The sequence below is a fragment of the Sus scrofa genome, chromosome X, assembly GCF_000003025.6.
Source record: "Sus scrofa isolate TJ Tabasco breed Duroc chromosome X, Sscrofa11.1, whole genome shotgun sequence".
Lineage (NCBI taxonomy): Eukaryota > Metazoa > Chordata > Mammalia > Artiodactyla > Suidae > Sus > Sus scrofa.
Genome location: NC_010461.5, coordinates 95,124,406 through 95,196,494, shown reverse-complemented (window position 1 = coordinate 95,196,494; position 72,089 = coordinate 95,124,406). Strand labels below are relative to the sequence as shown.

General features: G+C 39.8%; 1 long non-coding RNA gene across 1 annotated transcript; it reads right to left on the bottom strand.

Annotated features, from left to right (window-relative positions):
* On the bottom strand, positions 28,334–60,628 carry LOC110257709. The gene is made up of 3 exons (XR_002340615.1): positions 60,497–60,628; positions 53,074–53,177; positions 28,334–28,664 (listed from the first exon to the last, which is right to left on the bottom strand). It is a non-coding gene; the product is annotated as an uncharacterized LOC110257709 (long non-coding RNA).

The window sequence follows — 72,089 nt, the reverse complement described above, 5'->3', positions numbered from 1 at the left end:
TATTCATAAATAAGATTGGTATGTTGTTTTGTTCTGCTATCTTTGTCAGATGTCACTAAAAGGGTTATGCTAACTTTGTAAGCATAAATTAAGAAGCTTTGAATCATGTACTTAACCCTGAAATTGCTAATTTAGGACAAGAATTATTTGTTTCATGGAAGTTTGGAAGGGGTGCAGGAAAGACATAAACCTGTCTTAGTCTTTCATATATATCATAACATGACAGCTTTTCACTATCTTCAATGTATTATGCTTTTATTCATGTTTCCCAGTGTTACTGAGCAAGTATTGATCATTTCTATTTTCTTATAAAATTTCCAAATTTTAAAATCTTTTTAAAATACTTACTTATATTTATATCACAATAGTAATTCCTAATCTTATCAGTTTATTTCTTTTGTGTGTGTGTGTTTTTGCCTTTTCTAAGGCCGCTTCCTGCCGCATATGGAGGTTCCCAAGCTAGGGGTCGAATCGGAGCTGTAGCCACCAGCCTACGCCAGAGCCACAGCAACGTGGGATCCGAGCTGCTTCTGCAACCTACACCACAGCTCACCGCAACGCCGGATCTTTAACCGACTGAGCGAGGCGAGGGAGCGAACCCACAACCTCATGGTTCCTAGTCGGATTTGTTAACCACTGCGCCACGATGGGAACTCCAGTTTCTTTATTTCTTAACTTGATCTGCTTTAACTTTGTATGTGTTTCTGTTTCCATGAAAATGACTTCAAATTTTGAAAAATTAATCCTAAATACTTGTTTTCAAATTTAGTTTATGTAACATCCTTTCTCTTACATTCCATACATTTGTTTTGTTGTTCTTCCAACATGAATTGAGTGCTTTATTTATTTTCTTTCTTATGCTGCTTGAATCATTTACAACTATGAATTTATGAGTTTGAATTAATATATATCATATAGAGCTTAAAGAGAATAAGGAGCTCTAACATAGAAATATGTATAAGACATAATTAAGAGAAAAAAGCAATTTAAATATAGAGAGATATATAGATGTTATTTATGTGTACACATATTAACATATAATTCTGCAGATTTTCTATGGAGATAATCATAAAATTGATAAATGTAGTCACTTCTAGGGAGGGAAGAAGGTCTCAGATTTTAGGATGATGCCAACAGGATTTTTTTTTTTTTAAAGGGCGATTTCCCTCAGTCCTTTCTTTCTTTCTTTCTTTCTTTCTTTCTTTCTTTCTTTCTTTCTTTCTTTTGTCTTTTGTTTTTTTAGGGCTGCACCCATGGCCCATATGGAACTTCCCAGGCTAGGAGTTGAATCTGCTGGCCTACACCACAGCCACAGCAACATGAGTTTTGAGCCAAGTCTGTGACCTACACCACAGTTCAAGGCAATGCAGATCTTAACCCACAGAGCCCCACGGAGCCCCAGGGATCGAACCTGTGTCCTCATGGATGCTAATCAGATTCGTTTCTGCTGAGCCATGACGGGAACTCCGTTTTTAACCTTATTTTTAACATTTGAACTTTGTATTACATGGGTGATTAAAATTAATTTTAATGTTAAAAAGTTATACATTGATAAATAAATTTTTTTCAATTTTAACAAAAATTCAATGCCTTTCATGATAAAAACACTAACAAAATTAGAAATAGAAGGGACCTTTCTAAACCTTATAAAGGGCATGTTTGAAAACTACAGCTTGTGTCATAAAGGTAAAAAACTGAAGTTAAATAAATTCAAATCAATACAAATATTTTTGTTTATAAAATTAACATGTTTCTTAAAGCATAATATCTTTGCAAGGGTGAGGGATGTACAGACACTTTAATACCTTGCTGGGGGAATGGGAATAAATACAATCTTTTCTTCTAATTATATCAGTTAAAATAATCACATGATTTGACCCATCAATTCCATTTATGGAATTACTCTAAAGAGAGAACTATAGACTTGTACAAAGATCCATGTACTTAAATATTTATTGTAGTATATTATTTATAATTGTTAAATTTAGAAACCACCAAATATCCAAAATTGTGGATTAATTAAATATGGTATGCTCATATGACGTAGCCATATACAGCCATTAGAAAATAATGTTTCTGGAAAAAAAAGAAAGTGTTTCCGAAGACTTTTAATAACACATAAATATATTTATGATGTATTCAGTGAAAAATTACGTTACTAAATAGTATGTATATTATCTAAATTTTATTTAAGAGAGAGAGGAAGAGGGAGTTCCCATCGTGGCACAGCAGAAACAAATCTGACCAGGAACCATGAGGTTGAGGGTTCAATCCCTGGTCTTGCTCAGTGGGTTAAGGATCCAGCATTGCCATGAGCTGTGGTATAGGTCGCAGTCATGGCTTGGATCTGGCATTGCTGTGGCTGTGGCATAGGCCACCAGCTGTAGCTCAGATTAGAACCCTAGCCTGGGAACCTCCATATGCCCTAAAAAGATAAAAGACAAAAAAAAAGAGAGAGAGAGGAAGAGAAAAAGGACATACATGTTAATACTTATTTTCAGAATTACATATTGATTTTATTTTATTCTGTATATTCATCTGTTTTCCCAATTGTATGAAACGAACATGTATTAGCTTTCCAATGAAAATAAACTTGTTAGTTCTAAAAATCAAGTTCACCTAGAAGAAGAAAAGAAACAAAAAGTCTTGAAAATGTTCATACTTTTTAACCCAACTGATCTAACAATTCAACATCTAAGAATGTGTTCCAATCAGAACTTAGGACTTGTTTATCTAATCAGAGAAGACCACAATTATTTATGTACAACGGTATATTCTGTAAGAGGGAAATTTAGAAAATTAAGTTCTAACAATACAATATTAATTAATTAGGGTTCATCTTCTTGATATATATCAAAGAATCTTTAAGAGCCATGTTTTAGAAAATATTTAATGCCACTGAAAAATATTTCCCCCATATTATTAAGTGAAAATTAGATTATGAACAATATGTAAAGAACAAAACCATTATTATTTTTTAAAATTCACATTCAGTAAAGTTAGGTAGCCAACTATATATATACATAGAATGTTTTGAAGCTGAAACCACATTGGATTGGGAATATAGGAAAATATCAATCTTACTTCCATACCTGGTTGGCACTAATAAGCACTCTAGATTTGTCAAACTAGATTCTCTTTCATTCTTCTCCCCACATCCCCATGTGCTATTACTTAGAGAATACTATTGTTAGAAGTTTCTTATCTATTTTTTCAGAGGATTTAAGGGCAAGAGATGAGGGCAGCAACCCCTGAAGAGGTTTAACATGGAAGGGACTCATTTACCATGGAATAAGAATTTCAGAGGGTAAATTAGAAAATATTGGAGTTTTGAGGTCAGCAACGGAAAGTAGAGTATAGGGTAAAATGCATAGCATATTAGAAAAGAGCTAGATATTTGCATTTGGAACAACATTGAATAATAAGGATGAAACTCATGGTGAAGCTGATTCATTCAAGTTTTAAGTCTGAATAGGATGAAAGCTGTCAAACACCTAATGAGACTGGTATGTTGTCAACTTTGAATAACATTCAAATAGACTGTTACAAAGTTCTGGATTTTCCTCACTGTTAAGTGGCAGGCAGGATCGGATTGACTTTAATGGCAACCTTAGCATGTAAGAGGCCTTGGTTAAAACCTAGTGGAACTGTAGAACCTTGGAACATTTGAAAAAGAGCCTGAGGATGAGATCCTGAAACATAGAAGATAAATAAGAGACAACAGTGTCAAAAAGAACAAGGAAGAAGAATTTCAAGGAAATTTCTCTGTCAAAAACTACAGAAGTTAAATAGAATTTAGGCTAAAGTTAGGCCACTGAAATAAGGACAGCAAAACAATTTGAGTAGTATAAAATAAAAGTTCAGAATTCCATAAATCTACTAACATGGTAAATTCACAAGATATTAAAGTCAGAAAGATATGTTTTGTGCTGTTTTTATGGTTTTCCTATCTTTTCGAACCAAAGGCCTATCCAAAAGAGTAAATGTAATTGTCAACCTTTTTCAGACGCTTGAAAGTATTTGTATTTTTAAATGTGCTTAGTCTCATTTTTTCACTGAAGGTCAAACAAATAAAAGTCAGGCACTGACAAAGTTGAATTGTCCCATCTTATAAGCAAACCTTTGCCTGGAATTTTACTTTGGCAAGCCAAAAGGTCTTCTTTTGCAGAGTCCTAGGTCTCCTTTCTAAAAAAGAAAGGGTCATCCTGTGTATGTTACTCCCACGGTCATTTATTTTCTCTCAAGCCAACTGGATGCTTCTCTGTCAGAGGGCTCCATATTTCCATCCAAAGGAATCATAAACACATTTTAGGGGTAAAGCAGATGTTTGTATAAATGCAGATGTTACTTTAAATCAATGTGCTTATAACAATTATAACTTTCATCTGCATGCTTAAATTCTGAATTACAATTATTGAAAGTCCCATTAGAGATTACATTATTCCTTTTATCATGCCCTTTCTACTTCTGCTGTTAATTTTACCATATCTCATCAAATGATAAGATTTGGACTGATAAACTTTTTATATGAAAAAAATGATGACTCTTTAATCTTTTTTTTTTTTTTTTTTTTGTCTTTTTGCCATTTCTTGGGCTGCTCCTGCGGCATATGGAGGTTCCCAGGCTAGGGGCCGAATCGGAGCTGCAGCTGCCAGCCTACGCCAGAGCCACAGCAACGCGGGATCTGAGCCGCGTCTGCGTCCTACACCACAGCTCATGGCAACACCGGATCCCTAACCCACTGAGCAAGGGCAGGGACTGAACCCGCAACCTCATGGTTCCTAGTCGGATTCATTAACCACTGTGCCACGACGGGAACTCCAGACTCTCTAATCTTTAACAAAGTTTAGTGTCAACCCTGCAAAGATAGTTGTATGCGGTATTACATTATTAAAGATACAAATTATCCCTTGATCATAACATTTCTTATATCTATCCTTTCTGAAGAGTTCAATCTCTAACCTGCAATGACTTCAATTTTTGGGGGGTGACATAAAATGTCCATCTTCATATAGTCATCCAGTTCTTATCTTCCTCTGTAGGCTCATCCCAGCCTCTATTGCACTGGCATTTTATGTCTCTACCAAATCAAGGTACTTAAAACTCCACAAATGTGATATTGCAAGCAGCTCTTTTGCCTCTTTCCAGCTGCCTATTTCTGTTCCCCTTAAACCTTAATTATAAAAATGAGACCACTCAGTAACATTTAACATATCTCCTAACTTATGCTCTACTAAATGCACACTGAGCCTTGCCCAACCTGTTGATTCTTTCTCTAGATTAAAAGAAGTTGGAGTAAAGAATTAAGTAGTTTAAAAATGACTAGTTCTCCACCCTCAGCAGCCCCCTTAGCAATTCTGCAGGCAGACCATGCAGAGGAGATAACATCTGAAGAAAGAGCACGAGGAGTCAGCCAGCCAGCACACAATAGAAAATGACGCAGAACCTAACCTTCTGCCTCAATGATTAACTGAGATTACTTCCCTTATTTTCCCCTTTAAAAACTGTTATGGCTGAACAGTATCGTTGGAGTTGATTTTAGGACACAAGTCCACCTTCTCCTCAGATTGCTGGCTTTCTGATTAAAGCAACTTTCCTTTCTACCAACATTTGCTTCTCAAGCATTGGCTTTTGAGTGGCAAGCAGCTGAACCTGAGTTCAGGAACGATATTATCTCTCAGGTCTTGAACTTTGAACAACCTATTTTCTCAACTACAAATGCCCTTTCCTCAGATCTTCAACTAATTTATCAACACTGTTTATTAAAAATCAGTCAGAGAGTTCTCTTGTGTTGCAGTGGGTGAAGGATCCGGCATTATCACTGCAGCAGCTTGGGTTGCAGCTGTGACACAGGTTTGATCCCTGGCCTAGAACTTCCACATGCTGTGAGCACAGCCAAAAAAAAAGTCAGAGAATCATTTTTCCTGAAACACTCTCTGTCCTTCTGTCTCTGTCTCTCTCCCTCTCTCCTCCCTTTTCCCTCCAACCTTGAGTTAGGTTACTCTACATTTTATCCTCATGTGGTCCTATTGTATATATCTTCCTGCCTTAGAATTTTTTAACCAACCCTGTTGAGGTATTATTTACAGAACATAAAATACACATTTTAAATACAAAGCTTGATGAGTTTTGACAAGTGTGTATGTCTGTGTAATCACCACCTCAATCGAGATATAAAGCATTACCATCACCCAAGCAAATTCTCTCATGTTCACATCTCTTTTGCAGTCAATCCCACCCACATACACAGACACTAATTTTATTTCTATAAACATAATTAGTTTTTCTAATTCTCAAGCTTCATGTAAATTAAATAACACAATATGTGCTTTTTTTTGAGGTTGGCTTCTTTTGCTTATCATGATGTTTTTAAGACATCCATATAGTTGCATGATTGATAGTTCATTCCCTATTATTGCTTCAGGGTATTCCATTTACAGCTATGCCATTCTTTGTTTATCCATTTACCTGTTGATGGAAATTTGGGTTGTTTCCAATTTAAGGCTATCTTAAAAAAAAAAAAAAACTGCTATCGACATTTGCACACAAATCCCTGTGTGGATTTATGTTTTCACTTCTCTTGGGTAAACAACTAGGAATAGAATTGCTGGGTCATATGGTACCTATATGTTTAATTTTATAAGAAATTGCCAAACTATTTTACAAAGTATTTGTTCTGTTGTACATTTCCACCAGCAAAATAGGATTGCCCCAATTGTTCTTTTTTTTTTTTTTTTTTTTTTTTGTCTTTTTGCCATTTCTAGGGCCGCTTCCGTGGCATATGAAGGTTCCCAGGCTAGGGTCCAATCAGAGCTGTAGCCGCTGGCCTACACCAGAGCCACAGCAATGCGGGATCCAAGCTGCGTCTGCAACCTACACCACAGCTCATGGCAACGCCAGATTCTTAACCCACTGAGCAAGGCCAGGGATCAAACCCGCAACCTCATGGTTCCTAGTTGGATTCGTTAACCACTGACACATGACGGGAACTCCCCCCCCCCCAGTTGTTCTATATCCTGGATAACACTCGGTGTGGTCAGATTTATAATTTTTGCCATTCTAATGAGTGTAAAGTGTTATCTCATGAGAGTTTTAATATTCATTTCCTTGATGACTAACAGTGTTCAACATCTTTTCATTTGCATGAAATTTCTTTCTTTACATGTTCAGAAAGTCAGCACGTTATCTCTGAAATAATTTGATTTTTGAATCAGAAATCCATGTGTGGGGAGTTCCCGTCGTGGCGCAGTGGTTAAAGAATCCGACTAGGAACCATGAGGTTGCGGGTTCAGTCCCTGCCCTTGCTCAGTGGGTTAAGATCCGGCGTTGCTGTGAGCTGTGGTGTAGGTTGCAGACGCGGCTCGGATCCCGAGTTGCTGTGGCTCTGGCGTAGGCCGGTGGCTACAGCTCCGATTGGACCCCTAGCCTGGGAACCTCCATATGCCGCGGGAGCGGCCCAAGAAATAGCAACAACGACAACAAAAAGACAAAAAAAAAAAAAAAAAAAAAAAAAAAAAAAAAAAGAAATCCATGTGTGAATCCCATATCTGCCATTTGTAGTCACTGGATATTGGGACACTATTCAATCAGTCTGAGCCACAGTCAACTTATCTGTAAAATGGGGCTAACACCATCTCACAGGCAGATCTCACAAGTAGGTAATATATATGAGGTGCCTAGAACAATGCTTCTTACTTAATAAACCTTAATAAATGGTAACTATGATTATTATTGTCAAAACTATTTAGAACCCTTACCAGTTTTCCTTGCCAGGCAATAAACAAAGTTGGAGGAAGCTATAAGCCTTACCTGTAATCATGTTATTGTAGCTCAGGGATTTCGTCTACACTCTCTTATCTCCTGATTTCCTATAGTTTTCAAACTTCAAATTTTTAATGATTTTCTCAGTTTCTATCCCACTGCTCTGCTAAAATATAAATTCCATAAAGGAAGTAATACATTTGTATTAGATACCTCTGTAAGTTCAACTATTAGAACAATGCAATAAATACTTGTTGAAAGAAGAAAACCTCTCTGTCTCATTTCTAAGCATTGACACACACATTGGTTATCTGTCTGGTTCTCAATTTTAATTTCTCTTAGAGGCACAGGATACTTTCTTTTGTAATTGCCCATGGGTAAGTCCTTCCTCACTGCCACTCAGTTTAGACGCTCTAAACAATGCACCCTATCCTAAATCAACCTTTTAGGCTCATGCTTATCTGGAAGAAGGCAATATATGTAGCCACCATTCTCTGATCACCCAGTTCACAGTGGCTTTTGCTCTTTCTTATCACTGGGCTCCCGACCTAAAGAATTCCACCCACAAACTAGAGTAAACTCATGAGCATAATTAGCTTAAGTACAATATGGCATTGTGATTAAAAAAAGAAAATGTGGGCTGTAACATGGGATGAACTTATGATAGAGACCAGACTCTACCACCTATTTGCTATGTGACTTTTGGCAAGTTACTTAATTCCTCTAAGCAAATCTCTCCTCTTAGCATAGGTAAAATAATCAGATAATATATACAAATAGCTTAGCATAGTTCTCTGCTCATAAGTAAGCTTTTAGTAAATGACAGGGATGAGTTCTTCCAGGAAGAACTGAGCTGAGATTTTAAACCTGAATAGGAGTCGACTAAGAGTGAAGAAATTACACTACAGGCAGAGTGAATAGAATGTGCAATAATAAGTATAGGGTGACTCGTTACCAATGTACCCTTCCGTAAGTTCAAAGTAATGTTTGGCAACAAGTAATTGTATTATATATCCTAATAGAGTTTCTTCAGATTGAGATGATAATAGCCATAGGGGTATCTGGCAACTGTGTGAAACAAGCCCTAATCCAGCACACCTGGATCCAGGCTGTGTCTGTGACCTACACCACAGCTCACGGCAACACTGGATCCTTAACCCACTCAGCAATGCCAGGGATCGAACCCACAACCTCATGGTTACTAGTTAGATTCGTTTCTGCTGTGCCACAACAGGAACTCCGATAAGTAATTTTCTCAAAGTCACTCAGGTTATTAAGCGGCAGAACTGACAAATTACCCCAGGCATTTTGGCTCCAGATCTTAATTTCTTAACCTCTAGTACAAGCTCTTCTAGTTCATAACACATTTACAAGAATGTATTATTTTATTAAGAAGATATAGTATTTAACCACATAAGGTGAAAGAGGTACTATCTCAAATTTGGGGGAACACACAGATGCAAGAAAAAGTTTTAAAACAAAATCATCCCTATGAGAGAAATGCTACTTAATGATGTTCAAGGGCTCAGCCTTTGGGATCCCTACAAACCTGATACTAATTCAAAGTCCAGATCTGGTACTAATTCAGCTTTGCAACCTTGAGCAAACTAGCAAAACTTTCTATGTTTCAGTCTCAACTGTAAAATGTGGGTAACAGTAGAACTCACATTAAATGGCAGTTGAGAGGATTAGATAATGCAAATAAAGCCTGAAATGCAGTGTCTGGAGCATAGCAAGAACTCAATCATGTTAGCTATATTATATTATTATTATCATTATTATTACTATTTTAATTTCTCAATTATAGAATAAAAATAGAAATGGCAAATTATTTTGACATTTCACCACATCTATAATATTTGGCATGATATTGACATATCCTAAAATTCAGGCCAAATGAAAATTAATTCAACCTCAAGGAAGACAAAGAGCAAACTAATCAAGATGATCTAATGCGAATGGGAACATTTTAATTCATAAGTAAACAGAAAATAACAATATGTGCTATTTCTGAAAACAAAAGAGGCAGATTAAAATTAAGCATATTTTGGGGAAAAAATATAATTGTAATGTATACACGTAAGGATAATTTGATCCCCTTGCTGTACAGTGGGAAAATAAAAAAAATAAAATAAAAATTAAAATAATTAAAAAAAAATTTTTAATTAAGCATATTTATCCAAAGCCTATCGATTTGTTAAGGAGCCATCATTCCTTAAAGGTCTGCCTTATCACAGGGGACTTTAAAGGCCTGATTAATGAGAAGGCTAGGATGCAAGATACCATCCACAACAACACACAAACACACATACATCCCACTCAAACTTAGAAGATCCTCCTTATCTAGGAGTCATCATGAACAATAATGCCCACTATGTCTAGGCGAGTGTTGCTGTATTCTAACTTTCACCAATCATAACCTGGACTCTGGCATTAATGTACAGGTTGCTGGTTACATGGCAAATTTAATTTGAGATTTTGATCATGTAATAACTAACAAGGAATGCTGGGGAGAAGCACAGTTAAACAGAGAAGTCATGGAGTTTTCCACTTATATTGTTTCAGGTGCCACAGAAAATCAGCAAATCCATGACACACCAGGCAGTAAGGCATTATGTGTCAGGCAGGCAGCCAGAGACAGACAACAGGATCCAGAGCCAGAGACAGGGATGGGTGGAGGGCAGGTCACAAGCAGATCAAGCAGCCTCTTAGGAACAAGTATGAGCACGATCTGGACAAGCAGTGAGTCATGGTGTAATAGGCAAATTGGAAGCCCTACAGGGTCAAGCAAGTAATCTGCTTTAGGATCCTGAGGAAAGCAGGGGAGGCTGGGGGTGGGTGGTGTGATGTGGAGAGACTAGAGGGTGAGGGGATAGGTGTAGATGCTGAAAACCAAAAGCAGAACGGGAACAAATTACAAATGGAGAATGCAGTCGCATTGCGTCAGAATCAACTGGACTTTGGCAGCTTTGGCAGCTTGCTGTTCCAGCTTCAGCTGTTCTCTTTCCCCTCCTGCCACGGGAATCTGGCCCGGGGGCTTGCAGCAGAGGCAATGGAAACAGCTGGCTAAGTGAAGAGCGTGGGGGTAAAGAGCTGAAAACAGTTCCTGCAAAGAAAGAGTATGTTTTGCTTATAAAGAAAATTAGAAATGTGCTAAAGGAGGTATTTGAATATGAATGAGGTATTTGGGTATTTAAATACCCAAAAGAAAATCATTCCAAAGCAAGAATGCCTAAACTTAAAAAGATTTAACAGAACACAAGCACACACACCAGTAAATGAGTTAATAAACCATATAGCTAAACATGCATGGCATTTTCGCTTCATGCCTCAGTCTAGAAGCCTCCCAATCATCTCCCACTTTTTAAAGGGCAGAGAGCTGTTTAACAACACTTCAGTGTTCCAGGCAGCAAACAGGCTCTCAACTATTAATGGCAAAGCTGCCAGAAGCCAGACATACCTGGGAAGAGATGAAAGGTTTTGCTTGTTCACCTTCAACGTTACACTAGTTCCCACTAGGACCTCTGAGCACATTACTGGAAATTTTTAAAACACACAGTTACTGGTGTGAAGAGGTTTCTGAAAACATACAAAGCACACATTCAACTAGAAAGTCCACCTGAAAATCCTCTGAAGGCAAAACTGGATTGGAACATTGCAGCATGCCTGTTCTCTTTACAAAGACCAAAGCAAGTTCAAAGACTCAAACGTTCTTGAAAATGATAGAAACATTATGGCAAATTAGGTTTCATCTTGCATGCCAAATTTCAAGTAATTGGTAGCTGCTTCCTGAAGCCCCGTATACCTGATCAAATTAGTGATGTCCATAGCCCAGGGAGGGAGGAGATATTTACCATTGTTAAAAAAATCTGTCTTGCTTCGAGTCTCAGGCCATTTGAGCATCCTACTTTCCATCCTAGAGGAAAGTGTGCACTGGTGACTTGTGGGCTGGGTTCACATTGAAGATGTGCTTTGGCCCTCACAGTATTTTTTAATTAGTTATATCAATATTTGAAAATGGGAGATTTCCTATTTTTTAAAGGATTTGAATTCTCTTTTAAAATGGAAATTTCTAGCAATTTTAGACCTATCTTCCCAAATGGCAAGTGTCACCTGAAGCTGAGTAGGGGCTCCCTCCTTTAAGTGGGAGTCCTCTCTTAAATTTTCTTTCTTTGATTCATTTACATTGCCTGTCCAGCTTCTGAAGGATACGTATGTGTGACTCCCTGCTCTGTCCCTCTATATTACTGTTACTTAATCAAGCTCCTCCACATTAATGGAGGACTGAGTTTCACTGTTTCCTTTTCCACTTCAATTTTGTCATTAAACAGAATGACTTGACCTCCTTGACCTCACAGTTGCTGGACTTTCTCCGTTTCAACCACCTCCATTTTGGCAACCTATTCTTCAGCAACAGAAATGCCACACATTCAAAATGATCAATTTCAACACCTAAGTATTTTGTTTTTGTGGTGGTTTTTGTTTTACTATAACCTCCTATTAGTACAGATGTTTCTGTTTTTATTTCCAAGAAATCTACCATTATTTCCCAACCAGATGGATTTGGAAAACATGAAAGAGGTAACTTTTCATATTCTCCACATCTATCAGCCCGTTTCTGGCTCTACTTTGTTCCCATGGCCCATCAGGTCACTGCATCTCTTGAAAGTATTTTCATTTTTTTGTTGTTGTTGTTCCTTTGTCCTTCTCTCCCACCTGCTCACCAAACTTCATTCCTGGATCAGTCCAACCACTCAGCTTCTCCAGAGTGATGAACACTGCTGGATAAAATCACGCTATAAATTCCTGATCTCCAGTCTCAATGACCCTTAAGTCCTTAAATATCACCCTTTACTATTCCCCTCAATGACTACTTCAAAGAGTTGCCACTCTCCTCAAACTATAGAGTCTATTTTCTCTTGCCTTGCTTTAAGAAGCAACTCTTGCTTTCTACCTGCTGAGAAAATCAAGGCTATCAGATGAGAAAAGTTCCACAGCTTGCTCCTCCACCATCTACAAACTTACTAGATGGCTGTGTCGTTTAACACTTTTGAAAGCACTGCTTTTGCTCATCAACTAAATGTTGTCATTACCCAAAACTCCAATCTCAGCTCTATGCTCTTCTCATATTATACACTCCCCCTTGTGAGCCCATTCACTTAGATAAAACTTCAGCTATTACCTGTAAGCTGCAGCATCCAACCCAGGCCTCTCTTTCAAGCACAAAACCCACCTATCCAAGTATGTCCTGGATATCTCTATTTAGATATTTGAAAGGCATTGTTAATTCCACATGTCTCAAATTGAATTCCTCTCTCTCCAATTCAGACTTGCCTCTGCATTAATGACATCTATATCTACCCACCAGTCTCTCAAGCAAAAGATGTGTGAATCATTTGGAAGATCCATCCTTTTCTTCCTCACCCAAGCCCTATAATTCCAGATTTTAAATGTAAGCAATGCAAGGGAGAAACAGTGAAGACATCACCTTGGCAATAAGAGAAACAAGATCCCCTGTACAACCTGATTGTAGTTTGGCCCTGGGGAATCCTTTCTTTCATAGAGCTCCCACTTGAAATTTCTGAAATGTATATCTGATCGTATCACTTTCCTTCAATGACTCCGCATAAATTTCAGAATAAAGCACTAATTTAGAGCCCAGGCCCTTCCTGAACCAGTCCTTACTGACACTGCTAGCTTAACTTCCTGCCACTCTTCCACGTGCCCTCTATGCATTAGCCATACAAAACTGCTTGCACTTTCCTGAATATATTGCACTGTTTCGTATCTGTACTTTGTCTCACACTGTTCCCTCTGCCTAGAATCAGTCCATATTCCTAATCTTTTTTTTTTTTTTTTTACATTGTCTTCTTGGCTAACTCTTAACCTTTTAAAACTTAACCCAAACATAAGTTCCTCCTAGAAGATTTCCCTAACTCTTGAAGGGAAGCCGAATTTGCCACCCCAAAATGAGACAGGAAGGAAGGGGGTAGGGTACAGCCATTAAATGAATGACCCAATCATTAAGAAGAAGATATGATAAAAACTGCTTAGAATCTACTAGGCCCAAGATGTTAGATGATTTGACTTTTGGTAGACCTTGAGCCTCATTATACGCTCACTGTAAAACATCAGCAAGCTAAATGGTGTGTCCACAGGTGGCATGACAGTTCCAAAGCTGATCATAAAAGGCCAAAAAGTGGGCAGTACCCCAATTACTGGGAATCCCCTCTCCTTCTCCAAAATAGTTGGAATAATTGTCCCACTCATTAGCCTATGAAATTAACCAGCCCATAAAAACCAACCACCCCCACACCTCAAGGAGCTCTCACATTTTGAGATGGACTACATTCTGTCTATGGAAGGTGTAACTCCCAGGGCTAAACTCATTTTCCAAGATTACCCTATACTCTGGGGCCACGACTCTCACCTTCTGAGATGTCCAACACACTGTCTATGGATTGCATATTTCTCACTATAAGCCTGCTTTCACTTTACTATGGCTCACTCTTGAATTCTTTCCTGCACAAAACCAAGAACCCTCACTTGCCAGCCCATCCCAGGGACTCACTCCCTGGGACCTGGAACACCATCCTCCTGGGCCCCATTTTTTCATACAACACAAATATGTCTCTTTATCATAAGGATTGTTTTAGGCTGATTATTTTTAAGAAACAACAGACACCGGAAAAGCTCTGAAAACTGAATAGAAGTTATCCTTTTGTAAGAGGCATTTACATTTATAAGGGAAATCTCCATTTATAAAGAGTATCTCCTCCTCTGACCCAGGAAGAGTAGGATGACTAAATCTTTGGAAATTCTTATCAATAGAAAAGGCAATGACCTAAATCTGCATGACAACCTATTCTTGTTTACTGTGTTTTTCCTTATAGCCTGCTATAACTAGCTCCTCCACCCTCCAACATCTTCTTTGGTCTTTAGGGAGAGATGGTATTTAAGGTGATGGCTTGAGCCATTTGGGGGAGTTTCTCAGTTTCCCTGGGTATCTCCCGTGTATATAAGAGACGTATTTGTTATTAAACTTCTACTTGTTTTTCTCTTGATAATCTTTTTATTACAGAGGGGTCTCAGTCAAGAATCCAGAAGGGTAAAAGGAAAATAACTTTTCCTCCCTTATACTCTCCTTTTTTGCACCCTCATTACTCTATGTATATCTCTATTATAGCATCTTATCATGCTGAGTTATGAACAATGATTTACTTGCCTAATTCTTCTATAGAAAGTAAAGTCCCAAAGGCAGGGATTTATTTATTTATTTATTTATTTAGTCTTTTTGCCTTTTCTAGGGCCGCTTCCTATAGTATATGGAGGTTCCCAGGCTAGGGGTCCAATCGGAGCTGAAGCCGCCGGCCTACCCCAGAGCCAGAGCAACGCAGGATCCGAGCCATGTCTGTGACCTACACCACAGCTCACGGCAATGCCGGATCGTCAACCCACTGAGCAAGGGCAGGGATCGAACCCGCAACCTCATCGTTCCTTGTCGGATTCGTTAACCACTGCGCCACGACGGGAACTCCCCAAAGGCAGGAATTTATTGATTGATACTACTTCTCGATCTCTAGTGTCTACTACATTATTTAGTACATAGTAGATGCTTAATTAATATTTCATAAATAAAAAATGAAGGAACAAATGAATGAAAAGTTAATTAGGGAATAGCACATACTAAAAGTCCATGATGGTATAACTTCTTTTTTACACTAATGTCAAATTTATATCTTAATTACAGACTTTTGTTTCAGTTATGTACCTATGGGAGGTAATTGAGGACTTATAAGAATTTATACTTCTGGTCACCTTTGTGTTACTTTATTGTGAGTTAAGTTAGACTGTACTTTGGATAACTGAAGTGCTGCCTGACTAAATTCTGATGGGTCCTGTTGGGGTAAATAGGCTACATTATGTCACCAAGGATTTCTCTTTCATTTGCCAACCCTCTATTATCTTACAAAGAAAATCTATGCAAACTGTGCCCCAGCCACCATGCCTGCTGGATTCTTTTGCCACCACTCTGTCTGCCTTGCCTCATCTTGTTCATTCTTGCTGCTCTTTACAGCTGCTACTTTAACAGAATGAGCCAAACAGGCTTCCAAATCAAGGTGAGAAAAGTTTCCCAGAGGAGCAAAATAATTGTTAAATTACAAGTTTCACAAATCAAAATCGCTTCTAACCTGACACAAAGCTTCCTTTTATGCCTGGAACAAATGTAAATAGTTGCGTTTCTGCTCCCTACACACTCCCCCCAAACCCTACTTCCAAAATCAACACCTTCTTGCCAAATAGCCTAATTCAGACCTCTCCTTTCCTTTTCAATGAATGGGTCAGGAAGTACACACTGTTCCCTTCCTGCCTGTTCCTAGGCTGGCATGCACTGTCCAATTATGCTATAAGCCCTGCCCAGAATGAGCCTGTGGTATCTGTCTAGGGAAGGAAGTTTACCACTGTTACATAGCCAATAAGGTCTATAATAAAAAGGCCCTGGAGTTCCTGCTGTGGTGCAGTGGGTTAATGGATCTGGCTTTGCCGCAGCTGTGGCGTAGGTCTCCCTGGCTTGGGAACTTCCATATGCCATGAGTGCAGCCATGTTGGGGACATGGTTCGGATCATCAGTGTCGAAAAATGAGACACATGAACACAGGGAGATCTTGACAAGGCTCTTTACTTCTGCAGAAGGGTGCAGGTACGCCAAAAAGTGCGTGCGCCAAAGGATCCTCCCCTATTTATCCCTAATGCAGGTGATTTACCTGTCCCCTTCCCATTGGTCAGGTCAGGGTGCACATTCTTCCTGGTTGACTAATTTGAAACAAATTGTTACTAAGAGAAGAAGGAAAGGGGAGGGGTGGGGGGTCGCCGGAAGGCAAAATCGGAGCAAAATGGAGTAACCAAGATTTCCTTTGATAGAAAAGACATTATGTTACTTTCCACAATTCCCCCCTTTCATTTTTTATCAAATATTCTTTTCTTCAAACTCTTTGAGCATGGTTTGGCTCTCATGCTGTACTGTGTCCATCAGGAGTATATTGGCTTTGTGGGAGGGGGTCCCAGTTGCTTTGTTATGGAAGTTTCTATTAATTTTTGAGTAAGTCCCCTGGCACCAGGAATTATATAACATGCAACTAAGACATGGACACAAACTACAGCAATTTGAGGGGTAAAGATTTAGTCCATTTTTTTTCTTTTTCACCAATTTTCTAAAAGGTCTGTGAAGGGGTCATTAATACCAGAATTCTCTAAAAGCTCATCTGCTAAGGTTATTAATCCGCATAGGGCCTTGGTGATGGTGCTGTCTGGGGCGGTGTTATTGGGAACTAATGTGCAGCACTAGAATCAATCACTACACAGACTCCACCCTTTTCTGCTAGGGTCATGTCTAAAGCAAGTCTATTTTCCCATGCCATTTGACTAGTTGGCCCTAGCTGTTCAGCTATTTCTTTAATGGCATCTCTCGTATAATTAATGAATCTTTGTTGATTGTAAAAGATATAGTTTATCCAATCAACATTTTTATTTATGGTTGCCCACCAAAAGAGAGCAGATTCAAACACGGCAGCTACCTGATTTCTTGTCTTAAATTTGTTTGGAACACCTATTGTGTCAATATAGACCTGGGGGTCAAAGGACCACCACCCCCAGTGGGAGTGATGTCTCGTTTCCTCGGAATTGGCTGAGTTGAGATTGGGGTCTAAGTGCCAGGTTGAAAGGGAGGGCCAATTGCACCAAAGTACGGATGTCACTTTGATATTCCGGAAGGATGCCCATTAGTGGACTCCCACAATACCATCAGACATCTGCCTGGGGCACTTGGAACTGGGATTTATTGTGGGGGTGATGTAGGAGTGGCTTTCACTGCACCTGGTCAGGTTGCCTAAAAAAGTCGCCTTTGCCTCTTGTCATTTTAGACATGAGAAGTTGACATTTTCATTTGGCTGCTGAACAGTTCTCGGGGGCTGACCCGCAAAACTTTTGACCTCAGGGAATAGCAGTGACAAAGTCTGACTGGACTCGTTATTTCAAGCCGTTTTGTCCTGGAAGAGGGCCACCACACATTCAAGACCCTGTGGGTCTGATGACCATCCCAAAGGAAAGGGAACCACTTGGGCCTCTGGCCTCCCTGTGCACAAGCATAATAGCTGTTTTTGTCTAGTGTGTCCACAGAATATTTTATCCATTTTAACTGGGCATTTGTGTCCCCATATCCTGTTCTTATACTCACAGTCAGCCTTCCTCTAAAGTTGAGTTTTTGTTTCCTTCAGTTAATAGGGCAGTGGCAGCTACCGACTGTATGTACTCAGCCATCCTCTGGCGACAGGGTCCAGGAGGCAGGAAAAGAAGGCCACCAGCTGGTGGCTTTCCCCACGTTTCTGTGTGAGAACCCCTAGAGCCATCTCCCAGCCCATGCTTACATCTCAGCCCATGCAAAAATAAAATAAAAATTAAAAAATAAAAGGGCCCTAGACTACACCTCTTGCAACAGAGGTGAACCTCGTCAGCCCACAGTAGGCACAACCTACCTGTCATACACTGACAAATATCCAGTCTAGTGACTCAACCCTTCGAAATGTTCTAGCTTATAATTTCTGCATTACCTTGGGTATGGCCTGCCTTCCTACACTTATTTATGTGCTCCTAACTGTAACACAAGTATTTTCAGAAGGTGTTGCTCTCTGTTTAAAAAAAAAAGTCATTCTGCTGCCAAAACAGTCATGTCTACTATTTCCATAAATCACACGAATATTTTTGCCAGTACTTTTTAAAGCCAGTATATTTATCCACCTGACTCCCCTTTATAATCTTTGATTAGACTACACTGTGATGTTCTTTTGCTCTGAATTATTTAATGCTCCTAAGATTTTAAGAGTTGCATCTGAGCAAAAATTTCCTGTTGACATATCTTCATATTAATACCTTTAAATGATCCTTTTAAACAAATCAAATTTATCACTCTAGTAACCATGAAATTTTTATTTGTGCATTTTCAAATCTCTTTTCCAAAACTTTTTATTTAATCTCTATTCAGATACTATAAATCCTCATGAGTCTTCAACATTCTCAAATATCACCAGTCTCTTCACAAAGCCAATCAATTACATTGAAGCCATAGGGAAACAATTTTTTACAAGCATCTGTAAATATTCTCTCAAATGTTCCTGAATATATTTAGATCGAGATAGATAATTCAGGCTGAAATATGCAGCCTATTAAAGCTCAATGCTTTTCATGTTAAATTTAGGCCACAACCAAATCACCAAGCTTGCTAATTAGATTTTCTGTGGTTTGATCAAACTAGAGTTCAAATCTTAATGCTAACTAAATTGTCAGAATTCTTTCCCTTTTTAGCAATTTGATTAATGTGAGAAATTTAAATCTGAACAGAAAAATGATTTCTGAAAATCCTCCATTTTATGTTTTCCCATCTAATAAAAATCACATGTCTCTTATTCAGGCAGAAGTAACTGAAGTGGCCTCTCAAGTCATCTGATCTCCAAGTTCACCCAAGCAGAGATATGTGCTTTTCAAAGCTCTGGTTCCTGGAACTGTGTCTGTACGTTGGTTGGACTGTGTCAAACAAGGGAAGGCATAAGAGAGGAACTGTCCTGAGCTATTTCATGTCAGCCACTGGGTCTGGCTTGCTGCCTTTCCAACTGGCAAATTAAGATGAATAGTAGGGGGTCCATACAGCCATGGCTTCCATTCTACCTGCTGCTACTTGACAGATTATTTGTTACCTTCATCTGGCATGTTTGGCATTAGGGTTGGGACCTGATAAGCTATTTCCTGAGTGTGGATCACCAACTTCATTTGAGTGTGACAAATATTTCATAAATCCTGTATTTCTTTCAAGAATCACAGAAAATAAAATACTCCCCACCCCTACTTTATTTCAATAATAAGATGCTTTGTTGGGTAAAGAAACTTAAACTATCTTAAAACTATCAATGAGTAATTAGTAACTCTTTAGAAATGTTGGCTCCCAAGACTGTTATATCACACAGCATACATATCTGGAGCAGCAAACATATAAATGCACCCAAAGGTAATAGTATACAAGTTACCCCGAGTTAATTTTGTGCTGCTAAACCTCTAGTGCTTGAATAACTGCATAAATCATGAGGCAAAAAAGGCACTTCTCTCTAGTCAATTATTAAAACAAAAACTTCCAGAGAGGCCTGAGAGCATATGCTACCCTTCATAATATCCCAGGAAGGAGGCTAGAACTACTCAGAGAAGAGTATAGCCAGCGCAAAGAAAAGTGGGCCTGGGCCCTGAACATAGCTACCAAATATACTTCCAGAAAAATTAAAGGGCATGGTCATCTTAGAGGCTTTAAGTTTGGAGCAAATCATATTCTGTCTTTTCCCACAGTCTCCTTTCTCAAGCACATCCAAATAAGATTTACCAGTTAAACATCAAGGTCAATCCAAGGGAAAGGTGAGGTCACCAGCTGTACCTTATATAAATATGGGGAGGAGCACAAATGACTAGTAGCCTCACAAATTTGGGGAGAGGCTTACAAATCTGTATCTGTCACAAGCCCTCACAGATGATCTAGAAGCACTGCCTCAGAGAATAATAAAACCACAGATTCCTAGAGGTAGATGGTCCCCAGAGACTATCAAATCACTTCCAACGGTCAGAGCAGACCAAAAAAAAAGATGTGGGCCACTTTTGGGAGGTAGAAAACAGTCTATCACCGAAGGTATTCCAGCAGAAACTCAATAACTACTTAGCAGGAATATTGTAATGGGATTTCAAATACCACATAGGGAAGTTAGGATATGCGATCTTGAGGAAAATTTCAAGCCTGAAATTATATTATCTCTAGCTCTGGGAAAAGCCAGAAATCCCATTCCCAGAAGTAGAAATAGTACTAAGATATGTTCCAACTTATCAGATCGTGGGGGTGATGTTTAAAAAAGAAGCTGAAATGCAAACCAAAATAATACCAAAATTTCTGAAAAACTATGTAATAAGAATCCATGAGGAGAGTCTAGAGGGAAGAGGTTTCTTGGTCTAATTTGAAGGAGCAAGAGAAGAAAAATTACTATGGAGGAATACATCTGACCTATATCTGACAAGCTTAAATGCTTGATACTCATTAGCTGCTTTCATCATGACACAGAGGTTAGAAAACAGAATGTTAATGAGATAGAGAATAAGAAGGAATGGGGGCAGGGAGAAATAACACTATTGAAGATATTCCATCCACATACAATATCTGTTGGGAAGGGGCTGAAGGCGCTGTAGCACAACACCCACATTTAATAATTTAAGCAATTATGCGTGTATAAGAACACTTCTAATTCAGGCAAGATTCCTGGGGGCCAGGATAGTTATAATAGTTATGAAGCTCTTCCTAGTAGCAGAGTAGCAGAAAGGAGTAAAGAGGTTGGAAACTAGCATTTATGGAACACTTCCCATATTCTGAGACTTCTACTTTGACATACCATTTAATCCACAAGACAGCCCTATGAGACAGATAGCATTCTTATGCCCTTTTCTTTACACATGAGAAACCTGTCTCAGAGACATAACAATTACTAAACGACAAGATTTGAAATCATGATTCTCTGATTCTAAAATCCATGTTTCTGCCACCACCTCAGTGTCTCCTACATTTAATGTGCACATTAAAATTATCTGAGGAGCTTTTCAAAATTGCCACTGCCCAGACCTCATTCCCAGAGACTCTGATTCAACTGTCTAGTTGAGGAGAGGGGAAGGACAGGCATCAATATATTTTTCATAACATACATAGAGAAAAATGCACAAAACAAATGCATAGTTTTGTGAATCAATGATCCATTTCCTTCTCTCTTTTTTTTTTTTTGCTGTGTAGTATTTTAATTGTATGGATATACCATAATACTTTTGACCATTCATTTGTTGATATACAGTTTGGGGCAAATATGAATCAAGCTGTTAAGCACATTTATACCTGCCTTTTGATGAGCATAGGCCCTTATTTCTAGGTTTTAAACCCAGGCATTATCCAGCAAAGCAGCAGTGCCCTCAAGAGGATAAAAAGTGGTTGCTGGGAAGGCAAAAAAGTCAGACATAGTGGCTTGTGGCCCTGTAAAAGCCTCCAATACATGAATCAATACACATTATATCTAGAGAATTAAAATTTCATGATGGATGGGCATGATAAGGACAAAATGTCTAAAAAGGTTCTTGGGGATGATAATGAAAAAAAAAGTTAGGAAACACTGCTGTATATCTAGGAGTAAAATTACAGTGTATGTGTATGTTCAACTTTATATATACTGTCAAAGAGTTTTCCAGAATGGTTATATTTTTAAAGCATAAGAGGATATTCTAATGTATGCCCAGAGTTGGCTTTGACTACACCTATCTGTCATTGCCTGTTCTGAATAAGGAAAGAAGAGAAAAACATTCCCCAAAGTGATATTTTTCAAAAATATTTTTAAGGTGCTATGTTAACATGATTGTTTTTAAGTCTTGGGATACAGAGAAAGTAGTTGAGTGCTATCCAAAAAATAAAAAAATAAATGAATTCCCATTGTGGCTCGGGGGTTAAGGACCCGGCATAGTGTCCATGAAGATGTGGGTTTGATCCTTGGCCTCACTCAATGGGTTAAGGATCTGGTGTTGCTGAAAGCTGTGGTGTAGGTCGAAGACATGGGTCAGATATGGTGTTACTGTGGCACAGCCCAGCAGCTGCAGCTCCGATTCGACCCCTAGCCTGGTAACTTCCATATGCTGCGGGTGTGACAATACAAACAATAAATAAATACCCTGCTTACTCTAATACCACATCCACTCCCATACAAGTTCATTCTTTGGTACCTTCCCTCTGATGTTAGAAACAAAGCAGGCCTCCACACCTCTGCCTTCCCAGACTGAATAATTTTGATCATCTGAAGGTGTATCTTTCCTCCAACATCAGCTCCATTCCATATATCTCAGGGTCTAGCTAAAGTGTAAATTTTCTGTGCTCCAAAGTGTCTCACTGGTAAAGTCAAGGCTCCCTTGTACTTCCTGAGTCTCAGACCAGTTCTGCATGTAAAATTCTGTCCCCTTAATTGAATTCTTTTTTTTTTCCTGTCTTTTTAGGGCTGCACCAGCAGCATATGGAGGTTACCAGGCTAGGGGCCAAATCAGAGCTGCAGCTGCCAGCCTACACCACAGCCACAGCAACACCAGATCTGAGCCGCAACTGCAACCTACACCACAGCTTACAGCAATGCCAGATTGTTAACCCACTGAGCGAGGCCAGTGATCAAACCTGTGTCCTCATGGATACCAGTCAGATTCATTTCCGCTGAGCCACGACGGGAACTCCAACTGAATTTTAATTTACAATCTTAATTTGAAGGTCATGAGTGTTTCTTTTGGACCTTCCTATGCTCTTTATTTTCTAGACATAGCTACATCTATACAACTAAATAATACCCTCTAATAAAGAAAAAAATTACTTTACAATTATAAAATCCTAATTGAAAAAAAGAATCAGTCTTTGCTTTCCCACTGCATTTAGAAGATGATTAAACTCTGACAGATGTTGAACTGGAACAGCATTTTGAGGGCAGTAATTGGTAAAAAGCAACTTTCCTTCACCACTGGCTGCCTCACCAAATCCAAGCCCCTACAGCAATAACAATTTGTCTGGGGGGTAGGGGGGTGCTGTGTGAGAAGAAAGGGGCCTGTAGCTCAGGTAGCCAGATAGCACTACCATTGCTACAAGTTTAGTAGGACTCTAGCTACAGCATAGTCATTAGCATCTCTGGTGACTAATAAACATATGAAGGAAAGTAAACTTTGTTAGCTTTCATTATGGCTTCAGGCACAGATTAATTCTCTCAAGTATATCTAGACTTCCAGAGCCTCTGGACCAAGTAGAAGGACTGGGATTCCCTGGAAAGAAAATAGTGGCTCAGAGTAGGAAGGATGGAAAAAACAGGTCTGTTTCTTTTAAAAGTTGCAATTACTTTTCAATCAAGTAAAAGCGAATCATGATCTCCCTCTAGTGACCAAAAGGAGAGTAGCCACAAGACTATCGAGTTACTATTTTTTTCTTTCAACAAGTGTAAAAATGTTCATACTTAACCTTAGCAACTAAACACACATACACACAGCATATGTATACATCTCTCTTTGTTTTTATGATCAGACCTTATGACTGTGCTTGGAGCAAAATCACAACAGATAAATTATGGATGCCATAACTAAGATAACAATTACATATGCACTAATTGCTTTACTGCTAAGCATAGACAGTCTTATAAAATATTAAAACCTTGGGGACTGGACAACTCAGTGTTTGGTTAACTGATGTTTGAAAGAAGAGGAAATCTGACTTTATTGACATTGGACTAAATGAATTTATATCGATGGGTGAATTTTTACAAAATTCCTGTTATCAGATTATAATACAGATTTTCTTTTTGTTTCTCCTGCATCCACTGAATGCTATCTATTGGACAGTGATATCCTCTCTATATTATTTTAAAAGTTATGATTTTTTGGCGTTCCTGTAGTGACGCAGTGGAAAAGAATCTGACTAGTATCCATGAAAATTTGGGTTCAATCCTTGTCCTCACTCAGTAAGTCCAGGATCCCACCCTGCTGTGAGCTGTAGTGTAGGTTACAAATGCATTGCTGTGTCTGTGGCACAGGCTGGCAGCTATAGCTCCAATTCGACCCCTTGCCTGGGAATTTCCATATCCTGTGGGTGCAGCCCTAAAAAAAGCAAAAACAAAACAAAACAAAACATATTTATTTTTCTTAATTTCTTTTTCTTTTCTTTTCTTTTCTTTTTTCTTTTTTCTTTTCTTTTCTTTTTTTTTTTTTTTTTTTTTGGCTTTTTAGGATCACACCTGTGGCATATGAAAATTCCCAGGCTAGGGTTTGAATCGGAGCTGCAGTTGCCTGTCTACACCTCAGCCACAGGAATGCAGGATCCAAGCCACATCTGTGACCTACACTACAGCTCATGGCAATGCTGGATCCTTAACCCACTGAGCAGGGCCAGGGATGGAACCTACAATCTCATGGATCCTAGTCAGATTCGTTTCCAGTGCACCGCAAAGGGAACTCAGGAGTTCCTGTTGTGGCTCAGCAGTAATGAACTTGACTAGAAACCATGAGGTTGCGGGTTCCATCCCTGGCCTTGCTCAGTGGGTTAAGGATCCAGTATTGCCGTGAGCTGTGGTGTAGGTCGCAGACACGGCTCAGTTCTGGCATTGCTGTGGTCTGATTTAACCCCTAGCCTGGGAACTTCCTTAGGCCGCAGGTGCAGCCCTCAAAAGACAAAATAAATAAATAAATAAATAAGTAAATAAATAAATTTATCAAAGAAATTCAATTATCTTAACTTGCTATACTTCTAAAACTACTGTTTGGATTTTTTCTATTCTCATTTAAGGACTTCTGGTCAAGTTTACAATGTGGGTTCTTAGGTAGAAAAACCTATGAGGCCTAGTATTCCAAAGAATATTTTTATTATTCCATCACATTTAAATAACAATTTAGCTAGATAGCGTCTAGGCTCAAAGTTCTCTCCCTCAATATTAAAAAATGATAGCTCCATTGTTTTCTTGCATCCAGAATACTATTGAAAAGTTGGTTTATTGTTGATCTACTTTTTCTTTCTGGCTCATTTTTAGGATGGTCGGCTTTTTAAAAAATTAATACCCTTTTTGCAGCAGTTTAAGGCTTATCTAAAAATTGAGTAGGAAGTACAAAGTTCTCACATATTCCCAAATGCCCCACCTATACATACACACACATAGCTACCCCTATTATTCATAACAATTTTTTATAATTAGTTAGGCAACATTTACACATTATTATTAACTAAAATTCATACTTTACATTAGGGGTCACTCTCGTGTGGTATATTCTAATTTTGACAAATTCATAATATTATTTACTATTACAGTATCACACAGAATAGTTTCATTGTCCTAAAAATCCAATGTGCTCCAAGAAGTCATCCATCCCTCCTTTTCTCCATTGCCATCATTACCACTATCACTGTAGTTATCAATATCATCACCATAACCATAAATATCATAATCATAACCATAACCATCATCTTCATCATTACCATCACCATCACAATGATTAACATCATCTTCTTCATAATCAAAAAATCTTCATAATAATCATAGTCATCTTTATCACCATCAGTAGCAGATCACCGTCATCATTCACATCATCATCATGAACATCATTATCATGATCAGTGACATCATCATCTTCATCATAACCATCGCTATTCTCATCATCATCGCCCCAACCATCATCTTCATTATCATTGCCACAAGCTGTTATGGACTGAATTGTGTCCCCCAAATGTATACGTTGAAGCTGTAAGCCCAAATGTGACTTATTTAAAAATAGGGCCTTTAAGGAGGTAATTAAAGTCAAATGATGTCATAAAGGTGGGGCTCTATTCCTACTGGACCTGTGTCCTTACAAGAAGAGGAAAAGACACTAGAGTTCACACTTCCCTATTGTGCACAAAGAAAATACCATGTGAGAAACAATGAGAGGGTACCATCTGCAAGCTGAGGGGAGAGTCCTCACAAGAAACCAACCCAGCTGGTATTTTTATCTTAGACTTCTAGCATCCAGAATTGTTAGAAAATAAGTTTCTTTTGTTCAAGCTATCCAGTCTGTAGTATTTTGTTATGGTAGCCCAAGGAAAAATCCACCGTTACAGTCATCTTTACCATCTAAGCCACCATAATTGTCACTTTTGTCATCTTCGCCATTACCATTTTCATCTTCACCACAATCATAATCATCATCATCACCACCTTTAGCATCATATTCATTATGACCATCATCATCATTACTGGAATTATGACCATATATATCATCTGAATAATTACCATTTTCATTACTACCATCATTATTAATCACCATCATCTTCATATTTATCAGCCACCCACCATCCTCATCCTTACATTATCAGCATAGTCATCATCACAATCTGTATCATCTCCATCATCTCTAATTATCACCATCAATCATCATCATCATCAACAATGTCATCAAAATCATCATCACCATTATCATCATCACCACATTCTATCTTTATACTTATCATCACTATAATCATTACTTCATCTTCACCTTCATCATCATCATATTCATCACTATCATCCCCATCATCCTGACATCATCATCTTTGTCATGGTCTTCACCCTAAGCATGATCTTCATCTTCATCATAATCACCCCCATTAGCACCATCATCACCATCATTACTACTTACTATTATTATCCTTATTTTCATCTCCATAATCATCATCATTTTCACTAACACCTGCATGTTTATCACCATCTTCGTTATTACTCATTGCCCATTTTAAGCCATTTGGCAATTATTCGCTAGCTTTCCAGGCTTTCCTGATTCCCTATTTATGCAATTCCTTCATCCTGAAGGTTACCTTTCTATAATCTGCCTTCTAATTTCCTGACTTCTGGAATTACTGTCAGAATTATTTTCCCTTCCTCCTTTGTCCTATTCATGGGTTCTACAGAGTAGGGGTTTTTCTCTTTAGTAAATAGTTCTAACTGAGCAACTAACACAATATTTTTCAAATTTCTTCATTTTTTTTCTTATGTTTATCAGTTTGTTGTAAAGGATATTTTTATTTTTATTTTATTTTATTTTATTTTGTCTTTCTGCCTTTTCCAGGGCTGCTCCCGCGGCATATGGAGATTCCTAGGCTAGGGGTCTAATTGGAGCCATAGCCACCAACCTACGCCAGAGCCACAGCAACGTGGGATCGGAGCCACGTCTGCAACCTGCACCACAGCTCACAGCAACGCCGGATCCTTAACCCACTGAGCAAGGCCAGGTATCGAACCCGCAACCTCGTAGTTCCTAGTCAGATTCGTTAACCATTGCGCCACGATGGGAACTCCAAGGATATTTTAAAAAGAAAAACACGGAGGAACAGCCAGATGAAGTGGTACATAGAGTGAGGCTAAGAAGGATCCCCACCGCAGCATAGCAGAAATGACTCCAACTAGGAACCATGAGGTTGCAGGTTCGATCCCTGGCCTTGCTCAGTGGGTTAAGGATCCAGCATTGCGTGAGCTGTGGTGTAGGTCACAGACACAGCTTGGATCTGCTGATGCTGTGGCTCTGGGGTAGGCCGGCAGCAACAGCTCCGATTAGACCCCTAGCCTGGGAACCTCCATATGCCACGGGTACAGCCCTGAAAAAACAAACAAACAAAAAAAAAAAAAAAAAAAGAAGAAGAAGAAGAAGAAGAAGGATCCAGAGCACAGGATCCTAGATGCAGTCACCAAAGTCCAAAATTTCTTCATTATTAATTTTTCTCTTGAGTGTACAAAAATTGAGTAGCTGCTGCTAAGATTTAAGTAATAGTCAGTCCTTGCCTTATTACATTTTCTCTAAAATGAGTTTTCAGAATCAGCAAAAGAGCTAAGACAAAAAGTAGTTATGGTCAAAGGATGAGTGTGATCTGGCCTTAGTTCCAGCACAACAAACATTGAGAAAACATAAACAAATCACTGATGAAACTAATAGGGGACTCACCCATCTTCTGGGTACACCGCTGCAATTTCTGCCAGCTCATCTTTAATGGAAAAGCTTCAAATGCAGCCATCATCAAACCTCTTCATGGATATCCAAAGTCCTTAGTTCTTGCATACTTGTGGGGGGCAGGGTATGGTAGATAGCCATCTTCCACTGACCATCGTTAACACTTTAGGTCATCGTCTAGACTCTGAAGTGCTTGTTCCATCAAGTGAACAGTCTTCTGATAGCAGAATTCTAGGCAGCATCAAGTACATAACACCATCTATGGGGCTGCCAACTCTGTGGATTACTTCTGCAAATTTCTGGGTTCCAGGGCAAAGTCTTGAAATGACTCCTATCTGTTGGCAAGAAAGGTATGTGAATTACCTGGGAGTCTGGGGTAACTTTTAAATGTATCAGCTTTGCTGCCAGGATTCTTCAATATCCACAAATCAATCAGTGTGATACACCACATTAACAAACTGAAGAAGAAAAACTATATGATCCTCTCAACAGACGCAGAAAAAAGCCTTTGAAAAAATCCAACACCCATTTCTGATAAAAGACCCTTCAGAAAGTGGGCATAGAGGGAACCTACCTCAACATAATGAAAGCCACATATGACAAACCCAGAGCTAACATCATTCCCAATGGTGGAAAGCTGAAGCACTTCCCACTGAGATCAGAAACAAGACAAGGATGTCCGCTCTCACAACTACTATTCAACATAGTTTTGGAAGTCCTAGCCACAGCAATCAGAGAAGAAAAATAAATAAAAGAAATCCAAATTGGAAAGGAAGAAGTAAAACTATCACTACGTGCAGATGACATGATACTATACTTAGAGAATCCTAAAGACTCTACCAGAAAACTGTTAGAGCTCATCCATGGATTTGGCAAAGTCACAGGATACAAAATTAATACTCAGAAACCGACTGCATTTCTAGATACTAACAACAAAGGATCAGAAAGAGAAATTAGGGAAGCAATCCCGTTTCCCATCACATCAAAAAGAATAAAATACTTAGGAATAAACCTACCAAAAGAGACAAAAGACCTATACTCTGAAATCTATAAGATGCCAATGAAAGAAATCAAAGATGACACAAACAGATGGAAAGTCACACCATGCTCTTGGATTGGAAGAATCAACATTACCAACACGACTATACTACCTAAGGCAATCTACAAAGTCAATGCAATCCCTGTCAGAATTACCAAGGACATTTTTCACAGAACTCAAACAACATACTTTAAAGTTTGTTTGGAAGCGCAAAAGGCCCAGAATAGCCAAAGACATCCTGAGAAAGAAAAATGGAGCTGGAGGAATCAGGCTCCCGGACTTCACACCATACTGCAAAGTTACAGTCATCAAAACTGCATGGTACTGGCACAAAGACAGAAATATAGATCAGTACAACAGGATAGAAAGCCCAGAATTAAGCCCATGCACCGACAGTCAACTAACCTATGACAGTCAACTAACCTATGACAAGAATATACAATGGAGAAAAGACAGCTCCCTCAATAAGTGGTGCTGGGAAAACTGGACAGCCACATGGAAAGGAATGAAATGAGAACACTCCATAACACCATACACAAAAATAAACTCCAAATGGATGAAAGACCTAGATATAAGACCAGATACTATCAAACTCTTAGAGGAAAACAGAGGCCAAACACTCTCCAACATAAACGGCAGCAACATCTTCTCAGATCCACTTCCCAGAGTAATGACGATAAAAACAAAAATAAACAAATGGGACCTAATTAAACTTAAATGTTTCTGCACCGCAAAGGAAACCCTAAACAAATGAAAAGACAACCCACAGAATGCGAGAAAATCTTTGCAAGTGAATCAACTGACAAGGGATTCCTCTCCAAAATTTATAAACACCTTCTGCAGCTCCATACCAAAAAAACAAACAACCCCATCAAAGAACGGGCAGAAGATCTAAGCAGACAATTCTCCAAAGAAGACATACAGATGGCCAAAAAACACGTGAAAAGATGTTCAACATCACTCATCATTAGAGAAATGTAAACCAAAACCACGATGAGGTACCACCTTACACCTGCCAGAATGACCATCATCAAAAAGCCTACAAACAATAAGTGCTGGAGAGGGGGTGGAGAAAAGGGAACCCTAGTACACTGTTGGTGGGAATGTAAATTGGTGCAACCACTGTGGAAAACAGTATGGAGATGCCTCAGAAAAGTAAAAATAGAACTACCATTTGATCCAGCAATCCCACTCCTGGGCATCTGTCCAGAGAACACCATGACTCAAAAACATACATCTACTCCAGTGGTCATTGCACCACTCTATACAATAGCCAAGACATGGAAACAACCTAAATATCCATCGACTGAGGAGTGGATAAAGAAGATGTAGTACATATACACGATGGAATATTAGCCATTAAAAGGAAAGAAAGAACAGCATTTGCAGCAACAATGGATGGACCTAGAAATTATCATGCTAAGTAAAGTCAGTCATACAGCGAGACAACACATCATATGCTATCACTTACATGTGGAATCTAAAAAAAGGACACAATGAGCTTCTTTTCAGAACAGATGCTGACTCATAGACTTTCAAAAGCTTATGGTTTCTAAATGAGACAGGCTGGGGGTGGGGGGATGCACTGAGGGTTGGGATGGAATTGGTTGTGATGATTGTTTTACACCTATAAATGTAATAAAATTCATTAAGTAAGTAAAAAAAATAAAAAATGTATCAGCTTTGTTGCTAATCCAAACAGGAAGGGCTGATAAGGGAGAAGAATCTGAAACATAACATATATATGTGTTCTGTATGTCTGTATGTATACATACATACGTACACACACATACCTTCCACATGCTGCACGTACAGACAAAAAAAATTTTAATTAATTAATTAACTTTCCTTTTAAAAAAAGAATGGAGGATCCCTGTCCCAGGAACATCTACATGATGCATGTATGGACCAAAAAAATTTAATTAACTTTCCTTAAAAAAAAAAAAAGAATGGAGGAACAAATTAAGATGGCTACAGAAATATACAAAAGCCAACAGCTTGCCTGATTGGCGACACTATAATTGTATGGATTTTTACAAGTTGCTGGGGAGAAAACAGGTCTGATAAATGTCAAAAGATTCTGTCAGAGTCCCAGGAAAGTGGGAAATGAAAGCCCACCTCATCTGAAGAAAGTGGAGGAAGAGGACCCTGTAGGAAGGGACTGAATAGTCCAAAACTCATCCCTATGAATTCTATAATATTTATCACTCCATGATTTCTGACAATACAGTGTGGCACTGTAACTAATTCTCTCCTGTATTACTATAAGTGAATAAGAATAATATTTTAAAAAAAAAATAGAAAGAGCTGGGTTTTGTCACATTGACAAGAAAAATGTAAATTAGATGGCATTTTTGGTCTGTTTCATCAGCTTAATACCTCCTTTTTTGCCTTTTTCCATGTAACAAGTGAAGCTACTCTCCATCCTGTTGCCTTTATATTGTTGCAAAATTATTTATCCAAGTCCTTATTTATTCTCAGATCATGTTCCTTTATCATGTCTGCTTTCTTACCTACATAGAATGTGGGTGATGAAGGACTCTTGGAGGTGTAATCAGAGATAAGACGTGAAGTAGACTCAAGGCTAATTTATGAGACATATAAACATGGGTCTTCAAATAAAGCAGGCGACTTATTACTGGCTAAAGAAATTGTGCCTTTATCCTCCTTCACAGGGAAATGAACTAATGAAGAAAACCACTTGTTTAAAGGATTATCACCTCTTTTTCTGGAGTAAGTCTGAGTCAAGGAGGCATAAAGAAATGTAGAGAAGCAGAGGGAATGAGAAAAGCAAAAAAGAGGAGGTATTTCTCCAAGGGAAAGTGCCTTTAATTCACACAATTCAGCTTCTATTTTCTCAATCTTGTTTCTGAAAAGTCAAAATGATTTTTAAGTTTTCTTTGGCTACAATTCACCCTATAAATACCACTAATTCATTTGTATGGGATGAGGCCTAAGAACCCCAGAAAACATGTTAATTTATCCAAATCAAAAGAATCATCCTCTAGAGTGTCCTGACGGCCTAGCAGTTAAAAGGATAAATAAACTGTTGTCAATGCTGTGGCTCAGGCCACTGCTATAGCACAGGTTTGATCCCTGGCCTGAGAATTTCTGCATGCTGCGGGCATGGCCGAAAAAAAAAAAAAAATCATCCTCAAGCAACTGCAATATTATTTGATTATATACCCATCCAAAAATGTGATGGGAGATACTATCCTTTTAACAGAAAGACCTGCAGGCAACATTTCTGTGTTCCAATATTTTCCAACAATACAGTGATCCTGACTGGATTTCAAAGCTCATATTACCCATGTTATTCAACAGTAAAATCTTGCATTTGGAAAGTATTGTAATTCTGACTAGTATTCCAAAAAAAAAACAGAGAGCTAGAAAGAAAATTTTTTACAATTCTTGTTTTCTTATCTGACAATTATGTGGTGATCAACCTTCAGCTGGTCTACTCAACTGAGGAACTGCAGGACAATTCCATCCTCACCAATAAAAATTTGGGGTAAATATAATTTAAAACAAAATATTCTTTCAACCCATAAAAACCTCTCCATGGAGGTATATGAAAAAGAAAACAATTTTATTATTGAATAAGCACTAAACCAAAATGTGAGACATCATAAGACAATCCACTAAAGGAATTATAAAGACAGAAATCTCACTTTCCTATATAGCTAAGTAAACACAACCCATTGCATTAGGTAGGTTTTGCTTTTGGAAGTCAAATAATAAGTTAGGCCCATCTTTCAGCACACAGTAGTATTAGGTGCTAACTTCCCTGATGATTATACTTAAAGGATGGCTCTAATCTTCTTTTCTAAAAATTTATTTTTGTTGAGGTAATACTGATTTATAATATTATATAAGCTTCACGTATACCACATTATATTTCTACTTCTGTATATACTAATGTGCTCACCAAAAAAAATTAGTTACCATCTGTCACCATACAGTTGGTCCCCTTTACCCATTTCACCCTCCCCTCTACTCTTTCCACTCTGGTAAACACTACTTTGTTCTTTGTATCTACATATTTGGCTCCTATGACCTTGACAAAACATGCCTGAGTTGGGAGACTGACAAGCAGCTTATTCAGGAATTAAATAGATTTACATACATTTGAAAAGGACAAAGAAAGAAATTCTGAAAAAAAAAAAAAAAAAGGAAGAGAAGTCTCTTCTTCCCCGATTTTCAACACAAAAACCAAGTCTTTTATATTTAATTTATATTTTCCCTTACATCACCCTAAAAATACTTGCCACTTTCATCATAGCCATAATCATCAACATCATTAAAACTATCATCAGCACCACAATCACCATCACTATTCTCATCCCTCCATCTCATTTTGATCACCATAATTATCACCTATCACTATCATTACCAACTTTACTCTAACCATAATCTTCATAAGCAACTTTAGTATCATAATCATCACCATAATTGTCAACATCACCAGCATCGACATCGCCATCAACATCCCCTTATTACCATCCTTATCTTCAATATCTCCAGTCTCAACATCATCATCATTATCTTTGACATAACAAATATTACCAAATTTATCTTTACTAAGATCATCATAAATACCATCATATGCATTATTGTGATCAATTTCTTCCTTATAAATATTAACATTACCAACTGCAACATTGTGATGGTTAATTTTATGTGTCAACTTCACTGGGACACAGAGTGCCCAGATATTTGGTCAATACTATTCTGGATGTTTCTGTAAGAGTGTTTTTGGATAAGTTTAACATTTAAATCTATACACTAATAATGACCAATGTAAGACTTCGAGGAAAACAAAAATCAAGGAAACATGACACCAGCAAAGGAACACAATAATTCTCCAGTAACTCAACCTAAAGAAATGTAGATCTATGAATTGCCTAATGAGAAATACAAAAAGTAGTTTTAAGGATGCTTAGCAAGCTACCAGAGAGCATATGTAATTAAATAAAATCAAGAGACTAATATAAAAACAAAATGAGAAACTGAATAAAGAAACAGAAATCATAAAAAAAGAACTAAAAGAATTAAAAATAAATCCTGTAGTTGAAGAATATAATGATTGAACTGAAAATTTTAATAGAGAACTTTAACAACAGACTTGATCAAACAGAAGAATCCTTAAAATCAAATCCTGATCATTTGAAATTAGCCAGATGGAAAAACAAAAAGAAGGAAAAAAAAAGACAAAAAAGCATATGGGACCTATGAGACCCAATCAAAAGTATGAAGCTATCCATTAAGGGAGTACCAGAAAGTGGAGAGAAACAAAGGGTCAGAAAGCTTATTTTAAAAAATAATGGTTGGGAGTTCCCTAGTGGCCTAGAGGTTAAAGGATCCAGTGTTTTCACTGCTTTGGCTCAGGTCACTGATGTGGTACAGGTTTGATCACTGGTCTAGGAACTTCTGCATGCCACAGATATGGCCAAAAAAAAGAAAAGAAAGGAAGGAGGGCTGAAAATAACCCAAGTCTACAGAGGAAAATGGACACCTAGATCCATCAAGTCTGAAAGTCTTGACACAGGTGTAAAGAAGTCTACATTGACAAATTGTAAAAAGAAAAATACAATGAGAGAGTTTTGAAAGTAGCAAGAGAAAAGTGTAGCAAGACTTATCATTTATAAGGGAGCCCCTTTGAAAAGATACATGCACCCGTATGTTCACTGCAGCACTATTCACAATAGCTAAGAGATGGAAACAACCTAAATGCCCATGGACAGATGAATGGATTAAGAAGATGCAGTACATATATACAATGGAATACTACTCAGTCATAAAAAAGAATGAAGTAATGCATTTGCAGCAACATGGAGGCAACTAAAGAGTCTCATATTAAGTGAAGTAAGTCAGAAAAAGAGAGACAAATAACATGATATCACTTACATGTGGAATCTAAAATATGGCACAAATGAACCTATCTACAACACAGAAGAAGACTCACAGACATAAAGAACAGACTTATGATTGCCAAGGGGAAAGGGGAGGGAGTGGGATGGACTGGGAGTTTGGGGTTGGTAGATGCAAACTATTACATTTAGAGTGGATAAGCAATGAGGTCCTACTGTACAGTGCAGGGAACTATATCCAATCTCTTGGGATATAACATGGTGGAAGATATTAGGAGAAAAAGAATGTGTATATATATGTATGGCTGGGTCACTATGCTATACAGCAGAAATCGACACAACACTGTAAATCAAGTAAACTTTAATAAAAAATACATATCTAGATTGATACCTATTGTTCTATAAGGCTGTCCATAAAACTGAATGAAGCAAGTTATGAAAATGAAACAAAACCAAGAGCAGAAAATAAATAAATAAAGGTGGGTGGATTGGAACACATAGAGGAAGTGGAACCAAGGGAACAGAGAGACAGTGTCTTCATTCCTAGCCCTCTAACCACAGCAGTAGAGCTCATACCTTCAGAGTGGATTTTAAAAAGACTCAACTATGTGCTCACTCTTACGGACTCACTTTAGATTTAATGACACAAAGAGGTAAAAGTAGAGGGATGGAGAAAGATAGCTCATGCAAATGATAACCAAAAGAGAACAGGGATGGCCATACTTACATAAACAAAATAGACTAACTTCAAAAGCAGTAACAAGAGGAAAATAAGGTCACTATATAGTGACAAAAGGGTCAATCAACAGAAACATATAAAAATTATAAATATATATGTCCCCAACATGAATCACCCAAATATATAAAGCAAACATTGAAGATCTTAGGAGAGAAATAGTCATAAACACATAACAGTAGAAGACTTCAATACCCCACTCTCTGTAATGGATAGATCACTTAGATAATATATAAAAAAGGGAAAGAGTAGCACTGAACAACACTATATAACACTGATGAACACAGATGCAAAAATTATCCTCAAAATACTAGCAAACCAAATTCAACAGCACACTAAAAAATATTGTACTATAATAGGATTTCTCTCTGGAAGGTATGGATGGCTAAACATACAAATCAGAGAGGAGACCGAAATGGAGACAGAGAACCCAGACTCCATCCTATAAAGATCAATGATTAGACACCTATGCATGAACAAAAACAGCTCTGAAAACCTCCAGAGTCCACCTAGGAAATTTTTTAAAAATAGTAAGAAAAAAAAATTGAACAGGTAAAGAAGGAAAACAACTTCATTATGATTGTATCACCCCATCCCCCAAGCTGGAATTGTTTATTATCAAGAAGGAACTTCCCAACTAAAAACAGTTCCCTTCACCAGGAAAGGAAGAGTGGGGTTAGTGACCAGCTTCTCCAGTCTCTTGCAGCAAGGTGTGAAGGTTCCACTTTATTTTGCCCCACCCATATCAATAAAGCTGAGACTTATAGAGCCAGCTAGGAACAAAGAAGAAACACAGGGGCTAATATTAGCAGATATACAGCAAGAGCCATTTTGGTACAGAGAGTTGTGATGCAGACAAATTCAGCCAGCAGCCACCTGAGTCCTTCCCCAATTTCCCCTGCTAGAGTTGGAAGCTGTACTAGTAGCCATTCCAGGAATCTCCAGCTGTTCAAGTACAAGAAATTAGCTGCCTGAGTCCTTCCAACCCTTTGAGAGCCTGGTACATGCGCCAATAGCTAGCTCAGGCCTCTGGGGTTATATGAGTGCCGATATCAGCCTAGACCCCCTGGCTGACTCCCACTGTTTTGCCCATGACTGGGGATGTCCCCTACAGCTGTGCACTGCATGCAACCAGCCTGATGCCCATTACAGACCTCCACTGCAGCATAAACACCTACAGGGCGAGTGTGCAGCCACAGGAAAGCACACCATACTCACTGTAGCTAGCCCTTCCAGCTGTGTACCTGTATACTTCCAGCCCAAAGCCTATCACTGGCCTCCCCTGAGTGTGCATACCCAGGGGAAAGTGTGCAGCATCAAGAAAATCCAGGGCCTCCATAGCTGCCAGTGAGCCCATAGTTGGCCATGTTCCTTGCCACCTGCCCTGGCCCCTATCACTATGTGGGTGTCTGCAACTGGACCCTGCCACTAAATCAGCATGTGCAGCTGGCCCCCACAGCTTAGTGTGTGCACAACACTGGCTCCAACCACTAAAAGTACCTGTCAAGGTCCCTGACCACTAGAACTGGAGGTACTTCTGAAGACAACCACCCTTGCAGCCACTGTGGACTGTACAGCACTCACCAAGAACAACACAGCGGTTGATGATGTGAAACACTGCATCTTGTACCAATGAGACATTATGCGCTAACAGACTTGGTGCCCTACACTACTAGACCAGAGGTCACAGCATGCTCCATCATACCCCACACAAAGGTGAAAGGCTTCACTTATGGAAGTCAGTCCATAAAGTCTAGAAGAGGCAACTGCTTCTTCAAATACACAGGCACCTACACAAGGCTACAGGGATGACACAGGATCAGAGAAACACGTCTTCACCAAAAGAATGCTATTAACCTCCAGAAACTGGCCCCAAAGAAATGGAGATACAGGAATTGCCTGACAAAGAGTTCAAAATAATTTTTTTAAAGATGCTCATGGATGTACAAGAAAACACAGACAATTTAACAGTACTTTAGAGATATTGTGGGTTCAGCTGTATACCACTACAATAAACCAAATATTGCAATAAAGTGAGTCTCACAAAGTTTTGTTTCCCACTGCTTATAAATGTTTACATTTCCCAGTGCCTACAAATGAAAATGGAAATACAACATAACAAAAAGTATTGGATGCAACAAAAGCAGTTTTAAGAGGAATGTTCACAGTGATAAATGTCTACCTCAACAAACAAGAAAGGTCTCTGGAGTTCCCGTCATGGCTCAGAGGTTAAATGTGTAATAGCATTACATCTAAAAATGTATACACCTTAATTTAAAAACAATTTGTTGCTAAAAAATGCTAACCATAATTTGACAACTCAAGGTTACCACAAATTTTTTAAAAATGTAACATCTGCAAAGCACAATAAAGTAAAGGACAATAAAACAACATATGCCTATATCAGGAAAACAGTCCAAGAATAAAATGATAAGTTCAAAAAAGAGATAGAAAACATAAAAAAGGAAGTTCCCGTCGTGGCTCAGTAGTTAATGAATCCAACTAGGAACCATGAGGTTGCGGGTTTGATTCCTGGCCTCACTCAATGGGTTAAGGATCCGGTGTTGCTGTGAGTTGTGGTGTAGGTCACAGATGCGGTTCAGATCCTGCATTGCTATGGCTCTGGCTACAGCTCTGATTGGACCCCTAGCCCGGGAACCTCCCTATGCCATGGGTGCGGCCCTAGAAAAAGACAAAAACAAAACAAAACAAAAAGAAAACATAAAAAAATTGAAATTTAGGAGCTAATGAATACTGAAGTATTCAATAGCGAGCTTTAACAACAGACTTGAACTAGCAGAATAGAGAATCAGTGAGCTAGAAAACAAATCAATTGAACTTATTCAATCAGAAAAGCAAAAAGACGAATGAAAATGAAATTAAAAAGCATATAGGACTTATAGGACACTGTACACAGAAATTTATGCATCACTGGAGTCTCAGGAAAAGAGAGGGAGAAAGAGTAGAAAGCTTATTTGAAGAAATAATGGCTGATGTGCCCAATATAGGAACATCTAAATATATAAAGCAAATATTAGCATACCTAAAAGGAGAAATATCAATATGATAACAGTATGGGATTTTACTACCCCACTTTAATCAATGGATAAATCATCCAGACAGAAAACCAATAAGGAAACATTGGCCTTAAACCACACATTAGACCAGATGGACTTAACAGACACGTAAAGACAATCAATCCAAAAGCAACAGAATACACATTTTTCTCATACATACATGGAACATTCTACAGGCTGGATCATATGTTAGGCCACAAAACAAGTCTTAAAAAAATGTTAAAAAACTGAAATCATATTAAGCATCTCTTATGACCAGAGTGGTATAAAGCTAGAAATCAATTACGAAAAGAAAACTGGAAAATGCACAAATATGTAGACATTAAACAACATACTATTAAACAACATATGGGTCAAATAAGAAATCAATGGAGAAATCAAAAACACCTTGAGACAAATGAAAATGGAAATACAGTATAACAAAAAGTATTGGATGCAACAAAAGCAGTTTTAAGAAGAATGTTCACAGTGATAAATGTCTACCTCAAGAAACAAGAAAGGTCTCTGGAGTTCGCATCATGGCTCAGAGGTTAGCAAACCTGACTAGCATCCATGAGGATGCAGGTTTGATCCCTGGTCTCATTCAGTGGTTTAAGGATCCGGCATTGCCATGAGCTGTCTTGTAGGTCGCAGATGAGGCTTGGACTCTGCATTGCTGAGGCTTCTGGTGTAGGCTGGAGGCCACAGTTCCAATTGGACCCCTAGCCTGGGAACCTCCACATGCTGCAGGTGTGGCCCTAAAAGACAAAAAGACCAAAAAAAAAAAAAGAAAAAAAGAAAAAGAAAGAAAGAAACAAGAAAGGTCTCAAATGAACAATCTAACTTGAAATCTTGCAGATCTAGAAAAAGAAGCCCAAAGTTAGTAAAAGGAAATAAGAATCAGAGCAGAAATAAATAAAATAGAGACTAAAATCATAATAGAAAAGATCAATGAAACAGAGCTGAGTTTTAAAAGAAAAATTGAAAATCTTTGGCCGTACTCACAAAGAAAAAAAGAGGACTCAAATAAAATCAGAACAAAAGAGGATTTATTTGTTATAACCAGAAATACTAAAGGTCATAGAAATATGACCTCCACAATATCCTCTGGAATGCCATAGAGCAGCAGAAATACTAAAGGTCATAGAAATATGACCTCCACAATATCCTCTGGAATGCCATAGAGCAGTTTCTTTTAGCAATTTTCCAAATAAAACTAAAACATTTGCCCATTCTCCCAAGGAAAAGGTTAACACTATTAAGAATGTCTGCCTATCAATAAAGTCATAGGTACCTATGCTTTTTGTTTCTTATGGAAATGCATTATTTCTTATGGAAATGTATTGTTTCTTATGAAAATATACTATATGTACAAACTAAATCCCCTGATCCCTAATAAACTAAAATTATTGGGGAGAAATACATAAAACAAATGAACACATAATATTATATGGGTTTGAGAAAAATAAAGCAGATTGAGTGGTTAGAGTGATGACCAGGGTGCTACTGATTATAGGTGATTAGGGAAGGCTTCGAGATGACATCTGAACAGATACTTGAATAGAGAGAACAATTCAACAGATGTTGGCATCTGGTTGAGAATTTTGTGGTTCTTCATATGGCAAGTGCTTTATGATTGTATCCTGGACATGCAGGTGTTATGTTCTGAGCTTATGGATCATATTTTCCTCTTATAGCCTATCAAGCAGTCTAGACTTAGCCCTCAGGTTATGGCCTACTTTTGCGGGCTATGTTTCAGATGACAATTTGGTTTTCGCAGGTATTCTACTCTGTTTTACTTGTTTGCCACACAGAGGCCAATCTGAAAACCTGGGCAGGATTGTCTTATACAGGTCACTGGGAGGTTCTATCAGGATGCTATATATATATGTGGGAAAAATTCCTTTCTCCATCTCCTTTCTTGACACTCAGCATGATATGTTTAAGGTGTACAACATAAAGATTGGGCTTACATATACCATGAAATGACTACCATAGTAAGTTTAGTGAACATCCATCATCTCATATAAATAAAAGATTAAAGAAATAGAAAAAAATTTTTCTTATGATACGAACTCTTAGGATTTGCTTTCTTAACAACTTTCACATATAACATACAACAGTGTTAATTATATTTATCATGTTGTACATTACATCCCTAGTACTTATTTATCTTATAACTAGGAGTTTGTACCTTCCAACTGCCTTCATCCAATATTCCCTCCCTCCACACCCCACTCTGGTAACCACAAATCTGATCTCTTTTTCTATGAGTTTGTTTTGAAGTTTTACAGCATAGTGATTCAAAATTTCAAAATGATCACCAAGATATGTCTAATTACAATATGTCCCCTTATAAAGATATTAGTTATTGATTTTATTTCCTACACTGTTAAATTTCACACCATTTATTTTGCAACTGGGAGTTTATACCTCTTAAGGTCTCTCACCTATTTCTTTCCTTCCCAGCCCCTCATCCCTCTGAACCACCAGTTTGTTTTCTGTATCTTTAACTTTGTTTCCATTTTGTTATGTTCGTTCATTTATTTTGCTTTTTAGATTCCACATATAAGTGAAATTATACAGTATTTGTTTTTTTCTGTCTTTCACTTAGCAAAATACACTCCAGGTCCATCCATGTTGTCACAAATGGCAAGATTTCATTCTTTTTCATGGCTGAGTAATATTCCATTATCCATTCTTTATCCATTCATTCATTGATGAGTACACTTAAGTTGCTTCCATAACTTGGCTATTGTAATGACACAATGAACATAGGGGTGCACATATCTTTTCACGTTAGTGTTTTTGTTCTCTTCAGACAAATATCCAGGAGTAGAATTGTTGGATCATATGGTAATACTGTTTTTAAATTTTTGAAGAATCTCCACACTGTTTTCCATAGTGGCTGCACCAATTTACATCCACCAACAGTGCATGAAGTTTCCCTTTTTTTAACATTCTCACCAACACTTGCTATTTGCTGTCTTTTTGATAAAAGCTATTCTGAAAAGTGTGAGGTAGTATCTCATTGTGGTTCTGATTCGCATTTCCTTGATGGTGAGTGATAACAAACATATTTTCAGGGGCCTGTTGGCTATCTGTATGTCTTCTTTGGAAAAATGTCTATTCAGCTCCTCCACACATTTTTTATTCCAGTTGTTTGAGGTTTCTGATGTCGGTTATATGAATTATTTGTATATTTTAGATATTAACCCCTTATAGACATACTGTTTGAAAATATCTTTTCCAGGAGCTCCCACTGTAACACAGTGGGTTAGGAATCTGACTGCAACTGCTCAGGTCACTGCAGAGGCACAGGTCCCTGGCCTGGCACAATAGGTTAAAAGAATCTAGTGTTGCCACAGCTGTGGCATAAGTCACAGATGCAGCTCGAATTCAATCCTTGGTCAAGGAATTTCTACATGCCATGAAAGCAGCCATTTAAAAAAAAGAAGAAGAAAATTATCTTTCCTTTGCTGTGCAAAAGCTTTTCAGTTGATTGGTCACATTTATTAATTTTTGCTTTTGTTTCCCTTGCCTAAGGAGACATATCAAAAAAAAATATTACTAAGACCAATGCCAAAGAGCTTACTATTTGTGTTTCCTTCTAGAAGATTTATGGTTTTAGATCTTACAATTAAGTCTTTAATCCATTTTGAATTATATTTTTCATGGTATGAGAGAGTAATCCAGTTTTATCCTTTGACACATAGCTGTCCAATTTTTCCATCACCATTTATTGAAAAGGCTGTCTTTTCCTCATTGTATATTCTTGCCTCCTTTGTCACAGATGAGTTGCCCATATAAATGTGGATTAATTTCTGGGCTCTCTATTCTGTTCAACTGACCTATGTTTTTGCTTTTGCGCCAGTACCATATTGTTTTGACAATTATAGTTTGTAGTATAGTTTGAAATCAGGGAATGTGATACTGCCAGCTTTGTTCTTTCTCAAGATTATTTTGGCTATTGGGGGTCTTTTAGTTTCCATACAAATTTTAGAATTATTTGTTTGAATTCTATGAAAAATGCTATTGGTATTTTAATAGAGATGACACTGAATCTGTAGATTCCCTTGGGCAATATGGGCATTTTAACAATATTCATTCTGCCAAACCATGAACAAGGTATATCTTTCAGTCTTCAATTTATCTCATCAGTGTCTTAAAGATTTCTGGATATAGATCTTTTACTTCCTTAGATTTATTCAAAGGTATTTTATTCTTTTTCATGTGATTTTAAACAGGATTGTTTTCTTAATTCTGCTTCCTGATAGTTTGCTGTTAGTGTATAGATTTCTGTGTAATTTTTTTATCTGCAACATTACTGAATTCATTGATAAATTCTAGTAATTTTTGGTAGTGTCTCTAGGAATTTCTATGTATGGTATCATGCATTTTGGTCTTTACAATCTGGATTCCTTTTACTTCTTTTTCTTCTTTGATTGTTGTGGATAGAAATTCCTATACTATGTTGAATAGGAGTGATCTTAGAGGAAATGTTTTCAGCTTTTCATTCTTGGTTATGTTTGCTGTGGGCTTGTTATATATGGACTTTATTATGTTGAGGTATGTTCCCACTATACTCACTATGTTGAGAGTTTTTATAAGAAATGGATGTTGACTTTTGTCAAAAGCTTTTTCAGTATCTATTAAAATGCTATGATTTTTGTTCATGATTTGTAATGTGGTTTTATCACACTGATTGATGTAGATATTGAACTATCCTTTCACCCCTTGATTAAATCCCACTTGACCATGGTATATGATCCCTTTAATGTATTGCTGAATTTGGTTTGTTAATATTTAGTTAAAGAAATTTTGCATCTGTGTTCATCAGTAATGTTGGCCTAGAGTTTTCTTTTTTTGTGATATCTTTGTCTGGTTTTGATGTTAGGATGATAGTGACCTCATAAAAAGAGTCCAAAAGCATTCTTTCTTCTACAATTTTTGTAATAGTTTAAGGATTAGATGTTAACTCTTTCTAAATGTTTGGTAGAATTTCCCTTCTGAGCTGTCTGGTCCTGGAATTTTGTTTGTTGGGAGTTGTTTATATTACAGATTCAATTTAATTACTCAGAATTGGTCTGCCCATATTTTTGATTTTTTCCTGATTCGGTCTTGGGAGATTGTCCATTTCTAGGAACTGGTCCATTTCTCCTGGGTTGCCAATTTTATTGGTAAATAATTATTTATAGTAATCTCCTATGATCCTTTGTATGTCTGTGGTGACAGCTGTAATTTCTTTTTTCTTTTTTTTTTTTTTTTTTTTTTGTCTTTTTGCCATTTCTTGGGCCGCTCCCGCGGCATATGGACGTTCCCAGGCTAGGGGTCTAATCGGAGCTGTAGCCACTGGCCTACACCAGAGCCACAGCAATGCGGGATCCGAGCCGCGTCTGCGACCTACACCACAGCTCAGGGCAATGCTGGATCATTTAACCCACTGAACAAGGGCAGGGACCAAACCCGCAACCTCATGGTTCCTAGTCGGATTCATTAACCACTGTGCCACAATGGGAACTCCTCTATTATTTTCTTAGTCTCTATTTTTTTTTTTTTTTTCTTTTTTTTTTTTTTTTTTTTTTTTTGTCTTTTTGCTATTTCTTTGGGCCGCTCTCGTGGCATGTGGAGGTTCCCAGGCTAGTGGTCGAATCGGAGCTGTAGCCACTGGCCTACACCACAGCCACAGCAACGCGGGATCCGAGCCACGTCTGCAACCTACACCACAGCTCACGGCAACGCCGGATCATTAACCCACTGAGCAAGGGCAGGGGCCAAACCCGCAACCTCATGGTTCCTAGTCGGATTCGTTAACCACTGTGCCACGACGGGAACTCCTCTATTTCTTTTATATCTGCTCCAATCTTTATGATTTCTTTCCTTCTACTAATTTTGGTTTTGTTTGTTCTTTTTCTAGTTCCTTTAGGTATAAGCTCCTTTAGGTTGTTCACTTGAGATTTTTCTTCTTTCCTGAGGTAGGCTTGTATCACTATAAACTTCTATTTTAGCATTGTATTTGCTGTATCCCATACATTTTGGATCATTATGTTTTTGTTTTCATTTGTCTCCAGGTATTTTTTGTTTTCTTCTTTGATTTCTTAGGTGATCGATTAGTTGTTTTAGTAGTTTAGCCTCGACGTGTTTGTGTTTTTTCAGTTTTTTCCTTGTGGTTGACTTATAATACTATAGCATTGTGGTCAGAAGAAATGCTGAATCTGATTTCAATTTTATAAATTTGCTGAGACTTATTTTGTGGCCTAGTATTTCATCTATCCTGGAAAATGTTCCAGGGGCACTTAAAAGGAATGTGTATTCTGCTGCTTTGGGAAGGAATGTTCTATGTATGTATAAGGATTTCCTCTCTGGATCATCTGTTGATATAAGTGGGGTGTTAAAGTCTACTATTATTGTGTTACTGTCAATTTCTCCCCTTTTGTATTTAGGTGCTCCTATATTAGGTGCTTATATATTTATAATTGTTATATCTGATTCTTAGATTGATCCCTTGAATATTATATAATATCCCTCTTTGTCTGTTGTTATACTCTTAAGGTCCTTTTCATCTGATATAAATATTGCTACCCCAGCTCTCTTTTCATTTCCACATTCATGGAATAACTTTTTCCATCCTCTCTCTTTTAGTGTGTGCGTGTGTGCCTTTAGATCTGAAGTGTGTCTCTTGTAGGCAGCATATACTTGGGTCTTGTTTTGTATCCGTTCAGCCACTCTTACTGGAGCATTTAGTCCAGTTACTTTTAAAGTATTATTGACAGGTATGTATTTATTGCCACCTGTTCACTGTTTTCTGGTTGTTTTTGTAATTCTTTTTTTTTAACGTTTTTTTCCATTTTCGCAAATTATTTATTTATTTATTTATTTATTTATTTATTTATTTTGTCTTTTTGCCAATTCTTGGGCTGCTCCCACGGCATATGGAGGTTCCCAGGCTAGGGGTCTAATCAGAGCTGTAGCTGCCAGCCTACACCAGAGCCACAGCAACGCTGGATCCGACCTATACCACAGCTCACGGCAATGCCGGATCATTAACCCACTGAGCAAGGCAAGGGATCGAACTCGCAAACTCATGGTTCCTAGTCGGATTTGTTAACCACTGCACCACGACAGGAATTCCTGTTTTTGTAATTCTTTTTTGCTCTTTATCTATTATAGATTTTGGGTTGTGGTTACAAGGTTAAGCTACTGATCTCTTAATTTCAAATGGATTTTAACAGCCCTGCATTTGCACCCCCCTCCCCCACAATCACTGTTTTTGACATTATTTTTTACATCTTTTTGTTTTCTGTATCCCTTAACTAGTTATTGTGGGTATTTCTCAATGAGCTTTTTTTCTTTCATAACTTCAATATTTCTAGATATAGCCTTTCCTTTTTCACTTAGAGAAGTTCCTTTAACATTTTTTATAAACCTGGTTTAGTGGTGCTGAACCCTTTTACTTTTTACTTGTCTGTAAAACTTTTGATCTCTCCATCAAATCTGAATGAAAGCCTACCCGGAAGGGTATTCTTGGTTGTAGGTTTTCTCTTTTATCACTTTAATTCTATCATGTCACTCCCTTCTAGCCTGCAGAATTTCTATTTAAAAGTCAGCCAAGAGAGTTCCCTTCATGGCTCAGTGGTTAATGAACCCCACTAGGATCCATGAGGATGCAGGCCTCGCTCAGTTGGTTGGAGATCTGGCGTTGCTGTGAGGTGTGTGGGTCACAGACGCAGCTCGGATCCCATGTTGCTGTGGCTGTGGCAGAGGCCAGCAGCTGTAGTTCTGATTTGACCCCTAGCATGGGGATTTGCACATGCCTTGAGTGCAGCCTTAAAAAGAAAAAAGAAAGAAAAAAAAAAAAGGCAGCTGATAGGCTTATGGGAGTTTCCTTGTTCGTAACTTGTTTTCCCTTTGGTGCCTTTAATAGTCTCTTTCATTTTTGCCATTTTAATTACAATGTGTCTTGGTGTGTTCCTCCTTGCATTGATCCAGTTTGGGACTCTAGAAGCTTCCTGGGCATGGATCAGGTTAGGAACATTTTCAGCTATTATGTCTTCAAATTTAGTCTGTTTCTTTCTCTCTTCTCCTTCTGGACCCCTATAATATGAATGTTATACACTTGATATTGTCTCAGAGGTTTCTTGAACTGTACCAATTTCTTTTTTTCCTTTTTTTCTATTCAGATTCAGTGATTTCCACTTTCTGTCTTCCAGGTCCTTGATCCATTCCTCTGTGTCATCTAATTTACTATTGATTCTTTCTGGCATATTTCAAATTTTCAGTTATTGTATTCTTCATCTCTGCTTGGTTCTTCTTTATATTTTCTTTTTTTTTTTTTTTTTTTGGTCTTTTTGTCTTTTTTTTTTTTTTTTTGTTGTTGTTGTTGTTGCTATTTCTTGGGCCGCTCCTGCGGCATATGGAGGTTCCCAGGCTAGGGGTTGAATCGGAGCTGTAGCCACCAGCCTACGCCAGAGCCACAGCAACGCGGGATCCAAGCCACGTCTGCAACCTACACCACAGCTCACGGCAACGCCGGATCATTAACCCACTGAGCAAGGGCAGGGACCGAACCTGCAACCTCATGGTTCCTAGTCGGATTCGTTAACCACTGCGCCATGACGGGAACTCCTATATTTTCTAACTCTTTGTTTAAAATTTCTAACTTCTCATAGTTTTATCCAATCTTCTCCCGAGTTCTTTGAACATATTTATGATCATTATCTTGAACTCTTTATTGCAAAGACTGTTTATCTCTACTTCACTTAGTTCTTCCTCTGGAGGTTTTTTTTTTTTTTTCTTTCCTTCATTTGGAACATATTCCTCTGTTGCTTCATTTTGCCTAATTTGATGTTTTTATTTCTATGTATTTGGTAGGTTGGTTATGTTTCCCAACTTTCAAAAAGTGGCCTTTTGTAAAAGACATCCTATGCATCCCAGCAGTGCACTCCACCCTGGTCACCAGAGCTATAAGCTCTAGGGGTGACCTCTATGTGAGCTGCATGGCTCCTCTTGTTGTGGTAGGCTGACTATTTTGTGAGGTATGTTAGGCCTGGCTGGCCCCCAGTATGGTTGGTTGCCAGGCCCTGTCTTTTGCAGAGGCTGCTAGCCATTGGTGGACATGGCCAGGTCATCAGGCAGTTGGTTGCAGAGTTCCAGGGTACCAGGGCTAGTGCTAGCCCACCAGTGTACAGAGATGGGTGGTTGCAGGACCAGGGGTCAGATCTAGTGTTGGCCTGCTAGTGGATGGTTCTTTCTTTATATCTTTAGTTGCAAAATATATTTCTACTAGTCTTCTAGGCTTTCTCAGCAATGGGTACTCTGTACATAGTTGTAATTTTGATATGTCCATGGGAAAAGGTAAGCTCAGGGTCTTCCTACTATATGATGTTGACAACTTCATATGATAAACTTTTTAAAAACATTGTTTGGTGATAATTAAGCAAAGTAATATTTATAAAAAAGGCATTTTCATATACCAAAAAATTAGGTTATTTTTACCATAGAATGTTGTCACCTATTCTACACTATAAAATTTTAAATCTCAATAAAAAACATCATTATCTTAAGAACAAAAATAACTAAGATGACAAGGGTCAATAATTTTTTTAAAAGCACCTATATTATAGTACTTAAAGATGGTAAAAGAATCAAAATTATTTTTCATTTAAGGTTGTATTTCTCATATTATTGTAATGTGATGGTGACCCCCAAAAGATATGTCCACATTCTAATCTCCAGAATCTGTGATTACCTTATATAGCAAGATATGTGATTAAGTTAAGGATCTTGAGAAGAGGCACTTATTCTGGATTATCTGGGTGAGCCTTGAATGCATTCCCCTCTTATAAAAGAGAGATAGAGAAGGTTTACAGACACCAAGAGGGGAAGGCAATGTGAAAACAGAACAGAGAGAGATGGTGCCACAAGCCAAAGAATGCTGACAGCCATCATAAGCTGGAAAAAGGGGAGTTCCCATTGTAGCACAGCAGAAATGAATCCAACTAGGAACCATGAGGTTACAGGTTTGATCCCTGGCCTTGCTCAGTGGGTTAAGGATCCAGTGTTGCCGTGAGCTGTGGTGTAGGTTGCATATGCAGCTTGGATCTGGCATTTCTGTGGCTCTGGTGTAAACCGGCAGCTGTAGCTCCGATTCGACCCCTAGCCTGGGAACTTCCATATGTCGTTTGTGTGGCCCCAAAAAGACAAAGAAAGAAAGAAATAAAGAAAGAAAGAAAGGGAAAGAAAGAAAGAAAGAAAGAAAAAAGAAGCTGGAAGAAGCAAGAAAGAGATTGTTCACAGACCCTCCAGAGGAAATGTGGACCACCAAATACTTTCATTTTGGACTTCTGTACTCCAGAACTGTGAGAGATTAAGTTCTTGTTGTTTTAAGACACCAGTAATCTGTTATGGCAGCCAGTATAATTATATAATTTTATTGCTTCTTCTTTGCCTTCTACATGAATTTCATATTTCCTATGGAGTTTTCAATTACTCAAATACTATACTGAAAAAGGAACAAAAGATGGTGAGTTTAGAAAAGAAAGCAAAAGAGTCAGCAGTCTTAGACTTTCTTATAGACAGGTAAGCAGTAATTTGCACATTAATTACCAATGGCTAGAGGATGCCATAAACCCTAGTCGACGTTTTGCCTTTGACCTTTTGATTGTCTTCATGGATAATCAATTCATAGGGTTCAAGAATAAATGCACAGAGTTGCGGTTTATGCGTTTATGCTTCATTCCTTAAGTTAAAGTAAATGATGATCTTGAAGTAAGAAGTTCTTGAACAATGATGGTGGTAGTGATGGTTTACCAAAGGAATTGTACGAGGAGGAGTAAATCCTGTGGATAGAAGTAGCACTTGTAGAGCTGGTGGTGGAGATGGCCCTCCAACTGTCTGTGGATGCAGTGAAGGATATCCTGAAATTTATAAGTAACCTGAGGGCCCATACTCCTCCAATAAAAATAATCTAATGTTGGAATGCTTGCAACATGCAGTAATATGTAGTAGATATATGTGGGGGGTTTAGAGATTATACACTACTTATTAATTTATCAATTCAAGGACTTTACATGCAAAGAATTGTACAAATATTGGATTAACATGCTAAACTCCACAAATGACTACTTCTGCTAACCGTCTAATGCTAGGAGAGTTGGCATCCTCACAAAAGCTTTGCAAAATATTATTCCAAAAGTGAAAAGTTAGATTTCATGATGAACACATGCAAAAAAAAAAGTACCCTATCTGGCCTGGACCTATTAGACTAGTTGGTTTAAATGTGGATAATGAATAGAAGGTCATGGTTTGAGCCTCCAGGGGCTAATTAGCTTTACATAAATTGTCTGTCTCACAATGCCAATGATCTAGCTGTCTTCTAATAAAATAAGTAATATCCCTTGCATAGTAATTACATGTTTATCAAAGTTTTTACATCTATTATCCCTGTTAATTCTTATTATAACCTTATAATATAGATAGGGCAAGTAGTTTCATCTTATCATTTATAGATGAGAAAACTGAGACTCCAAAAGTTTAAGTGACTAGACGAAGGTCACAAGTTTAGTGTAAAACATGATGAAGATTTGAATGCAGTTCTTCACATACCTAATTCAGTTCCCTTTCTACTATAACAGACTACCTCCTCATGAATGTATGTCATTTGTTATAAGCTAAGGACAGAACCTAGGTGAATGCCCTAATTTGAGAACTGAAAGCAAAAAGATTATATGCCTCTCTCCAAAGGTGGCTATGGAACATTTACAGAAAGAAGTTGTGGATAGTGTACGTGTGTAGGCACTATGCTCAAGAAGCCTATGAGGGGAAGCTGATTTCAAGAGGGGAGATGGGAATGTGGATTCAGAGAAATAATGGCATGGGTAGTAGTGAATTTGAACAAACTGAAATTTTCTCAGTGAACTAGGAAATCAGGTTGTTGATTGATCATGAAAGTTCTGGGGAGAGTTTGAAATTTAATGAAACTAGAGAAGATTTGAATCAGCCACTGTGGCACATTTTCCAGGGATTCAGGTATAACTGGATAAAACAATTATTAAGTAGTATTTCAAGTTTGACCCCACATTTTATAATTTCTAAAGTTCAAATATACTCTAACAATGAATATTTACTAGCAGTTAAGGTAATTTTTTCATTGTTCCACATAAGCTAAAGACAATTCTAGACATGATATATCACTTTTAGAAACAGAAGTAACATTTTTGGCATATGTAGACAGCCTTCTAAAATGACTTTAGGTGACACTGGAACAAAGGTGAAATAAGATGTATATGGTCTTTCTTTAGCTGGACTTAAGAAGTGTTCATGCTAAATAGTCAGGCTTGTTTAGACTTGTTTAGAGGCTTAAAAGAGATAAGAACTTTGGGAAGACACCACAGAAGAATGTCAGCTGATTTCTGGCTTAGCATTGTATTTTATCTTATTTTTTAATGATTCTTATTTTTTTCATTATAGTTGGTTTACAATGTTCTGTCAATTTCTACTGTACAAAAAAAGACCCAGTCTTACATATATATATACATACAAAATTTTTCTCACATTATCCTCCGTCATGTTTCATCACAAGTGACTAGATATATTTCTCTATGCTATACAGCAGGATCTCATTGCTCATCCACTCCAAATACAATAGTTCATATCTATTTACCCCAGACTCCCTGTCCATCACACTCCCTCCCCCTTCCCCTTGGCAACCACAAGTCTGTTCTCCAAGTCCATGAGAAGTGGCAAAAAAAGGGAGAGTAACTGACTTCTTAGAGATGTGAAAAGTGAAGCAAGAGGATTGAGAAAAAAAATGAAAGCTTAACGGGAAAATTATCAAATATTATAAAATACAGTAAAGCAGAGTTAGGCCAGGAAAATGCCACCAGATTGGGTCATTTGGAGTTCACTGTGGAGTCGTCACATAACCTTTCAATAGAATGGTAGAAACAGACCAATTCAAGCAACAAACTCCTATTGAGGATCCACTGTGTTAAGATGCAATCTGCACATTCTGAATATTCCCTCCAAACATAAGCGGTCTTAAAGAGAGTACTTAATCAGTTGTAAAGTGTGGACAACTTAATAAAGACTTTAAGTATACATGAGTCTTTCCTCATAGATAATGCAGGTGGGAACGTAAAGTTGACAAGTTTTGAAATGATAGTAGTCAAGATTACAGAAATCCACAGAAGCTTTTGGGATTATTGAAAGAATTGATTTTCTTTATGAAAGGAAATGCAGTTCTGATGGTTAATTTTATGTGTCAACATAACTGGGGAACACGGGTGCCCAGATAGTTGGTCAAACATTATTCTGAATGTTTCTGTGAGGGTGTAATTGCATGAGATTAACATTTGAATAGGTAGACTGCATAAAGTAGATTGCCCTCCCTAATACACATTGGTGTAATACTGCTCCTCCAACTAGTAATAGAGAACTCTTCCTGTCTAACTGCCTTTGAACTGGGACATCATCGTTTTTCATGCATTAGGACTCAAACTGAAACACTGGCTCTTCCTGGGTCTCAAGAGTGCTGGCCTTCAATATAAACTAAATACTATTGGCTTTCATTGTTCTCAGACCTTTGGATTCAGACTAGAATTCTCTTGAATCTCCAGCCTGCCAACCCACCCTGCAGATCTTGGTTCTTGCCTGCCATGATAATCATATAATCCAATTCCTTACTTTATATATATATATATATATATATGTGTATATCTATATATATATACTTTATATATAGACATGCATATATATATACACATATATCTCCTACTGGTCCAATTTCTATGGAAAAATGGGAGTAATACAAATGAAAATGAAAATCTTCTCTCAAAAACAGCTTGGCTCGTATAATATATTGTCACAAAACATTTAGGGAAATTTAAAAAACTAATGCTGGAGCCTTTCCACCATGGAAATGAAAACTAAAATGTTGCTATACCAGAAATTCTGTTACTGGTCACATTTCCTTTCCATTTAGCAGATAATTTTCTACCACAGAATTCATCTTGACATGATATAATACATATCTAGTTTCATTACCTGGGTTCAACTTGCTAGACTTCTATTCCAAGTTCTTTGATCTTTTCTTCCTTTTTTGGTATCTTGCTTTCGGCTTACGTTCAGGCTCTGAATTCTTCATTTATCTGAAATGATCATCACCATAAATGCACACTTAATAACATATAACTTCCTGAAAGCATTAAACAATATCATGTATAGAGTAAAAGGAACATCCTTTGCTTCTTCAATGCCCTGGCCTTCACTCATGATTGTTTTCATGACAATTTAATACCTCTCTGTGATGATGGGGCTAGTGGTGGTGGTGGTAGTAATGAAGAAATATATGCCCTCAACCCAAGGCAAACAAAAATGTTTTCACCCTTGGAAAAGAAAAACTATAAAAAAATGTTTAAATGGGTGGTCCACGTTTTTCTTCAAAGGGAGGACGGGATTGGCATGTACACATTACCATATACAAAATCAATTGGTAACAAGGACATACTATATAGCTTGGAGTAATCTATTCAATACTCTATGATAGCCTTTATGGGGAAAGAATCAGAAAAAGAATGAAAATATATGCATGGCTAATTCGCTTTGCTATACACCTAAAACTAACAACATTGTAAGTGACTTATATTCCATTAAAATTTATTTTAAAAAATAAAACTTAAGTCCCTACAAAAATTAATAATTTATGCTGTTTTTAATGTTATATACCATGTATTTAAGTTTAATAAAATAAAAAATGAAGTCTAAACTGTCAGTTCAACTTCTTAAATATACTTAAACTTGAAAGGAGATCACATTTCTAGAACATTCAAATTGATGTATATTAATACAAATTAGGTCTTCCTTACTTCATTTTAAATTTTCTAGCATTCTAAAAGATGTGCACCACAAAACCAGACAGTAGAAAGATATTCACCATAAAGGCATTCTCCTTGAGAAGGCAAATCAAAACACTTGCATAAAATGTTATGAGATGAAATGTGAGAGGTTAAAATACAGTGCTAACAACAAAGGAAACCATAAAGAAAAGACAACCTATGGAATGGGAGAAAATAGTTTCAAATGATGCAACTGACAAGGGCTTAATCTCTAAATACACAAACAACTTATACAACTCAACAGTAAAAAAAACCAACAACGTAATTGAAAAACGGGCAAAAGACCTTAATGGACATTTCTCCAAAGAAGATATACAGATGGCTAACAAGCACATGAAAAAATGTTCAATATCACCAATTATGAGAGAAATGCAAATCAAAACTACTATGAGGTACCACCTCACACTGGTCAGAATAGCCATCATTAACAAGTCAACAAATAACAAATGCTGGAGAGGGTGTGGAGAAAATGGAACCCTCCTGCAATGTTGGTGGGAATATAAATTGGTACAACCACTATGGAAAACGGTATGGAGGTACCTCAGAAAACTAAATGTAGAACTACCATAAGACCCAGGAATCCCACTCCTTAGCATATATCCAGAAATAAACTTTCATTGAAAAAGATACATGCACTCGTATGTTCATTGCAGCACTATTCACAATAGCCAAGACATGGAAACAACATATATGTCCATTGACAGATGAACAGATTAAGAAGATGTGGTATGTATATGTATATATATATATATATATATATATATATATATATATACACACACACACACACACACACACACACACACAATGGAATACTACTTACCCATAAAAAGAACAAATTAGGAGTTCCTGTTGTGGCTCAGTGGTTAATGAATCCGACCAGGAACCATGAGGTTGCGGGTTCGATCCCTGGCCCTGCTCGGTGGGTTAAGGATCCGGCATTGCTGTGAGCTGTGGTGTGGGTTACAGACGCGGCTTGGATCCCACGTTGCTGTGGCTGTGGCGTAGGCCGGTGGCTACAGCTCTGATTAGACCGCTAGCCTGGGAACCTCCATATGCCACGGGAGCGGCTCAAAAAAAGGCAAAAATACAAAAAAAAAAAAAAAAAGAACAAATTTGCCACGTTTGATTGCTTCTAATCATATCCTCTACACAACCTAATTTTGTTTCATTTATCACTTCAATATGTTCAATATGTTCTTCTTCTATATGTATTAAAGTTTATGAGGAAAAAATTATAGAAGGTTTTACAGTAAGTTTATTTTCTTAGGAAAAAAGTTTAGAGGTTATGTTTTGGGTCCAGAAGTTTATATAAAAGTACTTTATAAATGAAACAATATATTAAAAGATTTTGCAAAAGAGAAAGGAGAGGATATGTGATTAAAATAAAACCATTTTAGGAGTTCCCATCATGGCTCAGCAATAACGAACCCGACCAGTACCCATGAAGACGTGGGTTTGATCCTTGGCTTCACTCAGCGGGTTAAGGATTTGGCATTGCCGTGAGCTGTGGTGTAGTCACAGACACAGCTCAGATCGGGCGTTGCTGTGGCTTAGGCGTAGGCTGGCAATTACAGCTCCAATTCAACCCTGACCCTGAGAATTTTCATATGTTACAGGTGCGGCCCTTAAAAAAAAAAAAGAAAATAAAAATAAAACTAATTTAACATTTAATGATACTTATCGCTTTTGTATTCCAACTGCTGTTTTTATTTTCTTCAACTTTTGACTAGTCACACAAGAATTTATTAAAATTAAGCAAAAGTGATTAGAAATCCCAGTTACTAGCTGGCTGCCAGCATCCTATATTTCTACAATGCAGAGTATCACTTATTTTATTGTGATAAAGTACACTGATGGGGTTCAGGACATTTACCTCCAAATGTGGTACACTGACACTGAATATTTTAAGCTGAAGGAATTCGAGAAAAGGCAGAAACAGACTAGTCTCTTTGACATCCTTCCTCACTCAACTTTCTCCCCTGAAACAGGAAATAAAACCCTCATGTGACAGACACCCTCCCTATACTGGGAGGAAAGTAGCATCTTTATCTCTGAATTAGAAGGGACGTCAAGAAGAATCAAAAAACAGGGCTTGCTAAGATGACCCCCATTTACTACAATTACCTCATATTCCTTAACCGATCATATTCTTCCATGACTGCCCACTCTTTATCAAACCAAGCATAAAATACACAAGTCTGTTTCATCAGGTCTTCATTTCCATGTAAAGGATCCCGTGTCACAAAAAACATATCAAATAACTTTGTATACTTCTGTTGCTCTATCTTTGACAGCTTCCTTTTCAGACCTAGATAGAGACCATTAGAAGGGTGAGGAAAACTTTCCTACAATACATGACATAAAACTGACCATTGTGTAATTACCACTTTATGTCTACTGCCACTGAAGAGAAACTGGCCTATCCCACACATAAATAACAAGCTACCATATATTCTTCCTTAGCTAATTTACTGACTTCACCAAAAGATTTCTCGAGGACCATAGCCAAGGATCCATGAATATGTTTTAAGCCCATTCTTACCATTTTAAAATGACACCAATTTTTTCAACTTTTATGATTAGAGAATTCCATATAATTTCATTCATGATTTAGTACGGGTAGAAGATTACCAGAGACTCCATAATTACAATGATTAATCATTAAAATACCTTAAACAAAAGCATTGATAAGAAGATATATAATAACACTTGATAATATGAGATACATATGAAAGGATGTACTCGAGTAGCATTCCATCTGCGGTGGAAAGTATCAAAAACATAAGGAAAGAAATTGCTCAGATACATTAAAATACACCAGAAACAAGTTTTTTTCCAACATATGTAATTGTCTTAATAATAAATTATCCCTACTTAAGCATGGAATAAATAACTAAAGAACATCTTAAGAGCAAATGTAGTTCGCATTTCTATACCAAGTTCTCACTACTATACCAAGTGAACCAAAAACTTTTGGGTGTTATGAACATGTTCATAATTTTGAGTGTGGTAACCATTTCTCAAGTGAAATTTAGATCAATATTTAGCAAACTGTACTCTTGAAACAGGGTAATTTATCTCCTGAAAATTTATACTCTTATTAATAAAGCTAGTCTATATATGTACATAAAATAAAGGATTTTTTTAGCTCTTTATCATGGATCATTTCGAACAAAGCCGACAGAACAATATAACAAAAATTCTCTATGTCAATCAAGTAGCTTCGACAATCAACATCTGGCCCAATTAAGTTTCATGTTTTTTTTCCTAGCACATTTCAAGGACTATCCCTGATATCATACAAATTCATGCATAAATCCAAAGAAGTTATTTCCTCTACATACTCTACCATGACATAAACTGCAACAAATATATTACCGAAATATCATCATTACATCAAACAAAATTTACAGTTAAAACCCTAATGCCACATGAAAGCATCCATGTCCAATGTACCTATTTGACCTCAACATCTCTCTTTAATTCGTTCTTTTTAGGATCCAAACAAGTATCTTACACAGCTGAAATAGGCCTTAGTCCTGTCTCTTTTCATCAATAGCAGCCCCTCCCCCCTTCTCTGCCATTCCTTTGATGAAAAGAGTAGGGGTTTTGTCCCATAGAATTATTCACATGCTGTATTTCTTGTACGCATCCTGTCATGAACATGCTCCCTTGGAAACAGAATTTCCTGTGGTGAGATCTGTGGACCTGGCTAGATTCAGGCTCAGGTATTTTAGCAAGAACATTTTATCCTTGATGCTTTGTACTCCAATTACATCATATCAGAACCCACATGATATCTCTTTCACCTGCCGTCTCCCACCTCTTTGGTGTAAAAACTGACCCGTGGGTTGTAGTAGTCTCGCCTCGATTCACCCACATTATGAAACTTCCCATCTATCTTTTACTTTAGTTTTATTAACTTTATGTGTTTGGCTTACTTTTTTATTTACGATATGCTATTCACACACCATATAACGCACAGGATTAAAATGTACGAGAAACTGATTTTTAGTATATTCATTAAGGTGTGGATCCATGACCACAATAAATTTTAGGACACTTCCATCACCCCAAAGAGAAAGTCCACACTTATCATCAGTCGTTCCCCATTCTCCTGATGGGACTGACAACTCACCTGAATGGTAGAAAGATGACTTCAAAGTGAAAACACCTGAGCTACAACAGAGGCAGAATAAATCTTCTCTGAACTTCCCTTATCAGACTAAAGCAGAGCTTTGTAAGAGACAGCTGCCACAACCCCGCCCACGGGACCGGGGTGTCTCTAATCAGGGAGGCCTGATCCTGGACACCAGAACATTCCAAGAGGCTGTATAAACAAGCCTCATCAGACCCTTCCACGCTTTGAAGTCCTAATCCACCAGCCCCCTTGTGAAGCTGGTATGTAAACCCCTCTCTCTAGCTGTTCAGGGAGCCTCTTCATCTGAGAACTCCTACGTGGAACATAAACTTCTCTCCTGTTAATTTACTGTGAGCTGATTTTCAGGTCCCTAGCCACTGGAACCTAAGACGGTGGAGGAAAAGTTTTCCCTGCAACGTTCCCCACCCACTAGCTCCTGGCAAGGAAGAACTGATTTTCTATCTCCACAGACTTGCTTGTTCTGGGGATCTCATGGGAATGAGATCTTACCATGTGTGTTCTTTGGTTGTCTAGCTCTTTTCATGTATCAACGTTTTCCAGGTCTGTCCATGTTTAAGCATGCATCAGTACTTCCTGCCACATTATGGCTAAACAAAAGTCCAAGATACGGGTACAGCGTGTTTTATTTGAAAATTCATCAGTCGATGGATATTTGAGCGGTTTCCCCGTTTCAGCTCTATGAACCATGCTGCCATGAATATTCACATACAAGTTGTTGTTTGAACGTTTCAGTTCTCTGGGACATAGGTCTAGGAGTAGAACTGCTAATCAGGTGGTCAGTCTAGGTCTACCTTTTGGTGGAAGTGTCAAACCACTTTCCACCGTATCCGAACCATTTTACATCCCCCCTCCCCCGGCAGGTATGAGGGGTTCCGTTTCTCCACATCCTTATTACACTTGTTATTTTCCAACTTTTTAAAAATTGTAGCTGTCGTGGTAGATGTGAAGTGGCATCCCTTGTGATTCTGATGTTGATTTCTCTAATGCCTAGCGATGCTGAACATCTTGAGTTGAACTCAGTGGGCATTTGCAAGGGGAGAGCAATGGATTTGTGGCGTGAGAGCAGCCCCACCACCACCACGTGCGTGGACCAATCCTGGTTCACATCTGCAAAACCACTTAGCCCCTTTGCACCTCAATTTCCGGGCACAACAGGTAGTTAGTGAATCTATGTCCATCCGGGGGTTGGAGACAGAAAAAAAGCTTTGACTTTGCTCTCTGCCTGGAGAAACAGCCACTACCTCTGGATTCCTCTGCGTGTCCAAAAAGAAAGATGCAGAGGAATCCAGAGGGGCAGCTGGGATCCAGAGCCCAGGGACTGGCCAGGAAATTCCACCTGTGGAGGAAGTGGAAGCTCTCTTCACTCTCCACCCTCAACAAGGTGGGCAAGTCATGGCAGAGCATGAACAGCGCCCTTCACTCCCCAGGACTTTGAAGGCAGCTGGGTTTGGTGAGATTTCCTGTGCTGACCTGAAATGCACAAAGGCAGCTGCCTGACTAGGACTAAGCCAGGCAGGCTCAGGGTCCTCACCGACCTCCTCCCTCCTGCCCTGGAGATTCCCACCACCTCTGCTCAAAGAGCAGGGGATGGGTGAGAAGGCGGGGGGAGGTGCGAGTCTGAGCCTGCGCCTGCGCCTGAGCCTAGACTGGGAGTAGCCAGAAGGCAGGTGGTCTTGGGGGGCCTGGGCTTGGGCAGGTCCTCTGTTGGGGGAGCTCCGTGGGGGCAGGAAGTTCCGAGGAGTCAGGGGTGACTTCAGGTCTCCCTTGAAATACTTCTGTATTCGTGAAGATGTTTTTTTCTTACAAAATAAGCAAGCAAGGATTACATTTGCTAATGGAAATAAAGAATTAACAAAAGCGTCTTCACAGTGGATTGCTTTAGTGGCCAAAACAGCTGTCGGTTACCCGGTGACCTACCTAGAGACAATCGTTTCTAAAGATCTTCATTCGAATCCCTCTCCCTCTCTCCGCCCCTCCGCCGGGAGCCAGGTGCTGGGCGGTTACAAACCCCAGTGGAACACGCCTCATCTCTGAGCGGCGGCATCACCTGTTACCTTTCCGGTCCTCTCTATTGCTACACGTGTGTCCATCATGTGAACCTTATTTCGCTAGAGAAGCGCGTTCCTTTATTCAAGAGGGAAAAATAAACCAAGGCCCCCGTCAGGCAAGAGAAGAAACCTGCGAGTTGCTGTGACTCTTTGGGACCCAGCACGACGCCGGGGGAAGCAGCGCTTAAGAGGCGCTCGCCCCCTGGCAGGTCCTTGGCAGAGAACGGGAGGTGACGGGGCGCAGGGAGGGTCTGCTCTTGGGAATCTGCCTCTCACCTGAGGAGGCAGCACTTCAAGTATTGATAAGCTCAAGCATATGAATGACACAGACTTGAAACATCGTTGGAAAGTGTACTTACTTAAACTTTTTCCCTCTAAACAGTTTTGCGACTGGTGAATGGTAAAAATTCCGTGTTACTGTTCCTTCACATTCATCATTTGTTTTCTTGCCGGCCGCGACCCCCGCAAGCGGACTAACAGGTTCTCAGAGGAGAGAGGGCAAACGAGGAGAGGCTGCCACCCCGACATTGTCGAGCTCACCTCTCCCACCTCCCTGCCCCTGGGACCAACTGAGGCGGTCCCACCCCGCCCCTGGGCGGAGCCAACCCGAGGAACGGGTTCCCAACCCCTCCTTCCTCTGCCGGCGCAGCGCATCTTCTCCGGGGCGTCTCCGAGGAGACGCGGACGACGGGGGGAGGGGTGGGGTCTATCCGGGCGCCAGCCGGCGCTGCTTTACGGCAGGCGTGGGCGGGGGGTGCAGTCGAGTCCCGCCGGCCCCCGCGCGAAGATGGGAGCCGGCCCGGTGTTTCACGCCAGCGCGTGGCCTCCGCCAGGTGGGTCCCCTCCGCCTCCTTCGTTGTCTTTCCCTGACGCGGGCGACGCAGGCCGGGGCTGGGCTCCGTCCGGCAGCCTTTCTGGCCCAGGGGACCTTCCCGGTCCACCGGCGTCTGGGTAGCCGGTGCCCGGCGTGCAACGTAGGCCGACGGTGGCTGCAGCCCGGCCGGCTCGGGGAGGCGCGTGGGCCGGGCCGGGGTCTGGCGTTTAGGCGAGGCTGGCTGCGCGTGGGCGCTGGGATTGTACCGCCGCCCGAGTGCTCGGTGCCCAGGCGCCAGTAGGGAGAGCGTCCAGGTAGATAACCCTTCGGGCTTCCCCGTCGGTAGGCCTGGAAGCGGGTCCCTGTGGCCCGAGGGCTCGGCGGGCAGGAGAGCGGAGGGCCGCCCGTTCCTTCTCCCTTTCCCCGGCATTTACGTGGCGGCAAGAAGGTCTGCTTGGTCAGGTGAGATTGAGTGCGCTGCCGACAGGGGCTGGGCTCCCCGGAATGTATCCCTAGAGAAGTAACATTTTTCCGTGGAAGAAGTGTGTCGCTCCCAGGGACTGAGGGAAGAGTAGGTGTCCGTCCTGGTCGGTGTTGGGCTCAAGTCCGCTACTTTTTCTGACACACCTTTCAGAAGATTTTCCAAGAAACGCATTGCCAGTGACTGGCCGAGAAACTGTTCCGCCCTGTAAGTTGCCTGTTTATTTAAGTGAAACCAGGTTTACATGATGGGTTGCACGAGAACAAGAGGAGATGCCATCCGCGTTATTTTAAGGGAGTGATGGGACTTATGAGACAAGGGTTAATTTCCACAAGTGGTTCGTGCCCCTCGCGATTTGAAACTTAGCAGGGGGCTGAATTTTAAGAGGGAAAACGACCTGAATGAAGAATAGATGAAGAAACCCAACTTCTCACATTTCCTTGGGTATTTAAAACTATTTTTTTTAAGTCGTGCTATTAGCCACAGATCTCTTGTATTTCAACTCGTTAAAGGGTGCCTACTTGGTAACAGCCAGAAATGCGAAAATTCCGTTCTACCCACGTTTGGTTGTTTATGAGAAATGTCACATCCTGTTCAGTCCCTGGAGAAACCTGAAAAAAAAAAAAAGTAGGGTATGTAATTACATTTATAGACATGAACAAAGGACAGAAGTTTGCTTTATGCACCTGCATTTGTCTGCTGCAAGTATATCCAGGTACTTATGTCCTCTTGGTCATTTATACCTGGTTTAAAAAAAAAAAATGCAGGTTAATCAACCACGCTGTTGCTAGTGGTTACTACTAGGGAGTGGAATTTGGTGAAGGCTCTTCACCAAGGCTATGTTTTAACCACATCTGTGTGCTTAACTTTTTTTAGACAAAAGAGGAATTTCAGTTATGATTCTTTTTTTTTTTTTTTTTTTTTTTATGGCCACACCTGCAACATATGGAAGTTCCCGGGCTAGGAGTCACATTGGAGCTGCTGTTGCCGGCCTATGCCACAGCCACACCAGATCCTAGCCTCAGCCTGCTGCAAAGCCAGATCCTTAACCCACAGAGCAAGGCCAGGGATCAAACCCGCATTTTCATGGACACTATGTTGGATTCTTAACCTGCTGAGCTGTAACAGGAATTCCTGATTCTTTTTTTCAATTAAAAAAAAATTTTTTTTTTTTTAAGCGGCTGCCTGTGGAAGTTCCCTGGCCAGGGACTGAATCTGAGCCACAGCTGGGGCCGTGTCTGATCCTTAACCCACATTACCACAGCGGAAACTCCCCCAATTAGGACTCTTAAGCATAAAATTTTTTGAAGGAAATGATGGTTACCGTATAGCACAGAGCTTAGAAAAGAATTTTTTTTTTTTGTAGGGGGTTGTTTAGGACTGCACCCGTGGCCTATGGAGGGTCCCAGGCTAGGGATCGAATCAGCTGTAGCCGCTGGCCTACGCCACAGCAACACCAGATCCGAGCCACGTCTTTGACCTACACCACAGCTCACGGCTCTGCCGGCTCCTTTAACCCACTGTGCGAGGCCAGGGGTGGAACCTGCGTCCTCATGGATGCTAGTCAGATTCGTTTCCGCTGACCCATGACGGGAACTCCAGAAAAGAATTTTTGACCTGAAATTATTATAGGTCTTTTTCTAAGTATGCATTGAACCACATGGAAGAACAAGTCCCCAAATTTTCAGGGGCTCTCCCCAAGTGATAGGAATACGGATGGTTTGAGTTTTTATCTTTTGACAGTTTTATACAATAGGATCTGAAAGGAGGATGATTATCAGTGAAAGAAACAGGCCTTTTAAAGAAGTTAAACAAGTTATCAAAGGTAATACAAGATAGTCACGATTAGATGTAGACAAAAAAGTTCGAAAAGAAAGAAGATACATTTATGCTGGATATTTCTTAGTGTTAAGGGTGGGTGTGTGTGTGCATACACACACATGCAGGCATGCATGTGTTTCCTCCTATTGATGCTGAAGCAGAAGTTTGGTCTTCTAAAATGTAAAAGCTAACAAATCAAGCAAGTTTTGCAGAGAAGATTTGATGGCATGAGAGAGCAGGGAATGTGTGTGTGTCCACACCTGCAACATATGGAAGCCTGGGCCAGGGATTGAACCCCAGCCACAGCTGTGGCAGCACCGAATCCTTTAACCCATTGGGCCAGGCTGGGGATAGAACCTGTGCTGCTGCAGAGACCCGAGCCACTGCAGTTGGATTCTTCACCCACTGTGCCACAGCAGGAACTCCAGCAGGGATTTTTTTTTTAATTTTTTTTAATTTTCCCACTGTACAGCAAGGGGGTCAGGTTATCCTTACATGTATACATTACAATTACATTTTCCCCCCACCCTTTCTTCTGTTGCAACATGAGTATCTAGACCAAGTTCTCAATGCTATTCAGCAGGATCTCCTTGTAAATCTATTCTAAGTTGTGTCTGATAAGCCCAAGCTCCCGATCCCTCCCACTCCCTCCCCCTCCCATCAGGCAGCCACAAGTCCATGATTTTCTTTTCTAAGGAGATGTTCATTTGTGCTGGATATTAGATTCCAGTTATAAGTGATATCATATGGTATTTGTCTTTGTCTTTCTGGCTCATTTCACTCAGGATGAGATTCTCTAGCTCCATCCATGTTGCTGCAAATGGCATTATGTCATTCTTTTTTATGGCTGAGTAGTATTCCATTGTGTATATATACCACCTCTTCCGAATCCAGTCATCTGTTGATGGACATTTGGGTTGTTTCCATGTCTTGGCTATTGTGAATAGTGCTGCAATGAACATGCGGGTGCACGTGTCTCCTTTAAGTAGAGTTTTGTCCGGATAGATGCCCAAGAGTGGGATTGCGGGGTCATATGGAAGTTCTATGTATAGATTTCTAAGGTATCTCCAAACTGTTCTCCATAGTGGCTGTACCAGTTTACATTCCCACCAACAGTGCAGCAGGGTTCCCTTTTCCCCACAGCCCCTCCAGCACTTGTTATTTGTGGATTTATTAATGATGGCCATTCTGACGGGTGTGAGGTGATATCTCATGGTAGTTTTGATTTGCATTTCTCTTATAGCCAGCGATGTTGAGCATTTTTTCATGTGTTTGTTGGCCATCTGTATATCTTCTTTGGAGAAATGTCTATTCAGGTCTTTTGCCCATTTTTCCATTGATTGATTGGTTTTTTTGCTGTTGGGTTGTATAAGTTGTTCATATATATTCTAGAGATTAAGCCCTTGTCGGTTGCATCATTTGAAACTATTTTCTCCCATTCTGTAAGTTGTCTTTTTGTTTTCTTTTTGGTTTCCTTTGCTGTGCAAAAGCTTTTCAGTTTGATGAGGTCCCATGGGTTTATTTTTGCTCTAATTTCTATTGCTTTGGGAGACTGACCTGAGAAAATATTCATGATGTTGATGTCAGAGAGTGTTTTGCCTATGTTTTCTTCTAGGAGTTGGATGGTGTCCTGTTGTATATTTAAGTCTTTCAGCCATTTTGAGTTTATTTTTGTGCATGGTGTGAGGGTGTGTTCTAGTTTCATTGCTTTGCATGCAGCTGTCCAGGTTTCCCAGCAATGCTTGCTGAATAGACTTTCTTTTTCCCATTTTATGTTCTTGCCTCCCTTGTCAAAGATTAATTGACCATAGGTGTCCGGGTTTATTTCCAGGTTCTCTATTCTGTTCCATTGGTCTGTCTGTCTGTTTTGGTACCAGTACCACACTGTTTTGATGACTGTGGCTTTGTAGTATTTCTTTAAGTCTGGGAGAGTTATGCCTCCTGCTTGGTTTTTGTTTCTCAGGATTGCTTTGGCGATTCTGGGTCTTTTGTTGTTCCATATAAATGTTTGGATTGTTTGTTCTAGTTCTGTGAAACATGTGATGGGTAATTGGATAGGGATTGCATTGAATCTGTAGATTGCTTTGGGTAGTATGGCCATTTTCACAATATTGATTTTCCCAATGCAGGAACATGGAATATCTTTCCATTTCTTTCCATCTTCTTTGATTTCTTTGATTAAAGTTTTATAGTTCTTGGCATATAGGTCCTTTACCTCCTTGGTCAGGTGTATTCCAAGGTATTTGATTTTGTGAGGTGCAATTTTAAAAGGTATCGTGTTTTTGTATTCCTTTTCTAATGTTTCATTACTGGTATACAGAAATGCGACTGACTTCTGAATGTTAATCTTATATCCTGCTACTTTGCTGAATTTGTTGATCAGTTCAAGTAGTTTTGGGGTTGAGTCCTTAGGGTTTTCTAGGTATAGTATCATGTCATCTGCATACAGTGGCAGTTTTATCTCTTCTCTTCCTATATGGATGCCTTTTATTTCTTTTGTTTGTCTAATTGCTGTGGCTAGGACTTCCAAAACTATGTTGAAGAGCAGTGGTGAGAGTGGGCATCCCTGTCTTGTTCCAGATTTGAGTGAGAAGGCTTTCAGTTTTTCCCCATTGAGGATTATATTTGCTGTGGGTTTATCATAAATGGCTTTGATTATATTCAGGAATGTTCCCTGTATACCCACTTTGGCGAGGGTCTTGATCCTGAATGGATGTTGGACTTTGTCAAATGCTTTTTCTGCGTCTATTGAGATGATCATATGATTTTTGACTTTTCTTTTGTGAATGTGGTGTATGATGCTGATTGATTTGCGTATGTTGAACCATCCTTGTGAACCTGGGATGAACCCAACCTGGTCATGGTGTATAATTTTTTTGGTATGTTGTTGGATTCGGTTGGCTAAGATTTTGTTGAGAATTTTTGCATCTATATTCATCAATGATATTGGCCGGTAGTTTTCTTTTTTGGTGGTATCTCTGTCTGGTTTTGGAATGAGGGTGATGGTGGCCTCATAGAATGTTTTTGGGAGTATTCCTTCTTCTTCAACCTTTTGAAAGAGTTTAAGGAGGATGGGCACCAATTCCTCTTTATATGTTTGATAGAATTCACCTGTGAAGCCATCTGGTCCTGGCTTTTATTTGTAGGGAGTGATTTTATGACCTCTTCAATTTCATTTCTAGTGATGGGTCTGTTCAGTTGGTCTGTTTCTACTTGATTCAGTTTTGGCAGGCTGTAAGATTCTAGAAAATTGTCCATTTCTTCCAGATTGTCAGACTTGTTGCCGTATAATTGTTCATAGTATTCTCTTATGGTTTTTTGTATTTCTGCTGTATCCGTTGTGATTTCTCCTTTTTCATTTATAATTTTGGTGATTTGGGTTCTTTCCTCTTTTTAGTGAGTCTGGCCAGGGGTTTGTCAATTTTGTTTACCTTTTCAAAGAACCAGCTCTTGGTTTTATTAATTTTCTCTATTGTTTTTTGAGTCTCTATTTTATTGATTTCTTCCTTGATCTTTATAATTTCCTTCCTTCTGCTGACTTTAGGACTTTTTTGTTCTTCTTTTTCTAATTCATTTAGGTGGAGGGTTAAGTTGTCAATTTGGGATCTTTCTTCTTTTTTGAGAAAGGCCTGTATTGCTACAAATTTCCCTCTGAGCACTGCTTTCGCAGCATCCCATAGATTTTGAGCGGTTGTGTCTTCATTATCATTTGTTTCAAGGTAGTTTTTAATTTCCTTCTTGATTTCCTCATTGACCCATTGGTTTTTTAGTAGCATGTTGTTTGGTCTCCATGGAGTAGGTTTTTTCTCTTTCCTTTTCCCATGGTTGATTTCTAATTTCATGGCATTGTGGTCAGAGAAGATACTTGAGATAATTTCTGTGCTCCTAAATTTATTGAGATTCGCTTTGTGTCCCAATATGTGGTCGATTCTTGAGAATATTCCATGAGCATTTGAGAAGAATGTGTATTCTGCTTTTTTTGGATGTAGTGTCCTGAAGATATCAATTAAGTCTAACTTTTCTATTGTTTCCTTTAGGATCTCTGTTGCTTTATTGGTTTTCTGTCTAGAGGATCTGTCCATTGATGTGAGGGGGGTATTAAGGTCTCCTACTATGATTGTATTCTCATCAATATCTCCCTTTATGTCTGTTAATATTTGTTGTATGTATCTGGGTGCTCCTATATTTGGGGCATATATGTTGATGATAGTAACATCCTCTCCTTGGATGGATCCCTTAATCATTCAGTAGTGTCCTTCTTTGTCTTTCTTTATGTCTTTTGTTTTAAAGTCTATTTTGTCTGATATGAGCGTTGCGACTCCTGCTTTTCTGTCATGTCTATTGGCGTGAAATATTTTCCCCCACCCTTTCACTTTCAATCTATATGTATCTTTTGTCCTAAGGTGAGTTTCTTGTAGGCAGCATATTGAAGGTTTCTGCCGATTTATCCACTCAGCCACTCTGTGTCTTTTGATTGGGGCCTTCAGTCCATTGACATTTAAGGTGATAATTGATAGATGATTATTTATTGCCATTTGAACCTCGTGTTCCAGTTGATTCTATGGTTCTCCATTCTTCCTTTCTTTTTTTTTTTTTTTTTTTTTTTTGGGTTGGATGGCCTCCTGTTATTATCTGCTTGAGAGTATTTTTTTTTTCATTTTTTGCAAATGCAATATTTGGTTTTGGCTTGTGGTTGCCCTGTTTTTTAAGTATGCTAACCCCTTCCCATAATTGTGTGTTTTAGCCTGATGATCCTGTACGTTCAAACACTTCATTACTGTATTAAAATTAAGAAGAGAAACATACAAACAAAAAGGGTTATTTACTTCCTAACATCCCTTGCCCACATTTTATGGTTTTGATGACTCTTTTTCATTTTCTTTTTATTTTGTTTGAAGCATGTTCATGATTAAATCTGTATGCTGGCTTATTTGAGTGACTGCTCTCTGATTGCGGTTTCCTTAGTCCTAGTTCTTCCTCTTCTTCTTCTTTTTTTTTTTCTTTTCTTTTTTCTTCCCTTTCCTTCCTTTCTTTTTGGTTTAGAGAAGCCCTTTCAATATTTCCTTTAACCTGGGTTTTGTGTTGCTGTATTCTTTAAGTTTTTGTTTGTTGGAAAAAATTTTTATTTCCCCTTCTATTTTAAATGATATTCTTGCTGGAGAGAGTATTCTAGGTTGCATATTTTTTCCTTTTAGCACTTTAAATATCTCTTGCCATTCCCTCCTGGCCCGTAGTGTTTCTGTAGAGAAATCAGCTGATATTCTTATGGGGGTTCCCTTGTAGGTAACATTCTGTTTTTCTCTTGCTGCCTTTAGGATCCTCTCTTTATCACTAACTTTTACCATTTTATTATGATGTGTCTTGGTGTGGGTCTGTTTGGGTTCAGTTTGTTTGGGGCCCTCTGTGCTTCTTGTATCTTGAACCCAGTATCCTTTAGATTTGGGAAGTTTCCAGCGATAATTTCTTCAAATATATTTTCCATCCCCTTATCTTTTTCTACTCCTTCTGGAATTCCTATTATGCGTAGATTGGCCCGCTTTATATTATCCCATAGGTCTCTTATATTGCTTTCCAGTTTTTTGATTCGGTTTTCTGTCTGTTGACCGGATTGAGTGATTTCCATTATTCTATCTTCCATATCACTGATTCATTCTTCTGCATTATTCATTCTGGATTTTACTGCCCTTAGTTCAGTTTGCACCTCTGCAAATGAATGTTGTAGTTTTTCTTGGCTCCTCCTTGTATTTTCTAGTTCCTTTCTGAGGGTATCTGCATTACTGTTCATATCTTCTCTTAATTCCTTCAGTATTTTCACTATTTCCCTTTAGAACTCCAGGTCTGTCTGACTGCAGAGATCTGTTTCATTGTTGACTGTTTTAGGTGAGTTCTCCTGTTGGTTTGACTGGGGGTGGTTTCTCAGCTTCTTCATCTTGCTTGTTGTTTTCTTTCTCCTGAGGGAGTTGTACTCTCCGTTATTGGGCAGTGTTTGCCTTGTCACTGCCGTGGAATATTTCCTGAGGGCTGGCATTGTTGGTCAATATTTTTGGGGCAGTGTGGCTTTTCTGGAGTGTTGATGGGGCTAACAGTGTTTCCTTGAAACAAAGGAGGGCTTCCTGAGGGCAGACAGGACTGAGAGGTCCACACCACGATGGTAGCAGATTTCACTTGGTCATGCAGAGGTTGTGCTGGTGTTTTTAGGCTGTGGGGTTCTTGCAGGGGGTTGGAGGTGTTGGGCAGCTGTTCCTCAGGAGCGCAGCACCCCCTGGGGGCTGGAGCAGCTGTCTGGGTCACTGAGAACCTAAGAGGCTCTTCCCTAGGGCAGCCCTAGGGCGGCCTGAGAATTTAGGCGGATCTTTTCACAGTCTGGCCGAGCTTGTTGCAGCTTTTCTGGGCTGCAGGGGATCTTCCAGGGGGCTGGTGGTGCTCAGCAGCTATTCCGCGGGAGTGGGGCACCCCCTGGGGGCTTGGGATGTGCCACATTCGTAAAAAAAGGCACGTTAATGTGACCAATAGTACATGGGTCAACCTGACCAAAGCCTCGAGATAAGGAAGTTTCTTAAAAAGTAGAAGACCCTGATGCTAAGACACAAGAGCAGACTTGTTGCTGGGTTGCCTGGATAGGGACCCATGTCTTTCTTGTGGTAAAGGCAGGCTAGGAGGCCCCCACAGGGCGAAGGAGCCACAGGATGTGGAGTGCCAGCCTTGGAGGTGCAGCCCTCTGAGGTGGCCACGATGATGAGCGGCCTTGCTTTTGCCCAGTTGGACAGGAGATGGCCTTGCTTCTCTTTTCCTTTCCTTGGCTCCTTTTCTGTTTTTCTGGGTCCTTTTTCTTTTTTTGCTTTTCGCCTTTTTTTTTTTTTTTTTTTTTTTTTTTCTCTGAGCAAAGGGCGGAGGGAGAGGACTTTTGGGGTGTGGGGGGAAGGGCAGGCTGCCATTTCTGGTGCAATACCGCCATCCAGAGGAATGGCTCCGCCAGTCCTGCGAACTCTGGACTGTCCCTTCCTGGGGAGGAGTGACAGGGGCCTGCAGTCGGGGACCGGGGACTGTGTCCCGGGGAAGTCTGTCCAGAGCTCCGCCGGGGAAGGGGCGGGAAGCGTGGCCCAGGGCCCGGAGGGGCCGTGGGAGCTCCAGAGACCGGCCCCGGGCACCGGGACGAGGCCCATGGTCCGGGCGCCCGGCCCGTGGGGCACAGGAAGTGGAGTCTCGGGCCACCCTGGTGGCCGCCATGTCTGGGCGGGGCTAGAGGAAGCAGCTCAGAAGGAGCCTGGGCCCTGGGCTGGGGAGCTGCGGGCGCTTGGCGCTCGCCCCTTCCCCTGGAAGGCAGAGCAGCCTTGGCCTGGGCGGGCCCAGGGCCTCTGAAGCCGCGCTGGCGCTGGCGCTGGCTCTCGCTCACGCTCTCACTCACGCTCACGCTCACGGGTGGGGCCCAGCCGGAGACCACCGCGGGCAGCTGGGCTTCTGCTGCCATTGGCTGCAGCGGCAGAGGCGAGCTCCAGTGACTCCTTCCTGTCCAGCTCAGAGATGGCATGGGGAGCCTGGGGACCCTGTGCCAAAGGGGCCCGAGGCCCAGCAAAGGCCGGAGGTCCCAGTCCAGAAGGGAAGGGCCCCTCCCGGGACCAGGGAGCCGCCTCAGAAGGAGCCCTGGGCCCGAGTCCGAAAGGCAGCTCCCAGGGTCTCCAGGATTCTGTCCAGAGGGCTCCCGGACCCACCTCTGAGAGAGGAGGGGAGAGGAGCGGAGCCGAGCGGACCCCCGGGGCCCTGCGCTTGCAGGCTTGGGCTTTTGTCCCCAAGAGGCTCTGGGCCTCTCACTGCAGCGATGGGAAGGAACGGCCCTGGCTTCCACTCAGCCCCGGCTCTCCAGGCCTCAACCCCGTGCTTGCCCCTGCCGCCCAGCCCGGGGGTCGAGTGGAGGCCTGAGGATGCTGCCTGAAGCTCACCTCTGTTGCACTGAGAGAAACACCCCGCCCTCATGCAGCTTGGCCGCCAGGGCCAGGAACGAGGTGCATCGTGTACTCCTGGGCGCAGGGCCGCGCCTTCTGGTCCCCGACAGTCCCGATAGGCCACTTGTGGAGTGAGCTCCGGGTTGGCTCGTTCCTGCCCTTTGCCCAGCGCTTAATTGCCTGGGCTTTGGCCGGGCAGTGGCCGGCGGTGGTGAGGGGGGTGGGGATGGACGTGGCGGCGCGGGCAAGGCTGGATTGGTGGTAGGGTTCGGGCGGCCGTTGGGGACTTGGGCGGGGGGGGGGGGCTTCGAACTGGGAGCAGGTCTCCAGGCTGGACCCCTCCCTGCACACATACCCCCTTGCCCTCACCCCTCCTGGCAGGGTGTGGAAACTCGCTCCCTGCCCCTTCGTTCGTTGCACGCTTGTGGGTGGCCGGAGATGTTGTCAGCTGGGCTCCCGTGGGCCGAGTCTTTCCTTGGGGCCAGGTCCTGACCTACGTGGTCGTGACTGGTCCCTGGCCCCGGGACGGGGGCGGGGTGTGTGTCTCACTTGTGCCCCTGGGGCCAGGGCCAGCGGCTGCACCTGCCGAAGAACCAGGACCCCGTGTGAGACGGCCCAGGGGTCTTCCCAGAACCAAACAAGAGGACCCGGGTCCTCCACGGGGCGGGAGGCCGCTGAGTAGGGCGACCTCTGGCTACACAACGTTCCCGCGGCCCCCACCCACGCCCCCGGACCGATTGCGGCAACCGGACCGGGACAATCCACCCCCGCCCCCTTGGCTGTGGCCCGTGATGGTCCATCTCAGGGTACCGGCCTGGGCCCAGTTCCACGCCATCCCGAGTGGTTCTGGATACCCAGTGTCACGTGGGCCGGGAAGGGGCGTCGCGGGGTCCGGG